This window comes from Loxodonta africana, chromosome 3 (assembly GCF_030014295.1).
Source record: "Loxodonta africana isolate mLoxAfr1 chromosome 3, mLoxAfr1.hap2, whole genome shotgun sequence".
In the NCBI taxonomy this organism is placed as follows: domain Eukaryota; kingdom Metazoa; phylum Chordata; class Mammalia; order Proboscidea; family Elephantidae; genus Loxodonta; species Loxodonta africana.
In genome coordinates, this window is record NC_087344.1 from 60770119 (window position 1) to 60825993 (window position 55875).

The window sequence follows — 55875 nt, forward strand, 5'->3', positions numbered from 1 at the left end:
TAGGGTGGAGAATGGGGCATGGGGGAGAGGGCATTCCATGCAAAAGGACCTGTATAAGCAAGGGCTCGGAGGCCTGCACGACTAAAGGAGAGGGAGGCAGGAGAGGAGCTTAGAGGAAGTTGTGCACAAGCTGTTTTTGATCCCCACTATGACCAAGGGACACTGTGGGCAGGGCTATTGCAAACTGGCCCCTGTGTAGCTACACAGGCAGCTCCTACCTTTCCCAGGCCCCTAAGAGTCATTGATGGATGGATCTGCTAGGCCCACTGTTCGTCCTCAGAGGGAGAAGAAAGATGAGCAATTTCACAGGCTTTTATCCCAGAGAAAAAATAGGCTGGGGGGCGGGGGAAGGAATGAGTGAGGACCTCTGTGTAGGGCATGGCTAACCTTCTGGCCCTTCCCTTGGGTGGCCCTCAATGTGCTGGCTGGACCAAAGGCATGGGAGGGCAGCCCACCCCCCGTTGGGGGCCTGGGCCTGCTCTGGCTGCTCCTCCGCTCAGAATAGTAACATTCAGAAGGGCGCTGGATCTGGACAGCTCACCAGAGCAGACTGTTAAGTATCCAGGAGTTTTGCAGGTTGGTTGTTAACTTTCAGTAGCTCGAAATTGGCCATGGTAGGTGTATTTACACCATGGAAATTGACAAACGCTCCAAATCAGGACTTCTCTTTTTTTCTTTCAGAGAGCTGGTTTATCAGCTCTCCAGTGAAAAGGAGCCACAACTGCCAGCACAATGCGGCAGGGACCAGCGAGAGAACTGTATCCAACACATCCCTCTGTGCAAGCCCTGTGCTAGGAAACAAAAACACCCAGGTAAATCGGATCTTTTCAAATGTCTGCTCTCAAGAAGCAACTGATCTAGTAGAGAGACAGACATAATATTAACAACAGCCACCACAGCTTGAGTCTCTGCTCTGTGCCGGGGGCTGTGAGCTTTTCACACCTCATCTACATTCCTCACAGTAGACCCCACTGTACAGATGGAAAAACTGAGGTTCAGCCCAAGATTACCCAACCAAAACCAAACCCATTGCCACTGAGCCAATTCCAACTCATGGCACCCCAGATTGTCCAAGATCATAAAGCGGAAAAATCAGGTCTGAAACCTACTGAGTCTGTAGCTGTAACCAGTACAATGTCCTGCCCCCACATATTATGCTGCACTGTGGGAGCATGGAGAAGGGAACAACTAACGCTGCTGCTGGGGGTGGCATTGGGAAAGGCTTCCCAGGAGTGGTGACATTTGTTCTGGGCCTTGAAGGATCAATAGGAGTTTGCCAGTTGGAGAACAAAGTAGGGAAAGGCATTCCAGGTACAAGGAATAGCATAGGTAAAAGCATGGCAGAGTAAGAGCGCATGGGGAGTTTGGGGAAAGAAAGCAGGGCTGTATGATGAGGGTGTACAGTTGGGGAGGAGGCAAGACAGGAAGGTAGCTTGGGATTAGAATGAGAAAGGCCTTGAAAGCCAGACTCTGTCGGACAGAGTAGAACTGCCTCATAGGGTTTCCAAGGAGTGGCTGGTGCATTCAAACTGCAGACCTGGTCAGCAGCCAAATGCTCAACCGCTGTGCCACCAGGACCCCTTGGGAGCTGTTGTTGTTGTTGTTAGGTACCATCGAGTTGGTTCTGACCCATAGCCACCCTATGTACAACAGAATGAAACACTGCCTGGTCTTGAGCCATCCTCACAATCATTGTTATGGTTGAGCCCATTGTTGCAGCCACTGTATCAAAACATCTCATTGAGGGTCTTCCTCTTTTTCCCTGAGCCTCTACTTTACCAAGCATGATGTCCTTCTCCAGGGACTGATCCCTCCTGATAACATGTGAGATGTAGTCTCGCCATCCTTGCTTCTAAGGAGCCTTCTGGTTATTCTTATTCCGAGACAGATTTGTCTGGTCTTTCGGCAGTCCATGGTAGATTCAATATTCTTCACCAACACCACAATCTAAAGTCATCAATTCTTCTTCAGTCTTCCTTATTCATTGTCTAGCTTTTGCATGCGTATGAGGCAATTAAAAACATCAGGACTTGGGTCAGGTGCACCTTCAAGGTGACATCTTTGCTTTTCAACACTTTAAAGAGGTCTTTTGCAGCAGATTTGCCCAATGCAACGCATCTTTTGATTTCTTGACTGCTGCTTCCACGGACATTGATCGTGGATCCAAGTAAAATGAAATCCTTGACAATTTCATCCTTTTCTCCATTTATCATGATGTTGCTCATTGGTCCAGCTGTGAGGATTTTTGTTTTCTTTAGGTTGAGGTGTAATCCATACTGAAGACTGTGGTCTTTGATCTTCATCAGTAAGTGTTTCAAGTCCTCTTCACTTTCAGCAGGCAAGGCTGTGTCATCTGCATAATGCAGGTTGTTAATGCATCTTCCTCCAATCCTGATGTCCATTCTTCTTCACAGAGTTGGAAATGAAGAAGGATCAGTTTTTGGAAAATATGACCTTGACGATAGAAACAATGGTGGAGATCGCATGACAGAATTTTGCAAGACTAATGATTTCTTCTTTGCAAATACCTTTTTCACCAACATAAACAGCAACTATACATGTGGACCTTGCGGGATGAATGCATAGGAATCAGATTGACTTCATCTGTGGAAAGAGACAACGGAAAAGCTCAATATAAGCAGTCTGAACAAGGCTAGGGGCCAACTGCAGATCAGACAAACCATCAATTGCTCATATGCAAGTTCAAGTGGAAACTGAAGAAAATTAGAGCAAGTCCACGAGAGCCAGAAGACCTTGAGTATATCTCACCTGAATTTAGAGACCATCTCAAGAATAGATTTGACATGTTGAACACTAATGACCAAGGACCAGACAAGTTGTGGAATGACATCAAGGACTTCATACGTGAAGAAAGTAAGAGGTCATTAAAAAGACAGGAAAGAAAGAAAAGACCAAAATGGATGTCAGAAGACACTCTGAAACTTGCTCTTGAACATCGAGTTGCTAAAGCAAAAGGAAGAAATGATGAAGTAAAAGAACTGAACAGAAGATTTCAAAGGGTAGCTTGAGAAGACAAAGTATTATAATGACGTGCAAAGAGCTGGAGATAGAAAACCAAAAGGGAAGAACATGCTCTGCGTATCTCAGGCTGAAATAACTGAAGGAAAAATTCAAGCCTTAAGTTGCCATAGGGAAGGATTCTACGAGGAAAATATTAAACAACGCAGAAAGCATCAAAAGAAGATGGAAAGAATACACAGAGTCATTATACCAAAAAGAATTGATCGATGTTCAACCATAAGGAGGTAGCACATGATCAGGAACCAACGGTACTGAAGGAAAAAGTCCAAGCTGCTGGGAAGGCACTGGCGAAAAACAAGGCTCCAGGAATTGATGGAATATCAACTGAGATATTTCAACAAACAGATGCAGCACTGTAAATGCTCACTCGTCTATGCCAAGAAATTTGGAAGACAGCTTCCTGGCCAGCCAACTAGAAGAGATCCATATTTATGCCTATTCCCAAGAAAGGTGATCCAACTGAATGCAGAAATTATCGAAGAATATCATTAATATCACACACAAGTAAAATTTTGCTAAAGATCATTCAAAAGCGGCTGCAGCAGTATATCGACAGGGAACTGCCAGAAATTCAAGCCAGATCCAGAAGAGGACATGGAACCAGGGATATCACTGCTGATGTCAGATGGACCCTGGCTGAAAGCAGAGAATACCAGAAAGATGTTTACCTGTGTTTTACTGACTATGCAAAGACGTTCGACTGTGTGATCATAACAAACTATGGATAACACTGCGAAGAATGGGAATTCCAGAACACTTAATTGTGCTCATGAGGTACCTTTACATAGATCAAGAGGCAGTTGTTCAGACAGAACAAGGGGACACTGATTGGTTTAATGTCAGGAAAGGTGTGCGTCAGGGTTGTATCCTTTCACCATGCCTATTCAATCTGTATGCTGAGCAAATAATCTGAGAAACTGGGAGCCACAGAAGTTGAAAACTTCCTGGAAATCAAACCCTAGAACTATGTAAATATTGTGGTGAGATTACCACCACACCTGTTTTACGAAGTCCCCTAAGCAGTCCTTCTCAAACCACCTGTGAAAAAGGACCTATTTTTAAAAATTTTCCTATTGTCACAGACCAATAGTTTTGTAAGATACAATGAAAATGAATTACTAGAAAAAAATAAAGACCAAAAAATAAACCTAATCTTTTTATTATTAGATTCAACAGACATAAAATTACACTATCGAATTGCTCTACAAGTTTCTCCATCCTTAGTCTGTACTCACCTCGATAGGGATAGGCCTGTCCAGGGCTCTCCGTTAGAAGCAGAGGTTTAGAGCAAGTGTAGGCTCTCCTAGTAAAAGCTAAGTGCTCTCAAGCATCTCCCCATTTTACAGATGAGAAGTTAGTTGACCTGCCTAAGGTCACACAGCTACTGGGTGGCAGAGCTGAGATTCAAACCCGGGGCTGTCCGCCTTGTTGCACTCGACCAATTCAGTAGGTGCAGCCCAGTCCCTCCGCAGGGCCCCTTTAGCCCAGCCAGTTAGCTTTGTCCTTCCTTTCACCCCCTCTTAAGACAAGGGCTGGTTACTCTGTCCTATAGGGTCACTATGAGTCGGAATCAACTCGATGGCAATGGGTTAACACAAGGTCAAGAGCCCTGCAGAGGAGGAAATGGAGCTAATATAATAACGGAACTTCTTTGCCCAGGGTCCCAGGGCAAGTGGGTGGTGGGGGCAGCCAGCCTCCAGACCTCCTGACACCAGCCTGTATTCAGTTACGCCACTCTGCCTGCCTCCTCATCTGGGCGGTGACCTCCAGGCCAGACAGTGCCAAGGAGGGCAGGGGAAGGAGGGGCAGGAAGAGGCAGGGGACTCGTCAATGGCTGGCAATTACCTGGTGCTTTGTCATTCTTAATTAGCTCAGCAGCTCCATAGCCCAGAGATCTCCCGTGGATGCCCAGGCTGGGGAGGAGACAGCTGCTGGCCCCCCTGAAGGAGAGCAGACTAGACAAGCAGGAGCCAAGAGGCCCCTCAGGAGCACCTCCCCCAGCCCCACAGGCACTGCTGTTCCTCCACATGCAGAGGGACACCGGGTCACTTGCCGGGCAAACACTGAGAGCCAGAGGACAGGTCTTAAGTCAAGCCCTGGGATGTGTATTGGGCACCTCCTCTGTGCCAGCCACTGGTCGGCTGCTCCAGGGGGTCCTGGGGTAGATGAGGATTTAGCCCTCTGCTTGAAGCATGCTCAGGCTGCTGGAGGAGGCAACAGGTTCACCAATAACCAAAGTTACTGTTTACTAAGCATGTGCCACATTCTAAGCTCTGGGCTAAGCATCTCCCACATATTATCCTATAGAAGCCTTACAAAGCCCTCCAAGGCAGGTATGATCCCCATTTACTGATAAGCAAACTGAGTCTCAGGGTCAGCTAAGGTTGTTAGCTGCCATCAAGTTGGCCACTGACTCACAGCAACTCCACGCGTGATGGATGGAAAAGCTGCCGGTCCCGTGCCGTCCCCAAGATCAGCTGTGGATTTGGACTGTGGTGGTCCATAGGGTCTTCACTGGCTGATTTTCAGAAGCAGATCACCAGGCCTTTCTTCCTACTCCATCTTAGTCTGGAAGCTCTGCTGTAACCTGTTCAGTATCATAGTAACACCCAAGCCTCTACTGAGAGATGGGTGGTGGCTGCATGGCTGTGCATGAGGTGTATCAGCTGGGAATCGAACCTGTGTCTCCTGAACGAAAGGGAAGAATTCTACCACTGAACCACCAATGCCCGCTCCAGCTGAGGTTACACAGCTATAAATGGAGGATTTGGTTTTAGAGCTCAGGTATGTAGAAAACTCCAAGGTCAAATAGTGTGCGTGTGCGTTGGGGAGGGAAGGCTCGTGTGTGGGTAGTTGTGACTGTGGGTGTTGGGGAAAATGCCAACTAGACACTCTGGGCAAAAGCAGGGGAGCCGGGAGAGTCAGGGAGGGAATCTATCTGGATGTTTCTGGGAGAGGAAGCAGCATGAGAAGAGTCTAAGAAGGAGGGGTTCAGAGGCAACTGGTTAGGGCTGCCAGGTCAGCAGGGCACAGCAAGTAGCAGAGGCCCTGCGGGCGGGGTGAAAGGTCAGAGTTGCGTCTAAGCAGGAATCCCTGAGGCTCCCGACTCACCCTGTAACCCTGGTTCCCTGACTCCCTGGAAAGAGGCTGCCTTAGACCTGGGCCTGAGGGAGGGTAGGGTACTCTGCTCTGCCAGTTGTGCGGGGCGTTACAGGTGCTGTTGGGAGGCTGGACTGCTCAAGGCTCAGACTGGGCCAGGCTGCTTCCAATCCTGAAAAAGTTCCCTTGCCTGAGGACCAGCCAAGAATAACAATGATAATAACCACCCAGCCATTTGATCTTCACTGTTTATCCAGTCAGGAAAATGATGATTTATTTTTATTAAAATAAGTAACGTATATAACATGCACGATATGCAAATCATAATACAAATATTAACTCATTTAATCTTCACAACAACCTAATGAGGTATAAGCCCCATTTTACAGATGAGGAAACCGAGGTCCCTGGAATTTAAATGGCTTGCCTAACTCATGAAGTAAAGAAGCAGGGGAGCACAGATTCCACACCCCAGCATTCATATGTTTCTGTCTTCCATTGATAGCTTCCATTTTACAGATAGAAAAACTGAGACCCAGTCAGGTGGAAGATCTAGTTCAGGGAAGTAAAGAGAGAAAGATACACTACTTGAGGAAACCAGGGCTCCTGATCCCTGTCTAGGCTTCTGTCTTGGTCCCACTGTAAGCCCAAGCGACAGCTGGAGAGAAGCTGACAGCTCTGAAGCTGACTATCTCACTGGGGTCCCAGGAAGGCCCAGTGGGAGAAAAAGCAGTAAGACTGCAGTTCTGATCCCATTTTTCTCAAGACAAAAGCCAGTGATTCCTACAGGTACCTTTTGCTCCATGATTTTTTTTCTTTCTGCTTACTAAAGGATTGTCATGGATTGAATTATGTCCCCCCAAAAGTGTGTGTATCAATTTGGCTGGGCCATTATTCCCAGTATTGTGTGGTTGTCCTTCATTTTGTGATTGTAATTTTATGTTAAAGAGGATTAGGGTGGGATTGTAACACCCTTACTAAGGTCACATCCCTGATCCAATGTAAAGGGAGTTTCCCTGGAGTGTGGCCTGCACTACCTTTTATCTTACAAGAGATGAAAGGGAAGCAAGCAGAGAGTTGGGGACCTTATACCACCAAGAAAGCAGTGCCACGATCAGAGCTCCTCCTTTGGACCTGGGGTCTCTGCGCAGAGAAGTTCCCAGTCTGGGGAAAGTGACAAAAAGGCCGACAGAGAAAGAAAGTCTTTGCCTGGAGCTGACGCCCTTAATTTTTACTTTTAGCCTACTTTATTGTGAGGAAATAAATTTCTCTTTGTTAAAGCCATCCACTTGTGGTATTTCTGTTATAGCAACACTAGATGACTAAGAAAAGGATATATGATCATGTTAGAAATTTTTGCAAAGACAGATCAGATAAGGCAAAAAAAAAAAAAAGAAAACCATCTTAAACCCCCTTCTTGAATACTGGTGTATTTTCAAGATTTCTTTACTCCCTCCTTGGTTTTATAAGCATCTGGGCTGGCACACAGGAGACCTGGCTTCCAGTCCTGGCTTGCTGTGTGACCTTGGGTAAGTCACTGCCCCTCTCTGGGCCTCAGACTCTTCAACTGTGAAATGAGGGGTTGGACATAGTGACCTCGGAGAAGGCCCCTTGCAGCTCTGACCTTCTGTTTCTGCTTCTGTTTCTAGAACTTGCAGAAGGACACAGGCAGGCTGCCCTCTGTGGGGAACACGTGGCTGATAGCTCTCAGCGTGATCTCTGGGAGGATGTGAAGGCCCCACAAACAGCCTTCCTTGCATGTACATTTCCAGGCCTGGTTGTTTACCAGGCCCATATGGCACCCCCTTCCAGCCAACACCACCCGCTGCCCTTTCCCAGACAGCCCTGGGTGATTGCTTTTTCTTCGGACTCCAGAATGTTCTCTCTGCTGCTCCAAGGCCCAGCTGGCTCAGGGTAAGAGAGCTGGGGTCTCAGCCCTGAGGGCCTACCTACCTATCACCATAGCCCTTCTGTCCTGTGTGAGGAGGAAGCCTGGTGTGGTGAAAAACTAAAGAGAGGAAGGAAAGGACGGAGGAGGGAGGGAGGAAAAGAACACTGACTTTCTTCCAACTCCATTTGGACCCCTTGCTAGGCATTTGGGATTTATAAATGAATCAGAAAAACTTGCCGCCCTTGAAGGACACAAGGTCTGGTGGGTGTGAGAAGAGTAAAAATGGGCAGTGGCGACACTTGTAATGGCAAAAGCTCAGGCCTGTAAGAGCCCATGAGGAGAAACCTAACCCATGGGTGGCAGTCTTGGGAGGCTTCCTGGAGGGGGTGACTTTAAAGGTGAATTCTCAAGGTCAGGACTCAGTCTATCCAATTGCTTGCAGACAGTCCTGTGGAATAGGTATTGTTGCCCCTTTAACAGATGAGGCTCAGAAAGGTGAGGAGTTTGCTAAGGTTAACAACTACCTAAAGGAGGAGAGTTAGGTTCAAACCCTAAGCATTCTACTCTGCCCTATGGGCCTGAGTTTGAGTCTGATCTGGGTCTCTGACTTGCCAGAGTGCCTTGGTTAGTGCTTCACTTCCAGCCTCAGGCTCCTTCTCTGTAAAGTGGGTCTGTTGCTGGCTGCCTTACCCACCTTAGCCATGTTGTTGGGAGAAGCAAAGACAGAACGGTTGAAAAAGGCACTTTATTTATAAATAGGGAGTGGCAGTGTTGTCCAGGCCTCCCTAGCCAGCTGGGACTAGCACAGCTGCCTCTCTCCAACACAGATACCAGGCTCCTGGCTTCTGACCCTGGAGCAAGCACAGAGGCTGACATGAGGGTTAGCTTGCCCTTTTCTCTCTCCGGCTCGCCTGGCTGAGGCACTGCCACCCAGAAGAGGCCAGACCATGGGCCTGAATGTACATACTCTCCTTTAGACTCCTTTTGGCAGTCTCACAGGAAGTCACAGGATCCTACAGAGTCACAGTTCTAGAGTCCTGGCGTTAGGGCATCTGCTTAAGGAATTCCGGAATGGAGACTCCTTGGCCCTTCCAGGGGCCTCCTAGAAAAAGGGACGGGGTGGGGGTGGAGGCGGGGTGGCTTGGTAGGTCGGAAGGAACAATAGTGATGGGGTCCCCTCTTATGTTACAGATAAAGAACAAGACCCATAGAGGGCAAGGACTTGCCCCAGTCACCGGACAAGTCAGTGTCAGAAGCTAAGACATAACACCCCAGGCCCTACCACCTTCTGAGGCCTCCTGGGGGGGCGAGGGATGGGCACAGTGTGCCCGGGTGGTGCCAGGGAGCAGCCTGAGTGTTATGTGGGTAAGGTGCCAGCTGGCCTTGCTAAGGCAAACTTTTATACTCCTGCCCATTTCCAGCAAAGTTCTACAACCTCCACCCTCTGCTTCTAAGCCGCCCTCTGTCCCTGAACAGGGCCCTTCTCTGTGGCCCTCAGTCTTCCCATCCACAAAGTGGTCTCCAAGTACCTTTCGACTGGGCTGTCTAGGAAATCCTAGGGTCGGGCGTCCCGACGGGAGAGTCCTGCGGTGGGGCGGTGGCCCTCGGACCTGCCAGTTCCAATGGGGTGGGGGGAATGGGGTTAGAGAGAAGGAGGGAAAGGGGGAGCCGTCTTCCTTTCAGCTCGCTATTTTAGGGGTGCAAATCCACCAACCGCTCCTTGGGAATCCTACGGACAGTTCTGCTCTGTATTAACACGGTCGCTAAGAGTTAAAAACCACTCGCTGGCAACAGCTACTGGCTTTTTAAGGCGCACTACGCCAGGTAGCGCGGCGCGCCCAGCCCCGGGGGCAGGGAGGGCGGAGCGAGGTAGCGCCGCCGGGGGCGGGGCGGGGCGGGGCGGGGCTTGGCGGCATTGGCCCCGCCCCCAGGACGCCGCCGCGGAGCTCGCGCGGGGGAGGGGAGAGCGCGGAGCGCGCGCCGCCCGGCCCCGGCGGAAAGTTTTTCCTGGCGGAGTTTTGGCGGCGGCGGTCGGAGCGGGCCATGGACGCGCTCAAGTCTGCGGGGCGGGCGCTGATCCGGAGCCCCAGCCTCGCCAAGCAGAGCTGGGGGGGCGGCGGCCGGCACCGGAGTGAGTGTGCACGCGTCCCCCGGGGCCAGGCAGGGGTCGGGCCGGGGCGGACGGGCCGGGGCTCATGGGCCTCCCGCGTTGCCCGCAGTTCGGAGAAGTTGGGGAGAGGCGGGGCCTGACCCCCGTCCTGCCCGGCGCGCGGCTGGGGCGGCCGTGCCGGGGCCCGGCGGGGCTGGGGGGTCGCTCCGGGTCAAGCTGTGCCCCCCACCCCCGCTCTGTGCAGCTGGGCAGGAAGGACAGACATCGGGGGACGAGGCCGCATGTCCCGGTGCCCAGGTGCAGGAGGGAGTGGGACGGGGTTGCAGGGCAGGAGAAGAAACCTGAGCTGTCCTGCACAGCTTTGGGGAGGCGGGAGCTCGCTGTCGGTGGCCCGGGGAGGGGACTGGGCGCAGGGGCTTGGGAAGATGCCTGGGTCCTCGCACCCCTGCGCCACCACTGACGTTAACGGGGGTGGCAGCACACTTGCCTCTTGCCCCAGTCCGACCCACGAGATCCTCTCTTGACTCCTGGGCTCCCAGAGACCCACCCAGGTGTGAGCCTGGGGTTGCAGGTACCTGCTTGAGGTTGGGGCGAGGCTCGGCCTGGGTCTCTGTACGTAGGTCCCTCACACCGGGCGATCTACACCCCCTTTCCCCTCCACTAGCCGGGTTGAGGTGGTGAAGTTGGCGTCCTGGCTATTTTTGAAACCTGTTTTCTCTCGCACCTTCGCCCTCGGGTTTCTGAAGTCCCGGGGGTGCCCAGGCAAACGGCAGACTCGCCGCCACCTCCCAGGGGTGTCTGGGAGGCCGGGAGGGGCCTCATACGGCCTCCTTGCCCCATCTCTCTCACTTGTCTCTGGTTGCAACCCGTCACCTGGCACCTTCCCCTGAGGCCTGAGAAACCCAGCCCAGATCCCTCCTTTTTCACCAGAGGAAATGGAGGCCCAGAGAGGTGGAGTGGCTTCCCTGGGGTCACAGAGGCCTTCTTGGCAGATGTGGAGCTTAAAGCCCAGGACTCATGCACACTCCTTCCCTCACCTGGTCTCTTCCTCCTCCTCCTCTTTTTCCTCCTCCTTCTGTGTCATCTTGGCCAAGGCCTCTCCCCTCTCCAGGAAACAGCAGGCAGTACAGCCACACACACACACACACACACACACACACACACACGGTCCATCTTTGCCTTCCCTGGTCCCACCAGGGGGCCCGAGCTTCCTCTCCTAGGAGTGCCAGCGTGTCTGGGCCTAGGGAGTCCGCCCTGCCCCTCCTCTTGCCCCACTCTGTTGTTCCAGCTGTAGCCGCCTCCTATATGAGATGAGGCTGACATCGGGAACTTGGGCTGGTGCCTGCTGGTGGGAGTGCCAGGCCAGGCAGGGACCATCTTCTATACTTCTTGGCTCCCAAAATATCCCCTTTACATATTTGTGGGATTCCACCAGGGGTGGGAGTTGCCCACTGCTTCTGAGAATGATGGTCTGTTCCAGCGGGGAGAACTCTGTGGTTCTCTTCTGGGATGAGGGAGAGAGGGTGGGTGGGGCAGCCCCCAGGGAGGTGGTTATGAAGTAAGGAGGGCTGTGGGCCCTGGGCAAGGGAGGGTAGCTTAGCCACACCTCTGAATCTGGAGTAGGGACGAGAGAGCTGCTGTGGAAAAGTCTCTCCTGCCTGCTCTGATTGGGTGAGTCACTTATCCTTTATAAACCCTGTTTCCTCATCTGTAAAACTGGGATAAAAATTCTTTCCCAGCCAGGGTGTTAGAAGATTACTGATGGTAGCACCCCCTCCTGACACCTAATTGGTGGTTTCTGTCTTCCCCTCCCCTTCCCCCTGCCTGTCCTCTGGACCTTCCACATGATTAATCCTGCAGTGGAACAGGTTTTGGGGGCTCAAAGCCTGTGGTCACCTGCAGAGGAGAGAAGAGGAGAGCCTCCGCCCTCCCTAGTAAGCCCAGAGTGCTGCTGGTCCTGAGCCTTCTGTGCCCAGACTGATCTGGGTTCAAATCCCCACCTATCTCTCATTATTAAGCCCCAGCTTCCTCATGTGTAAATTGCAAATAACACTAGTACCGGAGTTGGATGTTTTTGTGGGGGTTAAATGAAATCACACCTGGCATAGAGGAGGAGGAAGAATGCTAAATATTGCCTTTATCACTTTATGGTTTACAAAGTGTTTTTGCTTCCATTATTTCATTTGCTCCTGTGAAGTGACAGAGCAGGGGATTCTTCTCATCAGACCCATTTTAGAGATAAAGGAACTGAGGCTCAAGGAAGTGGTGTCATTGGTCCTGGACATAGAGCTTCCAAGAGGTAGAGCTCCAAATCCCAGCCCAGGGGTCTCACCAGTGTGTCCCGTGGGCTCTGTGGCTGTGGGTAGAGCTGGTGCCCCTGAGGACAGTAGTCGTCACAGGGCAGGGAGGGAGGTTGTGGAATGTGTGCCGGATGAGGGGTGGGGGGTAGGTTTGCCTTAGGTCATAACCAGCCAGGCCCTTGGGTCCAGTGCTGTTGGTCTGAGCCTTATGGTTAAATGATGGTACTAAGCTGAAGCCCAGTTAAGGTTAGACCTGATCCCTGCCCTTGGCCTGTGACCCTTTCCTTACCCCTTAGGTCCTCAGAGCTGGGACCAACATTATGACTGTTTTTGTTAGTAGAGAAACTGAAGCCCAGATAAGGGAGGCATCTTGCCTGAGGTCACACAGCAAAGGCAGCTCCCCGGGCTTCTTTGCCTGGAATCTCTTGCTTCCTATCTTTCACTTAGTCTTGACCTCAAAGAAGGGCTCACTCCCTCTCCCACACATGGCTCTTTTCCTATCTCTTCAGGAACCGTAAATATTTTATTTTAGTTCCAGGCCAGGGATTTTCCTTTCTTCCAATTGCCTGGAAGCATGGCTTACCCTGGCCTCTCAGAGTCTTTCCTTCCATCGAAAGGTTCTGGGGTTACTTTAACCCTGGGGCTCCTTCACGGGTTGTGCCAGCGTTGAGGTGTAGGTTCCGGTAAAGCTACAGGCAGTCAGTCCCTGGGTTATTAGTGTCTGACCCAACCTCAAACCCAGTTTGAGGTACATTATTACTGTATTATTATGTTAAAAATGTTTTAGTGTAGCTGGAAGTGTTTAATGTTTTTTATGCATAAAAAGATACACTATAAACCATATACTAAGACAAACATATGGGGTTGCTGTGAGTTGGAATTGACTCGCCTGCAATGGGTTTGGGTTTTTTTGTTTTGTTTTGTTTTAAGACAGACATTTAACTAACTGTCGTTAGATAGGAACCGTACCTAACTGTTCTGATTTACATACATATTCAGCTTAATGATAGACTTAGGAGAGGAACTTGTAATCCAGGACTGCCTGTACTTTGTGGTGGGGGGAGGGGAGTCTGTTACCTTCCAAATATTTATCAAGCACTGACTGTGTGTCAGGCACTGATACAGGTGCTCGGGACTCTGGCGAACAATGAGACAGCCTCTCTTCAGACAGAGCTTATGGTATGTGGAGGAGGCAGACAAAATGACAGCCGTGGACGCAAATAAGTAATTCAGTTATGGGTAGTGTAGGTGCTGTGAAGAAAGATAAAGCGGGGTGAGGGAGCAGTGGGGAAAGCTTTTTTAGATAGGGTGGTACCTTCATTTGGGTTCTTCCAGAAGCAGACCCTGAGGCAAGGATCTGAGTACAACTAATTTATTTGGAAAGTTGTTAAGGTGCTATCAAGTCGATTCTGACTTAAGGCTACCCATATGACAGAATAGAACTGCCCCATAGGGTTTTCTTGGCTGTAATTTTTCTGGAAGTAGATCACCAGGTCTTTCTCCTGTGGAGCTGCTGGGTGAGTTCGAACCACCAACCTTTCAGTTAGTAGCTGAGTGTGTAACCATTTGCACCACCAGGGCAGAGATCCCAAGAAACACCATTACAAGTGAAATGGAAAGGGAGCCCCAAGAGTTGACACAGAAAGCGATTACCACAGCGGGCTAGTAGAGGCAGGGGAGAATATGCTCTTCAGAGCTGTTCCATTTTGATAAGGGTACTTCTTGTCCCTGGTGGGTGAAGGCTACTAGGGATAGGTGATCTTCCAGTTTGCATGGGCCTGGGGCATCTTTAGCAGCCAGAGTGAGCTCAGGTAGACAGATGCTGGCAGTTGGAAGTCAGGTGGTGTGCACAGAGGGGATATGGGCGGGCACTGGTGGTGTCAGCTGCAGGGAGTCAGGGCAGGCCTCTGAGAAGGTACCACTGGAACAGAGTGAATGCAAGGAGGGAGGAGGCTGTGCACACAAATCTGGGGAAGAGCGGTCTGGGAGCTCTGCAAACAACAGTACTGGGCCCTGCTGGACCCCTCCCTCGCATCCAGAGGAGCATGGTGGGCTGCAGGAAGGAAGAGTAGGTAATGGTACCGGTCGGGGATTCAAGTCTCAGTGCTGCCTGTTATGTGACACTAACAAGTGGCTGAACTCTGAATGTGAAATAAGATATTAATATATCCTTGACTCTTCTCATGGACCCCTGGTGGTGCTGTAGTTAAGAGCTCAGCTGCTAACCAGAAGGTCCTCAGTTCAAACCCACCAGCTGCTCCTTGGAAACTCTACAGGGCAGCTCTACTCTGTCTTTTAGGGTCGCTATGAGTAGGAATCAACTCGACAGCAACAGGCTTTTTTTGTTTGTTTGTTTGACTCTTCATAAAGGAAACCCTGGTGGCATAGGGGTTAAGTGCTATGGCTGCTAACCAAAAGGTCAGCAGTTCAAATCCACCAGGTGCTCCTTGGAAACCCTATGGGGCAATTCTGCTCTGTCCTGTAGGGTCCCTATGAGTCGGAATCAATTCGACGGCAATGGATTTTTCTTCTCATAAAACACCGTGAGTGGCTGTGTATGTGTTAAAACACTTAGTAGCTCAGTGACAGTAGCTCACACTTCAGTGGCACTTGGTGTATGCCAGACACTCTTCTAAGCACACCTCCTGTGTGAACTCATTTCTTACAACAACCCCATGGGCTGGATACTCTTACTGTCCATATTTTAAAGTGAGGTAACTGAGATCCAGGGAGGCTGAGTAAACTGCTCAAGTAGCAGAGCCAGGTTTTGAACTCCACAGGCTGGTTCCAGAGTTCGTATTTATAACCACAACAATATATTTTTTTCTTACAGTTTAAGTAGGTACTTAAGAAATGGTAGCTACTGCTGTTGTTACTGGAAGAGCCCTGGTGGGACAGTGGTTAAGCACTCAGCTGCTAACTGAAAGGTTGGCGGCTTGAACCCACCTGGCAGCTCCTTGGGAGAAAGACCTGGCAATCTGCTCCCATAAAGATTACAGCCTAGAAAATCCTACGGGGCAGTTCTGCTCTGTCACATGGGGTCGCTATGAGTCAGAATCGACTGAGTGGCAACGGGGCTTTTATTAGTATTTATCTGCTCTTCTGATAACAGTCTCAACTTTAACTTCTGAAGTTTGTCTCACACTGTCCACACCCTGATGGTTTTTCTGATGATGCCCCCAAAGAGGGGCAAGAACCCACTGGCCAGATAAGAAGGAGCAGCACTTCAGGTCAGGGCAGAGCTGAGGCTTGAGTCCCTTTCTGAGGTGTTGTCACTCTGCAGCTTCTGAAGCCATCTGTCCGCCAAGCTGGAGGAAGCTCAAGGCCAGGGCCCTGGTTGGAGGTTCTCCCCGGGGCCCATGAGTTTGGCTACAATTCTGATGTTCTAGACACCAGCAGGGCTGGACTCCCGAGGCAGCTGAAGGAGCAGGGGGCACCCTGCCCAGCTCTGACTCGTGTGCAGGGCCTTAACCAGGAAAGGGCACATGTTAGCAGCTGAGAGATAGGCTGGGCATATGGTCTGTCCCTAGTTAACTCCGGCAGCAGGTCATCTGTAAAACTGCACAGTTAAAATAGCACAGTCATTACCCACCACAGGACCAAAAATAACCAGGACCGGAACAGGGCTGTGGACGCAGGCCTGTATTTGCCTGGAGGCCTCTGGAAGCTCTTCCCAAGGCCCTGGGCTCCCCCTGGGAAGGAGCATGTGGCCTCCAGCCATTGGACTTGAGCTCGGCCCTACCCAGATCTCCATCTGAGGTAGCTGGATGGTGAGCAGGGTGGGTGTGGAAGTAAACCCTTCATGTCTTTATTTATTGAGTGCTTCTATAGGGTCGCTATGAGTCGGAATCGACTCAATGGCAATGGGTTTGGTTTTTTTTCTTTTCTAGGTGTTGGTTTCTATGGGGAGGGTGTGAGGTGTGAGAGACGCACCTCTGTGAAGAGATGAGCCACATGCACAGAAGTACAGGAGGGAGACAGGGTTCCCCAGAGGAGGAGGATCTCAGCCGGACCTGGGAGGATGGGGTCCTGGGGCTAGGGGGCAGGGGACAAGCAGGATATGACTGGACAGCAGTACTAGGCAGGAGAGCGCCTTCTCTCTACTAGTTCCTGGGGGAGGGAAACACCAATGGCAAATCCTTCCCTCCTTCTTCTTGGGGAGGGAAGACACGTGTAGACAGCTGCTTGGCAGTAGGTGATCTGGCTTCAGAAGGAAGAGAAGGAAACCCACACTTGAGAGAGGCATGAGCAATCCATGGCCAGGAGCCTCATCAGAAGGCATAACGTTTACTGAGCATCTACCGTGGGCAGGGCCCCCTGTACTCAGCTCATATTTTATATCTCATTTCATTTTTAAAAATCTTATTCAAGGGTTATAACAACCCTCTGAGCCAGGGACTGTTGTTTCCCCCGTGTTGCAGGTGAGAAAATTGAGCTAACTCACTCAGGATCCCTCAGCCATGAAGTGTTAGAACTAAGATCCTAGAATTAAGGCCCTTGCTCTTATCTACTGGTCCGTACTGCCTCAAAGAAGGCTTCCTGGCAGAGGAGGCTGGACATGTGGGGGTATGATCAAAGGAGGGAAAGAAGGGCATGTCGGGTAGAAGGAACTGCTTGAGCAAAGGCTCAGAAGTGGAAAAATGAGTACTACAATATGAAGGAGAAGCACTGCATGGTTGGAACTTCTGGGTATGTATGTGTGAGAGAGAGACAGACACATACACACACAAGGCTGATATTGTGGGAGAGGAGCCTAAGGGCCTCTATGGCCTCCTGAGCACTCTTTGTGGAAATTGCCTGTAGTGACAGAGCTGAGCTGGGGCTCCCTCTGACTTGCTGGGTGACCTTATCATATCCCTCTCTGGGACTCAGTTGCATAATCTGTCCAGTGACGGCTTTTGACATAGGGTCTCCAAATTCGAAGAGTGCTGGCTGGTCTATCAATGTCCTCATCCTGGAGATGGTAGAATCAGGGAAGGGTCAGGCCAGGGAAGAAGGAATGCAGAAAAATGCCTGGCATTTCAAAGGTCAGGGAGGACTGGGGAATGTTTGGACAGCAAAGAGGTCATCAGTGACCTTGGCAAACTTTGGCCCTTTGGAATGGAGAGAGCGGAAGTGGCTTTGGACAGGGGCCAGGAAAGAACAGAGCTGGAGGAAATGGGAGAGGAGGGATATTTGCTGAAGGGCAGAGATGGCTAATGAGATAAACAAGGCCAGCCCTCATTGATTGGCATAGCCTGCCTGGAGCCTTGTGTGGAGAAACAGTCCAAAGCCCCTCTGTAGAGTCAGAGGGAAATAGAGCCACAATTGATTAACTTTGTCTGCCAAGGACATAGGCAATAGGCGTGACAGCTTGTCATTTGCTATCCTTGCTTAGATGGGTCTGGGGTTGAAGGCGATGATCTGGGTATATTGGCCTACAGAAGGGAAACCTCAGGGATTAGGAATTGTGAGAGGAAATATCTCCAGCCCCAGGAGCTTCTCCCTGACTTTCTGCTAGAACTGAGGTATTTTGCCTATGGTAAGGTATGGCCTCATGGTCAGGAGCGTGGGCTTTAGAGTCAGAGAAGTCAAATTATGTATCCTTTGAGCCTGTTTCCTCATCTGGAAAATGGGAATGAAAGAGTGCCCGCTTGCAGAATGGCTGTGAAGGTTAGAGGTAATGGTGATAACTGCTGCTTTATTATTGTCATTGTGGTTCCTTGATGGCTCTGTTGATGGTGCCGTTGTTTTCGGTTTTGGGGGGAGCAGGGCCCAAGTCTGAGTTGATCCTGGCTCCCATCACCAGCACAGGTTTGGGGACACATCAGGGACTTTCTGATTTTTTTGAGGATCAAATGGAATAGACTCCTGGTTGGTAGAACAGAGGATGGGTCACTGTGGGCTTTGGGACCATCACTGCAAGGACTGGCCTCATGTGAGGTGGTGGCCCAGGGGCAAGGGTTAGAGGACAGCGGGTCAGGGCCAGAGCTTGGGGCAGGCTTGGAGGGTAGGTCCTGACATTGCCATGGGAGTGTCCAGGTCATTCCATCACTCAGCAAGCAATGAGTGCCAACTGCATGCCAGACCCTGTGCTGAATGACCAGTAAATGAGTCCCTGCCCACCTAGATCTCAGTCCAGAGGGTAGGCATACCCCATAACACAGACATTTTTTTCAGATGAGGAAACAGTCTCAGGGAGGCCAGTGGCTTGCTCAAGGCAAGTCCAGAGAGGTGTGAGTGTACAAAGCTCCCTGGCTAGAGGTGGGGTGGGGCAGAGCCCATAGAAGACAGGAACTAGAGGAGGCTGGGGATGAGACAGTAGCATGGGCCCAGGCTGGGTTGAGGACACAGTGGTGGTACCTGGGCCCCCGTTGCTGCTCCTGACAGTGCAGGAGCCTCAGAGTCGGGCTGTGGCTTGTAGGGGGAGCCCACAGCCCTGCCAGGGCCTCAGCTGTCCTAGAGCCAGCTATGTCCAGTCTTCAGCTGTCTTCTGTAGCCCTTCATTCAGAACCTGTGAGGAAGACCCCAGGAGGAGGCAGGAAGGACACAGGACTTCTCCCAGCTCCCCTCAACCTCTTGGTGCCCCCTGGAAGCTATTCCTGTCTGGATCCTGCTCTGTCCAGGATTGTATATGAGGCTGAAGAGCAGGCCCCTCATCTTTAAAATGGGTATAATCATACCTCCTACAAGTGCAGTTTCTGAGGGGATGATGAGGGACAGGAAGAGTGCCCTGACAGGCAGGAATGCGGGGTGTCCATTCATCCTAGAGATGGGGGTTTGGTAGGAGCCCTGGAGACCTTCCGTCTTATTCCAGCCTCATTGCTTCCCAGCTGAGAAATATGGTTCATCTGGCCTCAGCTTCCAGGAGGAGGATCCTTGGGAATAGTTAAAGCACTGTTGAGCACTGTGCTTCCCCTTTTGTCCCTCTGTCCCAGGCCCATCTCCTGGCATAAGTGGGGCAAGGTGGGGGCCTCTTTACAACTCTCCCTCCTGGTCTGTTTTCCCACTCAAGGAGCCGGCTCCTTCGCTCCTTTCCCAGCCTTCCTAACATCAGCTGTGATCAGAGTTTTCAGAGGGTGCTTTCCCTGTGCCATTGCTGCAGCCCGGGGGGGCAGGCATTGTTCATCCCCGGGAAGGGACTTGAACCCGGGTCTGCCAGATTCACATGGCCTCATGCTGCATCATTTGAGAAATCACCTCCCCTTTCCCCACTGGCCCTTACTGCCCCACCCCAACTCTCCCTTGCTGCTGTCCTTCCCTCCACCCCCACCCAAACCTCTTGTTCTCTGTGGATGTGCAGGTGGAGGAACAGAGAAGAGTAGGCCGGGGCCATGGACACCACCCAGGTTTGCGTTCTGACTCCAACACTACTCATTGTATGTAGCCTTTGTCTAGTGACTTTGCCTCTCTGAGCCTCAGTTTTCTTATCCGTAAAGTGAGATAATACCTAATTCACAGGATTGCACTGAAGATCAAGTAAGAAAATGGCATGGTAGACCCTCAGCAAGCATTAGTGGAGCATTGGTGTTGAAGTTAAGAGTTTAGGCTCTGGATTTGAAAATATGGATTCGGATCTTGCCTCTTGCGTTTAACGGCTCTGTGGATTTTGTTGTGATTTTGGCTACCTGGGCCTCAGTGTCTTTGTCTTTAAAATGGGGATGATAAAAGTGTCTCCTTTGATTCTCACAAGATTGATGAAAACACGTGTAAAGCTTCTTACCATGGTGTTTGGTATATATCAGAAAATGTTTGCCCAGGAACCCTGGTGGTGCAGTGGTTAAGAGTTTGGCTGTAGACCAAAAGGTTGGCAGTTCAAATTTACCAGCCGCTCCTCGGAAACCCTGTGGGGCAGTTCTGTTCTGTCCTATAGTGTCGCTATGAGTTTGAATTGACTTGACAGCAACAGGTTTGGATTGATTTTTATTAAAAAATGAAAATAATGCTGGCTGAGAGAACCCCAGTGCCCCTTCTGGGTTTCCCTAGGAAATGGGGCTGGCTGGTTGCTGGTGGTGGGCCCTGCCAGCAGGGTCTGAGGTCCTGTCCTGCCCCGTCCCAGAGCTGCCTGAGAACTGGACAGACACTCGGGAGACACTGCTTGAGGGGATGCTCTTCAGCCTCAAGTACCTGGGCATGACGATGGTGGAGCAGCCCAAGGGCGAGGAGCTGTCAGCCGCAGCCGTCAAGAGGATTGTGGCCACGGTGAGAACCCCAGTCAGGGCTGGGAGGGGGACAGCCATGGGCCAAGGTCAGCTCCTTCCTAGGGCGCCCCTCCCTCCGTGCCCCTGCTCATTCTCCCAGTTGGATGTGCCTGAGCCTGGCCCTGCCCTTGAATCTTCTTTCATCCAGCTTAGGGACCCTTGGTGGAGGGGAACCGTTCTACTTGAGGGGTCAGGGTCAGTGTGCACCTTCCCAGCTGTGTGGCCATGGCCTCTCCTCCCCCAACTCAGGCTCCATGCCTGAGGGTTGGAGACTTACCAGTGCCAGGGAGGGTGGTGTGGGAGACAGTCGGGGGACTGCTGTCACCTGACCGCTTGCCCAGTAGCCCAAGGGATTGGTCCTTGGAGAGTAGGGCAAGGACAAGGTAGCCCACCAGAGAGTAGATTTTCCCCTTCCCACCTCTGAGTGAGTGTGGGCCCTTTAAACCCACCTCCCTTGCTTGCCTGAGATCACCTCTGGCAGGTGCAGTGGGTGGAGTGAGTCTCCCGGAGTCATCTTGCTGGGTTGTGATGGTCCACTCAGTGTTCAGGATCTATGGTCCCTCCTAGCTGTGTGTTTTTGGGCAAGTCACTTAACCTCTCTGAACCCATTTCCTCCTGGGGAGAAACCCTGCTGCCCTTGAGATTAATGATGCCAGGTCCAGCGCTTGGCAGACAGTAGGTGCTCAATAAGTGGTAGTTGTTCTGTTCTACAAGAGGGTGCTGGCAGGAGTCCCTGGGTGGCACAAATACTCACTGAAAGATTGGCAGCTCAGACCTACCAAGAGGTGCCTTGGAAGTAAGGTCTGGTGGTCTGCTTCCAAAAGGTCACAGCTTTGAAAACCCTATGGAGTGCAGTTCTTCTCTACATATTGGGGTCACCGTGAGTCAGAATCTACTCAACGACAACTAACAACAAACCAATTGGGGGTAGACCAGAACAGGGATAGCCAAGGAAGGGGCTGGCTGAGTTGTCTTCCCCATCTCACCTGCCAGCCACCTGAGGCGAGGACTCTCTGGGGGCTAAGAGCAGTAGGTGTAGCCCACAAAAGCAGGTCCCAGCGGGACAGTCAGGTTCCTCTGACCCATGTCTGCTCTCAAGGCTAAGGCCAGCGGGAAGAAGCTGCAGAAGGTGACCCTGAAGGTGTCACCACGAGGAATCATCCTGACCGACAGCATCACCAACCAGCTCATTGAGAACGTGTCCATTTACAGGTATACTTTGCATGGGGGCAGCCCAGATCCACTTTGTCACTTGGGACAGTGATGGCAATCTCTTGTCTGGATCCAGGCTCTACCACTTCTAATCAGGGTGGCCTTGGAGCCTTAGTTTCCTCGTCTGTAAAATGGAAGTGGAAACACCCTGCCTTACAGTGGTGTTACAAGTAAGAGCACCTCGTTCACATGAGCACTCTGTTAAATTACATACTACTGTCATTATCACCAATGGCAGAAGTATAGGCAGCTGAGGCCTGACCAGGCCTGGAGCCCACTCCCACCCCCATTCCCCACATGTTGCTGAGTCAGGCTTGGAGCAGACTTGCAGAGTCACTGCCTTTTCCTTCTGCCCTGAGTGCAGTAGCTCAGCTCTGGTCATCTGGCTGGGTGTTCCAGGGAGGCGTCTGCCAGGGTCTGAGGCCAGGGTGTAGATGGCTTCCATAGCGGGGCTCCTGTTCGATAGCGGGGCTCAGCCCTTAGAGCATCAGGCTACCCCCACCTCTCTCTCAGGCGGTCAGTTGTAAGATTTCAGAGCTGGAAGGGACAGCCTAGGTCCATTTTACAGATGAAGAGGCTAAGGCCCAGAGCAAATTGCCAACGCTCCATGGTGAGGTAGTGGCTGAGCTCGAACCAGGCCAGAGCCCGGTCCAGTAGGCTCCCATCTTCCAGGCATCCCTCCTGCTGCTTTGTCCCCAAGCAGGTGGCTAAGCTGGCTGGAGCACGAGCCAGTAGTGGATGTAACTCGTGAGGTGAGGAGAGGGGATCAGAGTCTCTGGCTGGTATCTTTCTCTCACCTTCCTGATTCTGCCTTCCTTTCTTTAACCAACATTTCCCACATATTTGCTCTGCTGAGGTCTGTGCCAGGTGAGGAATTCATCCCCTGCTCTCACAGAGTTCCCAGTCCAGGAGTAGAGAAAACAAAGGAGATAGAGTATGATAAGTGTTTCTCAAGAGGGCAAAGGAGGGTCCTGCTTGGGGGAATCTGGGAAGGTCTCTTAGGAGAGGTGGCTGGGCCTTGAAGAATAGCGGGGTCTGATTGATTGATTCCAAGGACAAGTGGCGTTTGGGCAGGAGGCTGGATCACCTGGGGTGAAGACGAGGCAGCCGGAACTTGGTGCCTAGGGGTTTTAAGTGGTGCTGATCCTGTGGCCATGCCTGTGATCCAAGCTCAGGCCAGCCAGGGAGAGGGAGTGAGCCTGCCACGTTCCTGTCCCACCTTGGGGCTGCCAGCTCCTCTCCTGTTTGATATTCCCAGGCTGACTGGGGCTTTGTGGAGGGAACAGACAAGTGAGAAAGGGTGGGAAGACTGTGAGTGTATGGGGAGCCAAGACTGTGGCCTGGAGCGTGTCCGGCCTCTGGACTGGGCCATCGATGAAAGGGTGGGCAGGGGAGGCCAGGCAGGGCAGGGGGAGGCCAGGGGAAGGGCATCGAGGGGTGGGGGCAGGGTGCTGTCCTGCTTCCCTCCCAGCTGGTTGGTACAAACCCTGAAGAGGCAACACAGCAGTGGTTACGGCCCACGGGTGAGTTCAGGTCTCAGCTCTGCCACTAGCTTGTGGTCTGTGACCATGATCTCAGTTTTTTTCATCTGGAAAGTGGCAATGATAATGAACCCATCTCAGATGGAAGCTGTGAGAATTAAACGATTATAAGCTCTTGGCACATTGCCTGTTACACGGCCAGGGCTCGGCTATTACTGTTTCAGGGTGAAGGCTCCATGTGGAGTGGGAGAGTAGAGAGAGGAAAGTGCCTTTGCTCTGGTCTTTCCTTTCTGCTTTTGCCCAGCGGCTGGGGTTTGCAGCATCCCACACAGTCCTCCCATAACGAGCATGTGCTGTGAAGCATGAGAGACGCTGGCTAGATGAAGGAAGGCAGGATTCAGAGCAGGAAGCTTCTTTGGCTCTGAAATGATTAAGTCCCAGGAGGTGGGGTGAACTCCTTTCCTGGTGCTGACTTCTGTAAGAGAAGTCTGGGCTAAGCTCTGAGGGCAGGAGGGAGCGGATTACGTCTGAGGCTGCCTGGAGGCAGATAGTCAGTTGGTCCCCTGACTCCCTGGGAAGCTGGTGGGGACAGGACACTCCATAGACAACTCAGGAAGCCAGGCCTGGAGACCGAGGCCACCTCTCCCGAGTCTTGCCCTGGTGTGGCTGGAATAGTGGGCCCTCTGGAAATTAGGGTGATGCCCCGTGGGATGTCCCGAATTTGGTCAGGCCCCCGTGCCGGGGTCTGGTGACGTTGCTTACCTTTCAGGATCTCCTACTGCACAGCAGACAAGATGCACGACAAGGTGTTTGCGTACATTGCCCAGAGCCAGCACAGCGAGACTCTTGAGTGCCACGCCTTCCTCTGCACCAAGCGGAAGATGGTCAGTGGGGAGAGGGCTGGGTGGGGGGGTGCTGGCCTGGCCTTGGTGGTCCTGCCTTGACAATCACTTTTTAAAAGGCCTGCAATCCCTCAGAACCCCAAGTGAGTCCTGAGAGCTGAGTGGGGAAGGAGTAAAGCTGTGGCCAGGCAGGTGGGACTTCTGGGTGGGCTTGTCTCCACCTCAGCCTCTGCCCTGCCTGGTCAGCCTGGCCTGTGGTACTGACTAACCCTGGGCATCTTCCTTCTTCCTTCCTGCAACATGATTTGTTGGATTTAAGATTTTTTTGATCCCCTAGAAACATTGACAGTTCAAACCCACCCAAAGGCACCTTGGAAGACAGGCCTGGTAATCTGCTTCTGTCTGAAAGGTCACACTGTTGAAAACCCTGTGGAGCAGTTCTACTCTGCACACACGGGGTCTCCATGAGTCAGAATAGACAGGACGACAACTAACAACAGTGTCATTAGTACAAGAGAGGGGTGTGGGGCCTTGTAGGGATTAGCCCTCGGAGACTGGAGATAGAGGGGCCCAGGGTGCAAGGCAAAGACAAGGGCCCTCAGAAGAGCTGGCTTGCTGTGGTCAGAGCAGGGAAGAAAATGATCCTTTTTTTTTTTTTTTAAACTTCTACTGTGTACCTGTTACAGTGCTAGGCTTTAAGGTAAATCAACTGTGCAAGGTGAGTCTGTTACTGTCTCCATTGTTTCTGTTTTTGTTTTTTAATGGGGAAACAGGCTCACGGAGGCTAGATGTCTTGCCGAAGATGACACAGCCAGCCAGGGGTAGAGGGAGGGCCTACACCTATGTTTCTTCCCCTCTTGCATGACTGGGAGGGTGAGTGTGAGGAGCTGAGAGCCCTCGTCCCACTCCTGGGCCACCTCCTGACCACATTTAGCTGGGACGAGGCGGGGGACCTCAGGTCTCTGTGGGCTGTCTGGTGAGGAGTCAGAGGGGTTAACCTTTGGTGTCGAAGCCTTTATTTCGGAGGCCCTGGCATCTGAGTGTCCTCCCTGGAAGGAGGTTCCTAACATTTATTGACTTAATGCTGGCATCTGTTCACCTGTTTGTACTGAGCTTAGAGCCCTGGCCTTCACCCCCTGTGGTCCTTGGAGCTGAGGAGACAAGATTCTCCCCAGTCCCCCATCATCAGGACATCACAGCCTTTCAGTGGCCCCTAGGCCTTCTGCTCCCCAGCAGGGCACACCTAAGATATTGCGTAAATTCTCTACTGCTGCTGTAACAAACTGCCACAAACTTAGCGGCTTAAAAACTGCATAAATTTAGTCTCTTACACTTTTGGAGGACAGAAGTCTAAATCGGTCAGTGGGGCTGTATTCCTTCTGGAGGCTCTAAGGCAAGATACATTTCCTCGACTTTTCTAGAGCTTCTTGAGACCACCTGCATTCCTTGCCTGGTGGCCCCATCCTCCATCTTCAGAGCCAGCAATACAGCATCTTCCAGTTTCTCCATCTGCTGCTGTTGTTGCCTTTTCTAACTGACCTTCCTGTTCCCTCTTACGAAGATTCTTGTGATTACATCAGGCCCACCTCATAATCCAGGATAATCTCCCCATCTCACACTCTATAACTTAATCACGTCTACAGGGTCCCATTTGCTGTGTAAGGTAACATAGTCACAAGTTCCAGGAGTTAGGATGTGGACATATTTGGGAGATATTATCCAGCCTAGTGCAGGTTTCATGAAAGGGCCACTGTAGGATAAGACAGACTAGTGGTTGGATCCTGGCTGATGTGCTGTGTGACCTTAGACAAGACTCTGCCCTTCTCTGGGCTGCTTGCCCGTCAGTAGAATGAGAAGATCTCCTCAGTGCCCTCCAGAATTAGTCTGAAAGGCCCCAGTTTCTTTTGTGCACCTTGTTTCTTTCCTGCAGACTCAGTCTTACTAGCTACTCACCCAGGGCCTCGTGACATTCGAGGGCCTGAGCTGCGGTGGCCTCTCCCGTGACAGCCTTGTTCCCACAGACAGTAACTCTTGGCTTTGTCTCTTATGGGGCCACACAAACTTAGAAATACAAGCTCATTATGTCCCCATTGTTAGTCTCTTCCTCCCCACTGACTGGAGCGAGCACTGGGCAGGGGCAGCTGGCCCATGGCCCAGATTGCTGCTGAACATGGGCCTTGGGTCCGAGGGGTTTTCCAAGATGCAGAGGCTCCCTCTGGCATGGGGGTCCTGGGGCAAAGAGAGAGTGGGTGCTGGACCAGCAGTTCAAGGGAGGCCTGGCCTGGGGCCAGAGGACTTTAGACAGGCCTGAAAGAAACTGCCTGCCCTCAGGCCAAGAGGTTATTACTAAGGAAAACAGAGCTTGGCCATTGCTGGCAGCTGGCTGTAGAGCCCTGAGCAGGCAGGGGAACAGCTACAGCTAGACCCCCATGGCCCAGACTCCCACTTTTCTTCATGTTCCCATTGTGGTTGGGGGCTACCTTGAGGCTTATCCTTCTTCTCCTCCACCCTTTCTCACCTGGCCTCCCCCCTTCAAGGAATCCTTTCAGAGAGATGGGTCCAGCCCAGTGTAGGGTAAATAGACCACCTGACTGGAGGGTGATACTGTGGCTCCCAAGGCCTCAGCTGAGCCCAGGTTGGCTTGGAAATCCTGAGATTCTCAGAGTTCACATGGAAGTTTCTAAGGAGGAGACAAGAAGACTAAATAGGTACCTCAAGCTCTGCAGCCCGCCTGCTGGCAGGTACCTTCACGGACCTTTGCTGCAGGCTGTTCCAGGCCTGTGTAGCTGCTGGGGCCCTAAAGGATCAGTGGGGAGGTGAGCCTGGAGTCGGTACTTGGAGTACAGGGGGCTTGGTGTGGGGTGGAGGTTATTCAGTCTCCCTGGGAGATCAGTAAGACTTCCCAGAGGGGGAGACATTGTGAGTTGGGCTTTGAAGGATTGGTGATGAGTAGGTGTTGGCCAGGCTGAGGTGAGAGAGAAGTATACTTCAGACACAGGAAATAACATATGCAAACACATGGAGATACAAAATTAAATGGTGTGACTGGTGGTTTAGGAATTGGATGTCACTGGAGCCTGGGGGTGGGCAAGGTGGAGTCAGCCTGCAGGAGCCTTGAATTTGGATGTTAATGTAGCCTTTATCCAGTGCCAGAGGTCTGGAGTCTTTACATCTCCTGCCCATAAATAAGAGGCTTATGACCCACCCTGGCAGGGGAAAGAAGCTTCCAAAGGGGTCCCTTTCTGGGTCACCTAGCAATTCAACTCAAAGCTATCCAGGCCCCGCTCTCCCAGTGGCACCTGTTTGGCATAGCCAGGGTAAGTTTCCCTACAAAGTAATGTTACGTTTCCATCTGCCCAACTGGGTGGCCATGTCAGCCTCTGAGCCCTGGAGTCAAGGTGGAGTTTGCGGGAGGGGACGTTGATGTTGGCCAGGAGCTCAGGGTTGTAGAGCAGGTACTGAGTCTGGACTGACAGTAAGCAAACTGTCGCCCCCTAATTCTTTGGGGGCCTTCAGCCTCTGTTGCGGGGCAGGGCTGTTCTCCCCCATGTGGCCATTTGGTGTTCCTAGAGTATCCCTTTTGTGCAAGACTCGGTTCTGGGGCCATGGCTGCTAGGAAGCACAGGGTCCGACTTGGCCTAAGTATCAGGCTGGGATCCGAGGTCTCAGGGTCTCTAGCCCTAAGCTCGACCTGGCCACTGTGAAAGGCTAGCAGCCTGGTTATTGGGAACAAGACAGGGCCATGTGGACGAGGTAGGGCCTGGTCAGGGTAATAAGACAGACCCACAGGCCACAGGCACTCAGCGAGGGGTCAACAGCAGGCCTGAGGAATCGAGGAAGGAGGCCTCCTGGTGGGCAGGCCCAAGCTGTCCCTCAGTGTCTGGATTCCTGCACCCAGATTCCAGGAAGCAGGGTCACTCCCCTCGCAGTCCTTGCCCAGCCTGGGCTTGTAACCACCTGCACGCATCTGCATCTCAGGTTATATTTGGCTTAACTTGCAGCTCGGGACTTCAGGGTGAAAGGGTAGGGATGTATGCAAATGAACAAGCAGATTTACACAAAAACAGTATCAAGCTAGTGCCCCCAGATTTCCTAGAGGCAGAAAATAATGGTGTTTCCACATTCCTGCCACACTGGGTGACCAGCCCTTGCTTGGGTATATAGCGATGTGACTTCGGCTGGTAATTAGCTCGTATTTTTAGTTCATGGGCAATCCTCAATGGTAACTGGGTCTATTAAACTTGATTCAGACGTGACAGCTTAAATTGTAAACAGCTGTGAGGTTTCATACTTAATTACCATATTTAAGTTTTGCCATAAAGCACCCCTACTTCCATCAAAAATGTAAATGACGGAGATATTCAAATGAGTTTTTATACTTCGTGAAGTTTAATTGGCATGGATCAGTCAGCTTGTTTAGGGATTTAAGAAAATTTTTTTAAAAAAGAATTTTAAAGGCAGTAGCCACAAATTCATTTCTCAATTAAACTGCGCTGTCTGGGAGAGGCAGGGCGTGGGGCTGAGACTGGCTAGGCCTGAACTTGTACACATGCAGGTGAGGCTGGTGCTTTCTTCCTGAGGCCCAGCTTGCAGAAGGAAGCTCGATGTTGCTTCTGGCTACAGCTATGAGCTTGGGGGCTTCCAGAAGCTCAGCTTACTAACCCTGCACTGGAATCGTTGTTGGGGAGGCTGGGAGAGGAGGGGGTTGAGATGTGTGTGGCTTGGGGCAGGTCCTGGCTGGCGTGTGAGGCTTCAGCCCCAGGAGCCTGCCCCTTGGACACATTTGTTTCCGCCAGCATTGTTGGTACCTCTGGAGGGCTTTACCCTGTGCTGGGGCGCAGAGGTGTGTGTTCAGACATGATTCATGCCCAAGGGAGCACACAAATGGGGGTGACACAAGCATGTGAGCTAATGACACTTACACATGCCTGAGGCCAGAGGTGGGCAGGGGGCTGTAGCGACCCAGTGCTGGGTGGTGGTGGTGGCATTTGAGTTGGGTTTTAAGGGGTGGATGGGAATTCACCAGTGGTCAAGGGCCAAGGTGTGGGGAAGGTCTCCTTATGAATCCCTCCTTCCAGGTGGGTTATGGCACTGAGTGACTCCTCCCTTCCCTTCCTGCGATCCGCGCTGGGGATAGTGCTAACCAGAGTTAACCTTCTTCTCTCTGGCTGTGGCTCATTCAGACAGTGGCTGGGCTCTTCCAACTCTCACTTTATTGTTCTCCCGTTCCGAGGGCTAAGGTAGCATGTGAAGTCCTCAGGTAATTAGGGAGGGCTTCTCAGAGGAAGTAAACCTCAAAGTTAATTGAATTCAGCACAAAGGGGAAGGAGAGAAAGTGGAGGTGAACAGCTGTTGCTGGGGTGTGGGGCTGGGATGAAGGTGGTGTTTGCTGACACTGCAGAGCTCTGGCTTGGGGGGCAGGTGGTGGGGGTGGTGAAGACCAGGCGCCAGCTGCCTGAGGAGGGTGTGGCCTCTTACATCCTGGGCTGCCTTGGTGACTTCCACCCATCAGGCATTCCAGAGCCAGGGATGGAACCCTCAGCATCTTCAGGGAGAAGCCAGGGTTCTCCAGTTCAGACTTGCTGTCCCCTGCTGACACTGCATGCACCCCCCCCACCCCACTTCCTGTTTTTCAGGCCCAGGCTGTCACCCTCACAGTAGCCCAAGCCTTCAAAGTTGCCTTTGAGTTTTGGCAGGTATCCAAGGAAGGTGAGTGTTTCTTCCCATGAGGGGAGTGCGAGGGGTGGGGAGGAAGGTGGTAGAATAGTATTGGGGATAGGGGAGGAAGGTGGGCCTGGAGTCAACTTTATCACTTACCCAATACGTGACTTTGGAGAGGCCCCTTCATCTGAATCTCAGCTTCCCCATCTGAAAAATGAGAACAGCCATCTTCCTCCCCCAGAATGCTTGTGGAGATTAAATGAAATCTGTGAGGTGTCTTTCCTCCCTGCTGGAGACCTGAAACCTGCCCCCTGGGATTGACCAAAGCCTACCCCTTCCCAGCGGTTGTTGAGGGGAGTGCTGGGGTCGGAGGTGCCAACATGCTGTGCCTTGGTCCCACAGAGAAGGAGAAGAGGGAGAAAGCCAGCCAAGAGGGAGGGGACATCCCAGGCGGGGCCCACCGTGACAGCACCCCTTCACTAAAGAGCCGTGAGTCTCGGGCAAGGGGAGGGAGCCAGATTCATCTCCTTAGGTTTGGGTCAGCCCTCCCCATGGGGCCTCACTCCCTCCTTGGCTGGGGCTGACTCTTGGTTTGTTCGTTTCGTTTTTAAATCAGTCATGTGAGTTGACTATAGATAAATTAGAAAATGTAGAGAAAGGGAAAAAAACAGCTACTTGTTTTGGTGTCTGTTCTGCATATGTCCCTGTGCAAACGTCTGTACGAGTCTCTGTCTACACTTCACAGCCTGTTGTGTGATCCCTTAAAAAATGGACTGTTGTGCCTGTAAAAGTTCCAGCCTAACCCCAACCGGCAGTGAGGGGAGATGTTCCCACCCTGTGGGCTGCTGCTGGCGGAGGTGCAACGGTGGGGCTCCCTGGGTGATAGGCCTGAGTCCTACCCCTGGGTCCTGTTCAAGGAGGGAATCGGGACCAGGACAGCCCAGGACGCCCCAGGACGAGTTACGGGGTGGGGTGGGGAGGGGAGGCTCACCTACTGACACACCTGACCAAACCCCTCGTAGCGGTCGCCACCGGGAACCTGCTGGACTTGGAAGAGACAGCCAAGGCCCCGCTGTCCACGGTCAGCGCTAACACCCCTAACATGGACGAGGCACCGCGGCCTCAAACCTTGAGCACCAGCAGTGTTGTCTGGGTGAGTGGTTGAGGAGCCTAGGGAACTCTGGACGAGGTCTGTGGCTGCTACAGGGCCCCAGCCCTGACACACGTGACTTGCAGGCCTCCCTCTGGGAAGGCCAGACCCAACCCAGCAGCACCCAGGCCCAGGGAGGGAATGAACAATGTCCCTTTTGAACTCGGGGCTACGTCCCCAGCAGGCCTGGCAGCCCGCACAGCTGTCTTCTCACAATGCCCAGGCTCTTGGCCTGAGCAGCCATGGCTCTGCCCCCCACAGGACCAGCCAAAGGCTCCCTTGTTCGTGATGTGGGCAGAGTTTGCTCCTGGCACCCCTCCCCCTCAGCCATCCGAATTAGAAGTCAGGGGCTTGGGCAGTTGGCAGCCTGGCCCCTGACTTGCTGTGTGACTCAGGGCAAGCCCCCTGACCTCTCTGTGTCTCAGCTTTTTCATCCCCTCAGTGAGGGTGTGACCTCTGCCTGCAAGATTACCCAGAGGACCCTGACTTTTTTGTTTTGTTTTAGTATTTAAAAACATGTTTAACTTTTCAATTGGAAATAATTTCAGACTTTAAAAAAAGTTACAAAAATAGCACAAAGAATTCCTGTTCACCCTCATCCGGATTCCCCAAATGTTAACATCTTACATAGCCATCTTACAACGATCAAAATCAGGAAATCAACACAGATGCCATACTGTCATGGACTCTGCAGACCTTGTTCACGATTCTCCGCCTGAACAACCAATGTCCTTGTTCTGGTCCAGGACCCAGCGCAGGATCATGCCCACTTAATTTTTTACAATCTGAACGTTGAGAGACTTGAATATCCTTGAAAAACTGTCAAGCCCCTCTGACTGTTGGGGGCACTCATGAGCAGGCACCCATGAGTTCTCTGCTGTCTGGGAGCCGCTCTTGCCATGTGCCCATCCTCATGGGACACCATGGTGGGAGCCTCCCCCCTCATTTTTCTACTTAGGCCATGGGATCCCTGCCATTAGGTATCCCTCCTTCATGGGCTTGGAATTTGGCTCAGCTCTCGGAAGTAGATGAAAGCCACAAACCCTCTTTCTCTACCCGCTTCCTCTTGGGATTTGAAAGCTATAGAAATCATCTGGTCCAACCACCTCGTTTTGTGGAAGGAAAAGCTGAGCCTCAGAGAGGAGCAGTGACTTGCCCAAGCTCTCCCAGGCAGGTAGTGGTAAAGCTGGCAATTAAATCCACCCTAGTCTCCAGACGCTCTGTGTTGTGCCCTTCTCCTGGCCCACCATGACCCGACAGTCCATGCTCCGTGTCCATGAGCAGAGATGCTGCTGGCCCATCTGTTCCTCCAGGCACCTCCCAGACTCCTGTGCTTGTGTCCTGAGTCCCTATAGCTTCCCCAGGGCTGGGGACCGCCCCAGCGCTGAGCCTGGGCTCCTCCACTTAGGGTTCATGTCTCCTGCTTTGTTTCCCCCAAGGAGCTGGATGACGGCCTGGATGAAGCATTTTCAAGGTAACACGAGCTGGGTTTCTTGAGCTGGGTCGGGGGTGGAGGGCTAGCATTTGTAGACTGTTCCTGCTTACCCTTTCCTCCTGGGGCCCTTTGCTGTGTTTGAGACCGGAGCCACTTAGACCTTCTCCAGAGCAGGAATTTCCATCCCCTCTGCTTGAATACCTCCAGGGGCAGGTTGCTGACTGTCTGTTGTCAGAGCCCCTCCAGTGGTGGCCAGGTCTCTTAAAAGCTCTTGCTTTTGAATAAGAAACTTTTTCTGGTCGCTGCTGTAAGAATCTGAGCTGAGCTAAGCTCTCTGCAGCTTAAGTGGATTTCCTCATCCTATACCTGGTGTAGTCTTCAGAAATTGGCTCTTTTGCAGGATTTGTTTCCTCCAAAGGTTTTACATTTATGAAAAGGGGGAGGGAGAAGGCAGTGCTTCATTAAGCGCCAGGATTGTTCTGTAGAGGAGGTATTTTGATATAGCCAGAGGGTGGTGACATTTCGCTGTTTTCCCAGGGGCCATCCCTGTAGCCATGGCTACCTTCAGCTTGGGAACATACCATCAAGAAGGCTGTGGCTGAGGGACATTTTGTCCTGGGCAGCTCAGAGTTCTGAGTGTTGGGCCCTGATCAGTCAGGCCCCCCTTTTCCCTTTGGGACCCTCAACAGCCCCCTACAGCCCTCCCACACCAGAGGCTTTGTTTGGAGTGAGAGCCAGTGGCTTGGGGGTTACCCGCTTCTCCCCACTCCTCATCCCTTCCTGCCAGAGCCAGGGTGGAAGCCCCTTGGCCCAGCCCTGGCGGGGTGTATGTGTGGCCCTTCACGGAGGCAAAGGTGTTCCTTTTACCATCTCCCCTGCCTGCTTCACTAACTGGAAGAAAATCATGTTTGCTTTTTCCAGGTCATTCAAGTATCGCATGCTCTTTATTGACAATTTTGAAATAGAAAATAACACCATCCCATAATCCCACAGCCCACACTTTGGTTTAATTCATGCTTTTCCTATACATACACATATACTTTTTTTTTTTTTTTTTTTGGCCTTGATCAGCCCCTTGTGTTTGCATTGCGGTACCCTGATTTTTCACTTAACATCAGTAGAAGCATTTCTCCAGGCTGTTAAAAACTCCGTGTAAACACCATGTTCATTGAGTGCCTAAGGTTTTTTTCATGGCACAGGCCATAATTTACTTAGCTGTCTGCTATACTTTTGGACATTTGGGTATCTCCTTTTCTAAATCTACACTTTGAACACCACTGTGTTGACATGTATCTTCTCACTGGCGGAAGGGCACCAGGGCCCCCTTGCCCACAGCATGTCCCTCACTGCCCTTCCCCGTACTGCCCTTTCTCCTCTTCCTGGGCATGCCCTTGTGGAGTTGTGGCACTACGTGGGTGCTCTGGCCTCTCAGTGGCAGGGGTGCTCACTGCCTGCCCCACGTTTTTCTGAGCTGTTTGGCCCTCGGGGTAGGCTCTTTGGTTAGAGGCTCTACCCCCCTGGCATCTGAGACTTCTTTGCTCCTGTGTCCTGGCATCCCTGCTTCTCATGCCCTTTCATTTCTGCCCCCGGTGCTGACTGGGCTAGGCCAGCTCCTCAAGCCTACCAGCCCCTCACCTGGGCCCTCAGTTCACACAGCTCTGCCTTCCAGGCTGGCCCAGTCTCGGACCAACCCTCAGGTCCTGGACATTGGACTGACAGCCCAGGACATCCATTACGCCCAGTGCCTCTCACCTGTCGACTGGGATAAGCCTGATGGCGGTGGCACCGAGCAGGATGACCTCTTCAGCTTCTGAGGGCCTGGGGCTAGCAGAACGTGACCGACCACTACAAGAAACGGACCAAAGCCACAGGCGGGAGCCAGCCCTGGGCCCGCATCGCACCCTCTTCCGGCCTGCAGCACCTTCAGCCTTCACATCAAAGCTGTAGCCAGTCAAGCAGGGGGAAGGAGAGCTTTCCTTTTCACCCCACCCTTCTCTGAGAACTGAAAGATGCCTTGAATATTTATTCAGTGACTCTCCTGGTTCATGCTTGGGAGCCAGTTTTGCGTCAGCCACGTCTCCCTCTGTGTGACGTGTGCGGTGTGATAACCAGCTTCCTGCTTGCTCTCTCTATCAAACAAGCACCATTCTGGCTGCGGGTGTCAGGACATGACCAAAGCATTTCTTGTACCTTCTTTCTAAGGACCCAGATTTCCCTGGAGGCATCTCTGTCCCTTACTGAAAGCAGTTGGATTTCCGTCTTCTGAGCACAGACGGGCACTGGCACTCACAGCTGCAGGAGAGGACTGTGTCCTCAAGCTCACCTTCCCTGGGGCCCCAGCAGGCCTGGGCTTGAGCCCCTGGACCCAGGACCTCTCAGGGACAGAGGGGTGGGTCCTGACCAAAGACAACATGTAGCTTGGCACTTTAAAGCACAAACAGCCCGCTGGGGCTGCCTTGAACAGAGCTTTCTTAGTGCCCTTCTTTCCGGAGAAGGGGCCCAAAGTCCCTGTGGGGGATCCCCATCAATGCTTGGAACTAGTATAACTGGCCACCCTGGGACTCCCGGAGTCTGAGTGGGACTGGGGATCATCACCGTGGCTGGCCTGTGTCAGGTCCCACACCCACCTCCTGTCATACGGACAAGGCTTGCCTGCTCTTGTGTTTGTGGATTTCTCTGGTTCCCGCCTCCCCATACTTACTGTGTGAAACCTAATACCTACATTCACTTAAAACCATTTTATTGCCATTATACGGATGAGGAAACTGAGGCCACAAGGGAGGAAGGGGTAGAGACAAGAGTGGAACTTAGATCTGATGCCAAAGCTGCTTTCTCCACCCCCATCTCCCACAACTCACACCTACTTTTTTTTCCCCTAGCTTTGTTGTCCTCCCAGAAACCAAAAACCCCAGCTATTTTCTGACCAAAATGTGTTTCATAACAAACCATCTGGTGCCTTTCTACACAGAGCTGGCATGAGTCTCCGTGCCCAGCTAGCTGTCTCGCTGTTGATTTCCGGGAAAATGCAAGTGTTTGAAGTCTGCTAATTCAGAGGGTGAAACAAAATCAAACTCCATAAGCATCACGCTGTTCTCTTTCCTGACCCTCAGACTCTGGGTCGGGACACACCAGCAGCAACCTGTCATCAGAATCTCTTCTTCCTCACCCTTCTACCCCCACGGGGCTCTCAGCATCCTGAAACCCAGCAAAGCTAAAAGCATCTTTTCCGGCCTGAGGTGCCTGCCAGTGGCCTGGCTTAGAGCAGATTTCATGAGCTTCAGGAAAAACACACATCATTTCTTAAAAGCCACTTACACTAATCAAAACACATTAGAGACTGAGTTCCCAGTGCGGGGGTGGGGTGAGATTTGTGGGGTCTTTATTGGAATATGAGGATAACTTCCTTTCCCGGCCACAGCTCCTGCTCGCCTCCCCACCTCAGACCTCCTTGGTGTCAGCCTCTGTGTTTGTCATAAGGCAGCAGGGTTGGGTGTGACACAGACTGTGCTTGGCAGGAGGGGCCAGGAATCCTGAGGAAGACTGCTGTGTTGGTGTGAGTACGCTGTGGCCTTCGTCCCCCTGTCTTGTCAACAAGCTGTGGCTGTGCTCCCCGTGTCTGCCAATAAGCCTTGGTTCTGCTGTACTTCGTGATGCTATAAAGGAAGTTCTAATGAGGGAAAAATAAACCTTCTCTTTCTGAAATACAAGCAGCACTTAGATGGAGTTGGCCTGGACACTGGCTGTGCACACTGGGTGGGGGCAGTCAGCCTCCGTTTCACAGCAGATGGGTGTGTGTGTGATGAGGTGACCTTTGGGTGATTCATCGGGGCAACTCCAGGAATCCTATGTGTCAGCACTGAAGAGGCCTTTGAAAACCTAGGTTGAGGATACCTGGCCAGGGGCCTGCAAACCCCCTGAAATGTATATAAGATCCTGTGTGTACATGCATGTGTTTGTTTCCCAGGGATATTCACTCGATAGACTTGTTCTCTGCCAGCCGTGAGCCAGGGCTGGGGCTCAGTGCTGGGACGGTGGTCCAGACAGGATCCAGATGAACCCAGGCTGTGGCTTGAGCGTGCCGGGGCTAGGACGGGGCAGGGTGGGAAGTATGTTTTAGTGATGTGGGTACCCCTGGGTCTAGCTCTGGCTCTGCCACTTGGGAGCTGTGGCAATGGGTCAGTCACTTCTTCCCTTGAGCCTCAGTGCCCTCATCTGTGGAAGAGGTACAGTAGCTCTTCCTCTTCCTGTGCCCCTGGCTTTTATGAGACTCAGGTGACCATTATCATATGATAACTCTTGGAAAATGGATAGTGGCAGTTCCACCGTGTTAGTAGTGTACTTATTAGCTCAGGAGCAAAAGGCAGTTTGGACCAAGTACTGTTTAAAAAAGATAAAATTCATAATAGCTACTGTAACTGGGCTCTTACCCTATGCCAGGCACTGTGCGAAGCTCCTAACTTATTAATGTCCTGTTGAGCCCAGATGGTACTATCTTCCTTCACTGCTGAGGGCATCAAGGCTCAGAGAGGAAGGCAGTATCAGGGGTGATGCCTCGTGGACTTTGCAGAGCCCTGGCCCAGACTCAGATCTGTCTGACCCTCAGCCCCACCAAGTCCTGGCCCCCCAGGAACCAAATCTCTGGTCGTGCTGCCCGTGAGTCCTATTTGCATAGTGACCTTCACGGAAAGGCCGTTCTCTTCAGGCTTCTCTGTCTAGGGACACCCTAGACCTCTGCCCTCCCCTGCTCAGCTATAGCTTATAGGGTTTCTTCGGGCTTTTATCTCTTTGTCCCTTTCAAGCAGTGGTATTTAAAAGTGTGGAACCCAGAGGCGGAGCCCTGTGATGGCAGCCGTTGGGCAGACTTGCTGTGAATTCCGATTGGATCGAAGATGACTAAGAAATTCTCTCCTTCTTTTCTCATAATCTGAAAAGACACCCAACAAGTTCATCTTTCGGTTTAAATTTGGCCAGTGTCTTTAGTCTCCAGATGTCTCAAATTATGAATCCTGAGCACCCGCCGTCTGCTCTTTCATGCATAACGGATGAAGCCGGGAAGAACAAAGTCGCCTTTCAGATTTGATATGACCTTCAGCTTCAGTGGGGAGTGGGGTCTTCTCTCCCAGGAGTAGAAACCAGCCCACTTAAGCCTCTCCCACGACTTTCCAGCAAGCCCGAATAGGGAATCTGGGCTGCTTCTGTGCCTTCGGTGCCGGTTGGGGTCTGCTCTTCACCTGGCCTTCCTCCCTCCATCACTCCCCGTGTGTGTCAGAACAGGCGGCCTGCTTATTTATTAGGAAGTGAACCTTTCTCCAGTGCTTACCGCACTGGGGTGTCAGGGCCTCACAACCATTCTGCGAGGTGGGTGGTCATAGTCCCACTTTTCAAAGGGGACAACTGAGGGTCAAAGGGTAAGTGAATTGGTCAAAGTCTCCCAGCCAGTAAAGGGAACGCGGGGCGGGGGGCACAGATTGAACCCCGGTCTGTCTGAATCCACAGCTTGTATATTTCCGCTGCTCCCTATAGGATGAAGAGCAAGCCCAAGCCAAGTTGCCCCTGCCCTACTCTGCAGAACAGACTGGGAAGCTGCCAGGCTAGATACTAAAGCAAGGCCGACTCCATAGACTGGTCAGAACAGATCCTTCCCAGGGGACTGCCCTTTGGGGCGGCTTCCCTGGACATGCCCATCACATCAGGGTATGCCTCATTACATCAGGCCTCCCTCCTTGCCCCCAGCAGGCATTGCCCAAACTGCGACGGGGCCCCGAATGAGCTTCAGTGTCCTCGGAAGAAGGCTCCCTCTGGGAGCAGACTTGTCCAAGCCTTATGGCAGTGAATGCCAGCCTCAGAGTGGGCAGGAAGGTGGAGAAAAACACATCTCTGGAACACCAGCAGCATCTACACAGCGTTAGCTAGTTAGAGCTGCTGCACAGTGACCGTGATTGTAGCTATTATTAGCCCGTTTAGAGGTGATGACACAGAGGCCCACAGAGGTTATATTACCTGCCAGCTCACACAGCTGGTAAGAGGCAGGCCTGGGATTCAGAGCCTGCTGTCCTGGGGTGGCCCTGCCAGCCCTCTACAGGCCATTTGGAGAACACAATGACCTTGCTTATGTAGGAGCTCCTCAGGCCAGCACAGAGCAACCCTGAGATCTCCAAAGCATTGTTAAGCACTAGCACATGGGACCGAAAAAGAATAGTGCTTTTAAGCTGATAGCTGGATTGCCTTGTGGAAGTTACCCTCTCTGGCCTTAGTTTCTGCCTTAGTCCTTGATTAGGATAATGCCAACCTCAGAGCTGTGAGGATTTGGACCAGCCCTTAGACCAGTGCCTGGCACAGAGGTGATAGATCAGGTTGATGTCTTTGCTTCCCAGCCAGGACAGAGGTCCTTGTTGCCAGGCAGCAATTCTAACTGCACCCACTAAGCCCCAGCATGGGATGACTGAGGCACAGTTCCTGCCCTTGACCTTTTCACAGTCCAGGGATTGTGGGTCATGGTGCCCCGTAAAGCTGCTGGGTATGGGCTAGGTTTGCAGTATACCGGCGGACATGTGAAGCCAGAGCTGAGAATGACGTGTGGGGAAGTCAGGGATTGCTTCTGGGAGTGCAGGGTGTGCCAGCTGGGCCTTGAGGGTAGGTTGGAAACTGTTCTCTGCTTGTCTGGAGCCCAAGAGGTCAGGGCCCATGTCTGAGTCACCTGGTGCAGGGTAGTTTATCAGAAGAGGGAGAACCAGCCCGGCTTCCCATGAGCTCTGCCGGGCAAAGGGACAGCCCTGGGTCAGCAGGCAGCACTGGAGCCTCTGCAGCTGGATGGCCCACTTTGCAGGCTGTCTGGTCAGAAGGCAAGCCTGTCCTGTGCAGACTCACCTGTGCCCACTGCGCTCAGTGCCATGGGTGCTCATCACATACAGACCTCAGGTGATCGTATCTCACTGCAGAAGCTTACTGCAACTCTGCCTCCAGGCGCACGGCCCCAGCCTGGTTTGGTCAAACGTGTGGTCCACTCTCTGCCCTCACCAAAGATCGGGTTTTTTAAATGACCTCAAAGTAAGATTCTAGAATGGTAGTGCTGAAAGAGCTCCTAATAGTCCTCCAGCCTACCCACTGTTCACAGCCGGGTAATTGAGGCCCACGGGGGAACAGGACTTCCCCAGGCCATGCAGGCAGCTGAGAAGCAGAGCTGGGATTTGCATCCTATCCTTTGCAGAGGCCCCAGGCCCAGTCCTCCACCCCATCTCACCGGAAGGGGACCATGTGCTTGAGGTCTGTGGGGCTTGTGGGGAAGTGGAAATCATTATGACAAGAAGAGGCTGGAGTAAAGGACCTTGGTGAATTCTCAAGCACGTAACAAGCATCAACTCATCATCCATCTCTTCACTCTCCCTCCTCAAGGGCCCTGAGGCCTCATCTGCAGCTCGAGCTGCCGGCACAGCTGCCCGGAAGAGATGGCATAGACTGGTGGTTACGAGCACCGCCTCTAGAGCAGACTGAGCTGTGCCTGATCTCAGCCTGGCCACCTACTAGATGCTTGACTTTGGCCAAGTGACCAGAAAACTTTGTGCCTCGGTTTCCTCATAGGTTGATAACACTCATGTCCGAATAGAGAGGTTGTGAGGAGAAAATGAGTTAAGAGCAAAGGTTAACGCTTGTGAAGTGCTGAGAACACCTTTCACTGTTGTCATTGTTCTTATTGTTGTGGGCTGATCCAGGGTGGGACAGGGCAGAGGGCTGGGCAAGGCTCACCCAAGGTGGCAAAGTTGGGGAGGGGGAAATCATGTCCCACAGGCATTCACCCTGCTGCCACTGTATTGGACACTCTGGCCCCTCCTCACCATCAGACTGTGCCCTCAGAAAGAGCCCTAGAAACCTCATGCTCAGCATTCGGTCAGGAAAGCATTCTGTTCTAGGTGTTTCAAGAAAGAAAGTGTTTAATAAAGGGAATCAGCTTACATTAGAAGGGCTGCCGTGTGGAGGAGGTCCCTGCAGGGTTCAGGGAATCAGAGAGGGTGGGAGTACACGGAGCTGCCACGAGCCATCTCGGGGGCCTCCTGCTGCTGCCAGCGGTGATGGCGTCCATTGCTTCAGCGTCTAGACCTCAAGTGGTCACACCTCCCTCGCCAAAGCTGGTTGGAACCCTGAAGACAAAGGAAGATGGGAGAAGTGGCTCCCAGGCTTTCAGCCCCTGTGTACAGTAGGGCACATAGGAGGGAAAGAAAATGGTGCTGAGCTGCCAACAGACCATCTGGTACCCCATCTGCCCTGACACTCCTGTGGGGTGGGCTGGGTGTGAAAGAAACTAGGGGTGGTTAGCCCAGAGAAAACCTTGCTGCCATGCCTACTATGTGTCGAGTACTATGCTGAGAGTTCACGCATTGTCGATTAATCCTCACAACAGCCATGTGAGAGCTGAGAGTCGGAGGCGAAGTGACCGATCAAAAAGTGACAAAGCCAGGACTGTACCCCAGGTCCGTCTGCACGTGAGCTTGGGCCTGTCCCCTGGAGGCCCTTTGAGCCAGGCTGGGGTCAAGAGTCATTCATTCAGCACGCACGCATTTGTTGAGCACCTACTATATGCCAGGCTTGGTTCTAAGTGCTCAGAATGTGGCAGCAAACAAGATGAACAAAAATCCCTGTTCTTGTGGAGTTGATATCCTAGTGGGGAGGATACTGACCCTCCCAACTATATGTACCTAATATGTGTCGTGCTAAGTATTGTGATAAAGAAAACTCGGAGGAGGTAGAGAGCGACATGGTAGGCAGAGGTGGCTGGAGATGTTGGAGTGGAGACCTAAAGGAACTAGGGAGGCAAACCACGTGGTTACTTTAGGGAAGAGCATTTGAGACAGAGGGAAGAGCAAGTTCAAAGCCCTGAGGCAGGTGGAAATTTGGAATGATCAAAGAACAGGAGGGACAAGGAGGTCAGTATGGCTGAAGAGGAGCAAGCAAGGAGGTGAGCTGGGGAATGAGGTCAGAGAGAGCAGGACGAGGCCACATGGGACCTGGGAGGCCAGGTGAAGGCTTTAGACTTGCTTCAGAGTGAGGTGGAGAGTTGTTGGAGGGTCTTTGCAGGGAGAGACATAGTTACACAGAAAGCTTCTGTGAGGGTCGATGCTAAGAGACCTGTTAGGGGCTGTGGCAGCTGTCCAGGGTCAGGCCGAGAGAAAGCAGGCCACGGGTTTTAAAAGGGACTGGTAGAAGATAGAAAAGGAGACAGCATTTCCCTCCCTGTTTTCTAATTGGGGACATCTGGGTTAGTTGAGGAAAAGGATGTGTGTGTGGCCACGGGGCTGGGTTTGCAAATCTCCATGTCATGTCTCTGGATGTCTGTATGTTTGGGGCTTGTGTATTCTTGTGTGATGTGAGGGGTTGTGTCTCCAAGCCTCTGCCAGCCATGAGGCTGTGATGCAGCCACTGTCTCGGGACACATTTTGTTCATCCACTGGGTGTGGGCGAACGTGTCAGCTCAGTAGCTCTGTGTGTGCAGCAGCAGGTGTGTGTACATGAACATGAGTGTGTGTACATCTGAGTGCAGGGTGACGAGGCCTGTGTATCTGCATGTGTGTGGGTACCTGCTTATCTGTAGAGGGAAGCAGTGGGGCGGGGGGAGGGGGTATCCGATTTTGGCTCCGTCACTGTCTAATTTCTCTCCTTCCTTGAGTATCTACAGAGAGTTTACAGTGAATCAAACCAGATGGCCTCTGGGACCCAGTGGGGTTGGTGTGTGCTTCTTGGGGGCTTGGGTTGAAGGTCTGCTCCCTTGGGGTGGCGATCTTTGACAGATGAAGTAGGGAAGACATTCAGCCCCAGGCCCTACAATGCAGTGCTTTAAACCCAGAGACATCCCCCTCCAGGTGAACAGGTTGGACCAGAAGTCTTATCCCCTAGTTAGGAAGACCAAATGATATTTGGGCCCATCAAGCCCTAAATGACAGTCAGATTCCTAAGCTTGGAGAGCCCTCAGGGAAACCAGGGCTTCAGCACTGTGGAAAGAACACAGCCTTGGAAGTCAAAGCCACCTGGTTTCAAATCCACTCCTGTAACTTACTAACTCCATGGCTCCGTTAAATCTCAGTTTTCTAATCTGTAGAGTGGGCACTCACCTCATAGTGTTATTGTGAAGATTAAATAATACTAAAAGCTGGCACATATTGAGCACTTCCTGGGTGCCAGGCACTGTGCTAAACAGCTTTATATGAATTACCACATTTAATCCTCACATCAACCCTGTGAGGTGGGTACTCCTCGTCTCCCATTTTACAGAAGAGGAAACAAACTAAGAGAGGTTAGGCTACTTGCCCAAGGTCACACAGCTTAGAAGGGACAGAGCCTGGATTTTAACCAGGCAGCTGGACTTCAAAAGCAGTGCCTGATTTACAGTAGGTATGTGGTCAATGGTGACTGTTATTATTGATGCCAAATAGCCACTCAGGATCAAACTTATGGCCCCCAAAAGTTGGCGCTGGACTTTCACACATTTCTTTTCTAAGTTCAAAATTGAAGAAGGCAGTAGAGCAGATCCGTGGGAGAAAGACCCAGTGATCTCCTCCTGGAAAGATCACAGCCTAGAAATCCCTATGGGGATAGTTCTACTCTGTCAAACGGGGTCACTTTGAGTTGAAAGTTGACTCAGTGGCACCTAACAACAACAACAACCACATCGGTGGAAAGGGGAACAGACTTGGGAGACAGAAGTGCAGAGCCAGCTCTGACTCACTCACCCAGTGACCTTGTACTAGTCACTTTCCCTCCCTGAGCCTCTGGTTTCCTCCTCTGTAAAACGACCCTAATTTTTGGCCTGCCAGCTTCCTTAATTATAAGGATCAAATGTGTACACAAGAACTTTGTAGTCTGTGACATAATACCCACCACTTTTAGCTGGGTGTTTTTGCAAACACACACCCTTACTGTCCCTGGGAAGAGATCAAGGCTCAGTGAGGTGCAGCCACTAGCCCAGGCACACAGCAAGTGGGCACAGTGTCAGAACTCGAACCCAGGTCTGTGTGAGTCCAAAGTCAGTGCTCCTCTGTCCAGGAGCAGGGCATACAGCTGGAGGCCAGGTGGCCAGGGTAAGGCTGGGGCAGCCCAGGAAACCAGCTCTGGCCTTCAGTGCTGCCCTGTGGTCCCTTCCCCTCACTGGCTTCAGCTTCCTCATCTGTTTAGTGGGGGTAGTTGCCTTGGCCTGCCTGCCTCCAGGGCCACTGGAGGTCTCAGGCCTGGGTCACAGGGTCCCAGAGGGCATCATTGGCCACTTGGCATGTGCAATGGGAGGTGATGATTAGTGGCTCACTGGTCTCAGAGCTGGAAGCCTGAGTTCATGTCCCGACTCCACCACTGCGTGGTTGTGTGCCTTGAGCAAGTCTCCAACGCCTCTCTGAGCCTCGGTTTCTTTGTGAAATGCTGACCATGGATGGAGCTCCACTTTCCTTGCAGGGTGATCGTGAATGTCCAGTGAGGTCAGGGTTGGGAAGAGGCTGCCAGAGCAGGGCCTGTAAATGGAAGAGATAAAGTCATGCCTGGGGTCACCAGAGTACTGCACCCCTGACACTGATCAGCCTGGCCTAACCCAGAAGGGAAAGAAAGGTGGTTTTGGCTTAGGAAGATTCTAAAACCCCTAACTTGCCTCTATCAGTCTATCCACCTGACTCACCTCTGAGCCCATTGCTGCAGGGAAGGGGCCATGGTGAGGATAATTAATAGTAATAATTTGTCAAGTGCTTTATTTTTGTTAGTTGCCATCAAGTGGGCTCCAACTCATGGTGACCCCATGTACAACAGAATAAAATGTTGCACAGTCCTGTACCATCTTCACAATTGATAGCGTGCTCAAGTCCATTGTTGCAGTCACTGTGCATTTTGAGTGCCTTCCAACCTAAGGGGCACATCTTCCAGCACTATAAACCTGTTGCCTTCCAGTTGATTCCAACTCATAGTGACCTTACAGGACAGAGTAGAACTGCCCCACAGGGTTTCCAAGGCTGTAATCTTTACGGAAGCAGACTGCCACGTCTTTCTCCCACGGAGTGGATGGTGGGTTCAAGCCACCAAACCTTTCAGTTAGCAGCTAAGCACCTTAACCACTACACCACCAGGGCACCATTCCAGCAGTATAGCAGGCAATATTCTATTGTGATCCATAGGGTTTTCATTGGCTAATTTTTAGAAGTAGATCACCAGGTCGTTCTTCCTAGTCAGTTTTAGTTTAGCTCTGCTGAAAACTGTCCACACAGGTGACCCTATTGGTATTTGAAATACTGGTGGCCTAGCTTCCAGTATCACAGCAACACGCAAGCCACCACAGTAAAACAAACTGAAAAGACGAGTGGTGAATCAAGCAGTTAGGCTGTGCCATGTTCTTGTTTTAATATAATGTTCACAACAGCTCTGCAGAGGAGGTGATACTGGTTCCATTTTATAGATGAGAACATATAGCTCAGAGAAATGAAGTGACCGGTGGGTCACACAACCAATAGGGGCAGGGGCAGGAGCAGGATTGAGCCCAGACTTTTCCAACTCAACATGCCTCTGCTCTTTCACAGTGGCTCCATCATGCCCTCCCAGCCTGTCATTTGGTGGAAACTGAGATGGGGCCCAGAAAGGGTATGGAACTTGTCTGAGGCCACACAGAAGGGAAGGAGAAGGGCAGGCGCTAGACTGCTGGCCCAGGCCTTTCTTCCTCTTTGGAGAGCGGGATGGGAGGACAGAGACAGATGCCTGCACGGTTAGCAAGCCCCAACTACAGGCCTGGAGGAGGCCATGTGGTGCCATCGTGCAGTGGCACTGAGACTGGCCTGAGGCATGGACCACAGGAGGGCTGACAGTGTGGCCCGGGCCAACGCTTACCCTCTCTAGGAGGCAGAGGGACTTCTGCCTAGAGCACGGAACCCATGTTGGCTGGGTCGGGGAAGGCCTCAGCTGGGCCACAGGTGCCAGGCATGGTCCTGACTGTAGTGATGCACCTGCGGTCCTCCCGTGAGCACCGCACTCGCCCCCAAACAGCAGGGGCCCCAAGGCCAAGCCATCTCCTTTCCACTGCCCCCAAAAGATCAGGAAAGAGCATGTCTTGACTGCTGCTTTATCGCAATAAGTTTGTCGATTCAGCTCATTACATTTAATTAGAATTATTTAATTAGAGTCTTAATAAAAGAGTAAAGCAGGAAGGAGGCTGAGAAGCAGAGGTAAGGAAATCGTGCTAAGCCTGTGAAGTAGGCCCAGCTGGGGAGGTAGGGTGGCACGGGGTGGGAGGGCTGCGAGGGCATTTGCTGGAAGGTCAGGTGAAGGGAAAGGGGCTGCACATGCCCAGACTGCCAGGGCTCAGGGACCCGGGCGTGGGGAGGAGGGGCAGCGTGCTGGGGACCCAGAGCTGGACTGAGACCCACACACCTACCCACCCACCAGCCAGGTCCTGGGCTGAAGTTACTGGTGATGAGACGAGCAGGATCTATTCGTGCCTCAAGGGAAACAGACAGGAAACCAGACAGTTCCAACGCCCAGTGCCGATGGCTCTGACAGGGGAGGCAGAAGTCATTGGCGACCCTCTCGACCACTAGCTGGGCATCTGACAAGGCCTTCTGGAACAGGGATGCCTGCAGTGAGTCCTGAATGTTGAGTTGGAGTCAGTCAAACAGAGAGGGGAGTGGACTTTGAGCACATTTGGAGAAAGGCAATGAGTTTGAGGCACCTGGTAGAGGCAGGGTAGAGTAGAGCAAGGACCTGGAGCCAGGCAGTTGGATCATACCCTAGAACCACCACTTCATGGCTCTGGGAAGTTGCCTTGACAAGTTATGTCACCCCCTCTGAGCCTCATTTTCCTCATCTGTAAATGGGGATAATAATGGAACTCCCTTCATAGGGTTCTTGTGTGGATTGTTGTTATTGTTAGGTGCCATCGAGTCAGTTCCGACTCATTGCGACCCTACGTACAACAGAACGAAATGCTGCCCAGTCCTGCGCCATCCTCACAATCGTTATTATGCTTGAGCCCATTGTTGCAGCCACTGCTTCAGTCCATCTCGTTAAGGGGCTTCCTCTTTTTCGTTGACCTTCTATCTTACCAAGGATGATGTCCTTCTCCAGGGACTGATCTCTCCTGATAGCATGTCCAAAGTATGTGAGACGTAGTCTCGCCATCCTTGCTTCTAAGGAGCATTCTGGTTGTACTTCTTCCAAGACAGATTTGTTCATTCTTTTGGCAGTCCATGGTATATTCAATTTTCTTCGCCAACACCACAATTCATAATCGTGTGGATTAGATGAGCTCATACACGTAAAGCACTTGGAACGGCATCTGGCACAGAGTAAGTCCTGCCTGCATTAGCGATTACTATTGCAGCTATCATTGTCCAAGCGAAAGTGGCCAGTCGGCAGTCAGTTACATAAGTCTGGAGCTCAGGGAGATATCTGGGCTGGGTTCACAGCTTAGGGAGCATTAGTGAAGTCACAGGCGTGGGTGAGCTGCCTCCCAAGATTATGGTGGTAACTGTTGCTACCCACTCACCTGTATTTACCTCTTTCTTCATTCCCCGAAGAACCCTAGTTTTGTCCAGGCGTCTACCCCTAAAAGAGCCCTGGCTCTTCAGGGAAAGCTGACCCCATACCAGCTCCAGAGAGGATCCTGGGGAGACTGAGCCAATCTGATCATGGTCTTCCCCTGGTGCTGGCTCTTGGTGAGGCTGGAGAGCACGGTCTGTACCTGGTTCCATGGTCAGGGGAGAAATGTTTTATCTTTCTGTACTCTGCACATGAACAAAGAAGTAGTCGGCCTCCTTGCCACCCTTGTGTTGTTAGCTGCCATTAAGTCAGCTCCAACTGATGGGAACGCCATGTACATACAACAGAATGAAACGTCTCCTGCTCCATCTTCATGATCATTGGTATGCTCGAGTCCATTTTTACGGCCACTGTGTATTTTGAGTGCTTCCAATCTAGATGGCTCATCTTCCAGCACTGTATCAGGCAGTATTCTGTTGTGACCCGTAGGGTTTTCACTGGCTGATTTTCAGAAGTAGATTGCCAGGCCTTTCTTCCTAGTCTGTCTTAGTCTGGAACCTCCACTGAAACCTCTCCACCATGGGTGACCCTGCTGGTATTTGAAATACTGGTAGTATAGCATCTAGCATCATAGCAACACACAAGCCACCACAGTGCAACAAAGAGATGGGTGATGCATTGCCACTCTTAGTGAGTCAGATTTAGGATGAAGCTAGTGGTGTGCTCCTATACCGCCTCTCCAATTAAAAAAAAAAAAAAAGCCCTGATTTGCAGCATTTGCATGTTTCCATGGTGTAAATACTCCCACCATGGCCGATTTCAAACTACCAAGAAGACACAACTGAGCACAGAGCTGGGATTTACACGATCAGCTCTTGCAAGCCACTATGAGCCAGCTTCACATACCACTGGATGAAGCCAACCGTGAGAACGGCAGAGCAGAGAGAGGAAAGCACACGCCTCTGACAACTTTGGTTGTTGCTGCAGATCTGCACAACGCCAGGTGCCTGCCTACCTCTGGACGCCAGGTGCCTGCCTACCTCTGGACGCCAGGTGCCTGCCTACCTCTGGACGCCAGGTGCCTGCCTACCTCTGGACTGCCGCTTACACAGGATTTCCTGCTACTTGCAGCCAAATGCATCCCACATGCTGCAGCGAATGTGCAGGGTAAGAAAAGAAGCGGACCCAGGACCAGCCTGGAGGGACTGTCAGTATTTATGGGGCGGGCAGAGGAAGAGGAAGCTGTGCACCAACTGCCATTGTAATTTGGCACTGCAGACCATCAGACTTTGCGTTTGGTTCTCCACAGACCTAATCCTGCTGCAGTAAAAGATAAGAGATTTTTTTAGCCCAGTTATAGAAAATTCCCAAGCTGCTTTCTGTGCTGTAAGCCAAGAATTTAGGGATTTAAACTTGGCATTCTTTTTCTTTTAATTGTCCAGGGTCACAGAAGCAGCCACCCCAGCCAGCCTTCTCTGAAATTTCTGTGCCCTTCATGTATTCAATGGCAGTGGTGACTCGGGTCCTCAAAGCTTTGCTTTCAATGGCACTTCTTTTCCAGATGGCCATGGGCCATAACTTAATTAATTTAATTTAATTAGCTGTTTCACAACAACATTCCACAGGCAGCTAGGTTCTCATCCCTGGATACTAACTGGATTTTTACTACCTTTAGCCCCAACGGGACCAGTAATCATTTCCCCCATTTTTCTGAGGCTGTGTTGCCTGAAACCCACTCCCTAGACCAATTCCCAAACCAGTCAAGTTTCTGGGTTGAAAAGAGTGGAAACTGACCCTCCCTAATTTAAGCAGAACAGGCATTTATTGGAAGGACATCCAGGAGCTCACGGAATCAATGGGAGGAACAGGCTAAGGGAAAAGGGCAGGAAGCGAGGGAGGCTGGAGGTTCAGGACACAGGCCCCCTACAGGAAATGTCTGCACATCACAGCCTTGGCACTGCCCAGACCCTCTCCTCCTTACACCCCCAGTGAGCTCTGCCATCTTTCCCTGCAGCAGGGATTCAGGGTAGACCTCCTCACTGGCCGAACCAGATCACCTGGCTGCCCTGGGCGAAATGTCCGGCTCCATTCAACTTCCACATTATGAGTGCAGAGCTGCCCCCGTCTAAGGTTTGCCCAATGCGGAAGACTTCAAATAGCAAAGGGATTTGACTGCTAGGAAGAAGAAAGAAAACAAACAAACGAAAAAACCCCAGGACATGTCCACCTTGGCTAGGCACAGTGCTAATATATATATATATATATATATTTTTTTAATTTATTATAGTAAAATATAAATAGCACGAAATTCACCATTTTAACGATTTAAGTGTACAATTAAATGGCATTAATTACGTCACAATGTAGCACAACCATTTGTTGTTGTTAGGTATCGTTGAGTTGGTTCTGACTTATAGCCACCCTAGGTACAACAGAACGAAACACTGCCCGGTCCTGCGCCATCCTCACAGTCTTTGCTCTCTTTGAACCCATTGTTGCAGCCACTGTGTCAATCCATCTTGTTGAGGGTCTTCCTCTTTTTCACTGACTCTCTACCAAGCATGATGTCCTTACCCAGGGAGTGGTCCCTCCTGAAAACGTGGCCAAAGTATGTGAGACAAAGTCTCGCCATCCACAATTCTAAGGAGCATTCTGGCTGTACTTCTTCCAAGACAGATTTGTTCGTTCTTCCGGCAGTCCATGGTATAGTCAATATTCTTCACCAACACCATAATTTAAAGGCTTCAATTCTTCTTCGGTCTTCCTTGCTCATTGTCCCACTTTCAAGTGCATGTGAGGCGTTTGCAAATATAGCTTGGTTCAGGAACACCTTAGCACTCAAAGTGATATCTTTGCTTTTAACACTTTAAAGAGGCCTTTTGCATCACATTTGCTCAATGCAATAAGTCGTTTGATTTCTTGACTGCTGCTTCCATGGACATTGATTGTGGATCCAAGTAAAATGAAATACTTCACAACTTCAATCTTTTCTCCGTTTATCACGATGTTGCTTATTGATTCAAGTGTAAGGATTTTTGTTTTTTTTTATGTTCAAATATAGTCCATACTGAAGGCTGTGGTCTTTAATTGTCATCAGTAAGTCCTTCAAGTCCTCTTCAGTTTCAGCAAGCAAGGTTGTGTCATCTGCACATCGCACGCTGTTCGTGAGTCTTCCTCCAATCCTGATGCCACGTTCTTCTTCATGTAGTCCAGCTTCTCGGATTATTTGCTCAGCACAGAGATTGAATAGGTATGGCGAAAGGATACAACCCTGATGCACAACTTTCCTAACTTTAAACCACACAGTATCCCCTTGTTGTGTTCTGTTCCAACAACTGCTTCTTGATCTATATACAGATTCTGCATGAGCACAGTTAAGTGTTCTGAAATTCCTGTTCTTTGCGATGGTATCCATAATTTGTTATGATCCACACAGTCAAATGCCTTTGAGTAATTGATAAAACACAGGTACACATCTTTCTGGTATTGTTTGTTTCCATCCAAGATCCGTCTGACATCAGCAGTGATATACTTCTTTCCACATTCTCTACTGAACCCACCTTGAATTTCTGGACGTTCCCTTCCCACATACTGCTGCAACTGTTTTTGAATTATCTTCAGCAAAATTTTACTTATGTGTGATATTAATGATATTGTTCAATGATTTCCACATTTTGTTGGATCACCTTTCTCTGTAGTGGGAACATATATGGATCTCTTCCAGTCAGTTAGCCAGGTAGGTTGGTGTCTTCCAAGTTTCTTGGTATAGATGAGTGAATGCATCCAGCATTGCATCTGTTTGCTGAAACATCTCAATTGGTATTCCATCAATTCCTGGAGCCTTGTTTTTCGCCAGTATCACAGTGGAGCTTGGACTTCTTCCTTCAGTACCATTGGTTCTTGATCATATACTACCTCCTGAAATGGTTGAACGTCAACCAATTTTTTCAGTACAATGACTCTGTGTATTCCTTTCGTCTTCTTTTGATGCTTCCTACATTGTTCAGTGTTTTGCCTGTAAAACCAAAAACCGAACCAGTTGCTGTTGAGTTGATTCCAACTCATAGCGACCCTATAGGGCAGAGTAGAACTGCCTCATAGTGTTTCCAAGGAGTGCTGGTGGATTCCAGCTGCTGGCCTTTTGGCTAGCAGCCATAGCTCTTAACCACTGCGCCACCAAGGCTCCATTTTGCCCATAGAATCCTTCAGTGTTGCAACTTGAAGCTTGAATTTTTTCTTCAGTTCTTCAGTTTGAGAAATGCTGAGTATATTCTTCCCTTTTGGTTTTCTAACTCCAGGTCTTTGCACATGTCATTATAATACTTTACTGTGTCTTCTCAAGCCACCCTTTGAAATTTTCTGTTCAGCTCTTTTACTTCATCATTTCTTCCTTTTGATTTAGCTACTTGACATTCAAGAGTAAGTTTCAGAGTCTCTTCTGACATCCATTTTGGTCTTTTCTTTCTTTCCTGCCTTTTTACTGGACTTTTGCTTTGTTCATGATTGATGTCCTTGATATTATCCTACAACTCATCTGGTCTTATGTTATTAGTGTTCAATGCATCAAATCTACTCTCGAGATGGTCTCTAAATTCAGCTCAAGGAGACAAAGTAAAGTATTATAATGAAATGTGCAAAGACCTGGAGGTAGAAAACCAAAAGAGAAGAGCACGCTTGTCATTTTTCAAGCTGAAAGAACGGAAGAAAAAATTCAAACCTTGAGTTGGAATATTGAAGGATTCTATGGGCAAAACATTAAATGACACAGGAAAAAAAGATGGAAGGAGTATGCAGATTCACTGTACTAAAAAGAATTGGTTGGCGTTCAACCATTTCAGGAGGTAGCATATGATCAAGAACTGATAGTCCTGAAGGAAGAAGTCCAAGGTGCACTGAAGGCACTGGAAAAAAAAGCAAGGCTCCAGGAATTGACAGAATACCAAATTGAAATGTTTCTACAAATGGATGCAATGCTGGATGCGCTCACTCACCTATGCCAAGAAACTTGGAAGACACCTACCTGGCCAACTGACTGGAAGAGATCCTTATATGTGCCTATTCCAAAGAAAGGTGATCCAACAGAACATGGAAATTATCGAACAAAATCATTCATATCACATGCAAGTAAAATTTTGCTGAAGATAATTCCAAAATGGTTGCAGCAGTACATCAACAGAGAGCTTCCAGAAATGCAAGCTGGATTCAGAAGAAGATGTGGAAGGAGGTATATCTTTGCTGATGTCAGATAAATCTGGATTGAAAGCAGAGAATACCAGAAAGATGTTTACTTGTGTTTTATTGACTATGCAAAGGCATTCGGCTGTGTGGATCATAACAAATTATGGGTAAAATTGCAAACAATGGGAGTTCCAGAGCACTTAATTGTGCTCATACAGAACCTGTCCATAGACCAAGAGGCAGTTGTTTGAATAGAAGAAGGGGATACTGTGTGGTTTATAGTCAGGAAAGGTACGCATCAGGGTTGTATCCTTTCACCATACTTATTCAATCTGTATGCTGAACAAATAATCTGAGAAGCTGGACTATATGAAGAACATGGTATTAGGATTGGAGGAAGACTCATTAACAACCTGCAATGCGCAGATGACACAACCTTGCTTGCTGAAAGTGAACAAGGGCTTGAAACACTTGCTGATGAAGATGAAAGACCACAGCCCCCAGTATGGATTGCAGCTCAACATGAAGAAAACAAAAATCTTCACACCTGAACCAATTAGCGTCATCATGTTAAATGGAGAAAATACTGAAGTTGTCAAGGATTTCATTTTACTTGAATCCACAGTCAACACCCATGGAAGCAGCAGTCAAGAATTCCAATGATGTATTGCATTGGGCAAATCTGCTGCAAAAGTCCTCTTTCAAGTGTTAAAAAGCAAAGACGTCACCTTGAGGACTAAAGTGCACCTGAACCAAGCCGTGGTATTTTCAATCACCTCATATACATGTGAAAGCTGGACAATGAATAAGGAAGACCGAAGAATTGATGCCTTTGAATTATGGCGTTGGTGAAGAATATTGAATACACCATAAACTGCCAGAAGAACAAACAAATGTTTCTTGGAAGAAGTACAGCCTGAATGCTCCTTAGAGGCCAGAATGGTGAGAATTTCCTCTCACTTGCTTTGGACATGTCATCAGGAGGGACCAGTCCCTGGAGAAGGACATCATGCTTGGTAAAGTAGAGAGTCAGAGAAAAAAAGGAAGACCTTCAATGAGATAGATTGACACAGCAGCTGCAGTGATGGGCTCAAACATAGCAACAATTGTGAGGATGGCACAGGACTGGGCAGTGTTTTGTTTTGTTGTACATAGGGTCACTATGAGCCAGAACTGTCTCAGCGGCACCTAACAACAACAGTGGGTATGTGTTTATCCGTTCATCTGTTGCCGGACATTTGGGTTGTTCCCACCTTTTGGCTATTATGAATAACGGTGCAATGAACATGCGTGTACAAGTATGTCTGAGTCCCTGCGTGCGAGTCTTTTGGGAACATACCAGGAGTGGAATTGCTGGTCACATGGTATTTCTATGTTTAACTTCCTGAGGAACCACAGACTGTTTTCCACAGCGGCTGCACCATTTTACATTCCTTTTTTTTTTTTTTTATCAGCAATGCATGGGGATTCCAGTTTCCCCACATCCTTGCCAACACTTGTTATTTTCCTTTCTTTAAAAAAAAGGAAAAACAAACTCTCTTAATTACCTACTGCTGTCATAATAGAAATACCACAATTGGATGGCTTTAAAGAACAGAAATTCATTTTCTCACGCTTTTGAAGGCTAGAACTCTGAATTCAGGACATCAACTCTAGGAGAGGGTCCTTCCTTATCTTTTTCAACTTCTAGTAGCTACGGGTAATCCTTGGTATTCCTGGGCCTAAAGATGCATACGTCTCTGTTGTCTGTCTTCCTCTTGCCCTTTGTGTGTGTGTCTCTGTCTAATTAGGTTTAGGACCCACTGAGCATGGGGATTCACAGGGCCGGGCAGCGTTTCATTCCCTTGTGTATGGTGTGGCCATGAGTCAGGGTGAACTCAATGGCAGCTAACGAAAAGAGCTACTCTGGTATGACTTAATTAACATAACAAAGAAAATTATGTTTCCAAACAGGATCATATCCACAGGTATAGGGGCCAGGACTTCAATACATATTTTGGGGGAAACAATTCAGTCCATAATACCATCCTAGTGGGTCTGAAGTGGTATCTTATTGTGGTACCGTGTGCTCACGTTTTGGCTGCATTATCTGAGTCCAGTCTTCACAATGATCTTTAGAGAAGTGTTACTTTTATTAGCCTCATGTTACAGATAGGGAAACAGGCTCCAAGTTATTTCATCACTAACAACCTCAGACATTTGGGGTACTGTGAGGACCAGACTGGACACACAGATGCAGAACAGCTCAGAGCCAAGCTCCCTGGAGGAGTCGCCCTTTAGGCCAACCGCGGTCCTTGTGTCTCAGAAGACTCTGGAAAAGTCTGTTCAGTCTGAGTACTTCCTAGTTGTAGGGGCTGCTGTTTTGGCCTGACTGGAGCCAAAGCCAGACCCTGCAGGTCCTGGACCAAGGGCGAGTCACCCTGGGGACCAGCAACTGCAGCCAAGCCAGAGAGTTTCTCACCAAAAGCAGATGGCGTGTCAGGAACATGTGTTTTCTGTCAGGCCTCAGCAGTGGGCAGCCTCTCACGATGATGGCTGCGGCCAACAGCCTGAGGCAGGACCCTCTGCTGTGTCAGCCCAGGAAGATGCTGAGGTCTGAGAAGCAGAGAGATGCCATCCATTCACCCTGTGGCTGGGGAAGAGGGGAGGATATCTGAGAAAGGGAGGAGCCGACCAAAGCTCTGACAGAGGACACCTGCTGCCTGCTCAGGACATCCCCATCAGACTAGGAATTTCTGAATCTGAAGTGGCCTCCCTCTTCAGACTGGAGGCTCCTAACAGCAGAGCTATGCCTCTTCCAACATATCAGGAGCTTCTGTGTGTAGGACTGTGTCTCTCCCTTCGGGCTGAGGCGTCTAAGGGCGGGACTGTCTCTTTCCTTAGACTGGGGCACCAGATGGCAGGACTGTGTGTTCTAAGAAGTCAGTGTCAGCAAGAGGCCAGCAGATTTGAGGAATGGGACTAACACAGCTGGAGGAAACATGATTACACTGAAGGGGAAACTGAGGCCCAGAGAGGGGCAGAGGCCTGCAGAGCTCATCCACCAAGAAGTAACCAACCGGGACAGCATCCCAAGGCTCCTGCCTCCTGGCCAGGAGGATTTGGAGTGACAGGGTGAGGTGTGGCCTTAGGAATGTAGCTCCCAGAGCCAGAAGGAGGGGGCAGCCCTGCAGGGACCCAGGCTCGGCCCTAGGCCGCCAGCTCCACCCCTTGGAAGCACCTCCTGTTGTTCTGTCCTGGCTGCTTGAGTCCTTGGCTAGGTTCCTGGGTGATTGCCTCATCCCACCCCATCGAGGCTGACAGATGTGCACAGCTGGGAGAGGGTGCTCTCAGTGAAATCCAGCTCAGTGCAGGCCTGGGCCACGGGAGTAGAGATATGGGTTCTAGGCCTGGCTGTGCAGCTACCTCACTGTGTGGCTCTGGGCAATGCTCTGACCTTCCTGGGCCTCAGCTTCCTTCTCTGTCAGACACAGGAGGCTCTTCAGACTTTCATCAGACCTTGACTGAGCCCCCATGATGTGCCAGGCACTGTGCTAAGCCCTGACCCAGTAGTCCCAGCCTCCAAGGAGCTTATGCTGCACAGAGAGCTGACGTTAACCATTTGTAGCCCATTTATTGAGCTCTCTGTGTACAGGGGTTGAAACAAGAAACAGTTTCATTTTTCTGCAATCACTGGCCTCAGCTGCACAGTGGCAGAACCCAGGGTGCACGGTCACATTTCGTTAGTAGGATGCCATCAGTCTGAAATCCTAATCTCAGAAACAATGCTAAACTTTGCCCTCTCTTGTCCCCAGACTGTGATTTGAG

At 50.9% G+C, this 55875-nt stretch overlaps 1 protein-coding gene across 5 annotated transcripts; it reads left to right on the forward strand.

The window, feature by feature from the left end:
• The first annotated feature begins 10030 nt into the window (after positions 1–10030).
• On the forward strand, positions 10031–37365 carry LDLRAP1 (low density lipoprotein receptor adaptor protein 1). Of its 5 annotated transcripts, none has more exons than XM_064281490.1 (9): positions 10031–10163; positions 20481–20623; positions 21722–21834; positions 24085–24199; positions 29794–29866; positions 30221–30307; positions 30841–30971; positions 32408–32442; positions 34073–37365. In XM_064281490.1, exons 1-9 carry the CDS (start codon positions 10076–10078, stop codon positions 34215–34217), a joined length of 930 nt encoding a protein of 309 aa, XP_064137560.1. In that variant the 5' UTR covers positions 10031–10075; the 3' UTR covers positions 34218–37365. The 5 variants fall into 5 exon arrangements, with proteins under 5 accessions (XP_064137560.1, XP_064137561.1, XP_064137565.1 ...); XM_064281491.1 differs by having other exon boundaries at positions 32411–32442; XM_064281495.1 differs by having other exon boundaries at positions 32377–32442; positions 34073–34161.
• Positions 37366–55875: the final 18510 nt, after the last annotated feature.

Bases quoted from the DNA above. Each gene is read 5' to 3' on its own strand.
- LDLRAP1 (XM_064281490.1), top strand. From the start codon at position 10,076: ATGGACGCGCTCAAGTCTGCGGGGCGGGCGCTGATCCGGAGCCCCAGC. The intron at 10,164-20,480 runs GTGAGTGTGCAC...GCCCCGTCCCAG, and splicing joins GGGCGGCGGCCGGCACCGGA to AGCTGCCTGAGAACTGGACA. The intron at 30,308-30,840 runs GTGAGTCTCGGG...AACCCCTCGTAG, and splicing joins CACCCCTTCACTAAAGAGCC to CGGTCGCCACCGGGAACCTG.